At 45.8% G+C, this 54,491-nt stretch overlaps 1 long non-coding RNA gene across 1 annotated transcript; it reads left to right on the top strand.

Annotated features, from left to right (window-relative positions):
• Positions 1-8,116: 8,116 nt before the first annotated feature.
• On the top strand, positions 8,117-53,279 carry LOC142827144 (uncharacterized). Its single transcript, XR_012901598.1, has 3 exons — positions 8,117-8,341; positions 50,868-51,047; positions 52,792-53,279. It is a non-coding gene; the product is annotated as an uncharacterized LOC142827144 (long non-coding RNA).
• Positions 53,280-54,491: the final 1,212 nt, after the last annotated feature.

Genomic DNA, 54,491 nt, shown 5'->3' with positions numbered 1-54,491 from the left:
CAGTCCCCTGTCAAAGGCAGGACCAATCCCAACTAAATCAACCCAGCCAGGGTTTTGTCAAGCTGAGACTTAAAAACCTCTCGGGATGGAGATTCCACCCCCTCCTAGGTAACCCATTCCAGTGCTTCACCCCCCTCCTAGTGACATAGTTTTTCTTAATATCCAACCTAGACGTCCCCCACTGTAACTTAAGACCATTGCCCCTTGTTCTGCCATCCGTCACTACTGAGAACAGCCTCTCTCCATCCTCTTTGGAACCTCCCTTCAGGAAGTGGAAGGCTGCTATCAAATCCACCCTCATTCTTTTCTTCTGCAGACTAAATAAGCCCAAATCCCTCAGCCTCTCCTCATAGGTCATGTGCTCCAGCCCCCTAATCATTTGGTTGCCCTTTGCTGGACCTTCTCCAATGTGTCCACATCTTTTCTATAATGGGGGGCCCAGAACTGGACGCAGTACTCCAGATGTGGTCTCACCAGAGCCAAATAAAGGGGAATAATCACTTAGGGTATGTCTACACTACCCCGCTAGTTCGAACTAGCGGGGTAATGTAGGCATACCGCACTTGCTAATGAAGCCCGGGATTTGAATTTCCCGGGCTTCATTTGCATAAGCGGGGAGCTGTCATTTTTAAAACCCCGCTGGTTCGAACCCCGTGCAGCGAGGCTACATGGGGCTCGAACTAAGTAGTTCGGACTAGGATTCCTATTCCGAACTACCGGTACACCTCGTTCGAACTAGGAGGGTAGTGTAGACATACCCTTATTTAGGTCTGCTGACAATGTTCCTCCTAATGCAACCAGAAGAGGTGTGGTTGGAGCTTGCCTTCCCTAGCTGAACCTTCACCCACTGCCCATGACTGTAGGGACCCAGCTGGTGGCCATTTTGAGCAAGTCGGGACTACTTGACACCAAAGGAGCCTGGGACAGGAGGGTTAAAAGCCCTGCTCAATACTCCAGCCATGATTGCTGCAGGGAGCCAGCTGGGAAGCATTTCAGATGTATTTTTCTTCTTGTACCCTTTTCTAGGGCTAGATCTTTGTTTTCTGCAGTGTTGTTAGCTGAGTACAGTAAAACCTCAGCATTACTAACCAACCCCTCTGGGTCTGGAGCTTGTTCATAACTCCCAACAAAACTTGCTAGTGATTTTTAAAAGTTTACAACTGAACATTGGCTTACTACAGCTTTGAAACTTTACCATGCAGAAGAAAAATGCTGCTCTCCCTTTATTTAGTAGCTTGTGTTTTAACACAATACTGCAGTGTATTTGCTTTTTTGTCTCTACTGCAGCCTGATTGTTTAATCTGGTTCCAAATGAGGTGTGTGGTTGACTGGTCAGTTCCTAAATCTGGTGTTCAGAAGTTCAGTAGAACTTCAGAGTCCAAAGTTAAAGGAGAAGTTTGGAGTGTCTGTAGTAGTTGTTCTGTTTTACTTTTAAGGGAGCCTTTTTGTTCCACATCCATGTGATCACCTTTGTGCTGCTAAAGAAGAGGTAGAAAGAGGAAAAGCACGGGTGGGCGGTGAAAACAGCCTCCAGCCCTGCCCCTTCTTCTAGGCACCTACCTCTTCCCCACTCCCTGCACATGCTCCCTCCTTCCAACCACGGGGAGTGAAGGGGAGTGGGTGTGTGCTCATCTCGGCCTCCCCAGCCTCGGTGTAAGGCTCATTGCATCATACGGCTCAGCCAAGCCCAGCCCAGCCTCTTGAGCACGCGGGGAGGGAGGAGGCAGGGAGTGCTGAGCTGCACAGCCCAGCCCTTCCTCTCCAGCCCTGGAACACCGGGGGAGGGAGAAGGGCATGCCATGTGGCCAGGCCTGGCCTCCCCAGTCCCAGAGCACCAGGGAAGGTGCACGCTGGGGGCAGCAACACTCTGCCCCCAGAAAGCCTACAGCAGGCATTCTTGGGGTGGAGTGTGAGCAGAGCCTTCCCCCGCCATACATACCCAACTCCCATGGGGAAGAGGAATGTAGTGTGGGATTTTTTTACACTTCTCACTATTAATCTTGGTGTTAAATTGGGAAGTAGATAGATAAATATTTTCCTCATTTGCTTCAGTGATTCCCTTTTAGCAGTATCTGCTCTATAAGTAGATTAAAAGCTCAGCATAAAAGTTCTCATAAGAAACTAGGTCTGGTCTATGCTACAATCCTAGTATGTCGGTATAACTACAGTGCACAGAGGGAAAATCCACACCTCTGAGCAACGTAATTGAACCAACCTTAACCTCCTGTGCAGGCAGCACGCTGTCAGTGTGTGTACGTCTACACAGCAGCATTACTTCAGAATTACTGACGTTATTTTGAAATAACGAAAATAACTACACTACAAGCCATTATTTCAAAATAATGTTGAGCTGGAGGACTTCTTTCTCCAACTTCTGTAACCCTCATTTCACAAGAAATAAGGGAAGTTGAAGGAAGAGTGTTCTTCCTTCGACTTCCTGCTGCGTAGACAGCACCAAAAGCTGGATGTAGCTATTTCAACTTCAGCTATACAATTGACATTGCTGAAGTTACATAGCTTAATTCAACTTTTGCTCTGCAGTGTAACATGCCCTAGGAGAGCTACTCCCTCCCACAAAACTACCACCTCTGGGGGAGGTAAATGAATGATTTTGATGGAAGACTTCTCTCCTGTGCATCTTCACTTAAGCGCTACAGCGGCATGGCTGTGCCAATGCAGGATTTTAAATGTAGACCTACTGTGAGCAGCACCTTACTCCACAAATACCATTGAAATCAGTGGAGCTACTCATGGAGGAAGGTGCTATTTGATATAAATAAAGATAAGAACAAAAGAACAGCAATGCTGGGTCAGACCATTGAGCCCAGTATCCTAACAGTGGCCAGTTCCCAGAGGGATTGAACGGAACAGGTAATCATCAAGCGAGCCATCCCCCTGTCACCCATTCCCAGCTTCTGTCAAATAGAAGCTAGGGTCAGTGGAATTTAGCCTTAAACTAGCAGAATGGAAATGTTATTCCAATTCACCACATTCTTCTTCTCACTGGGGATGACTTTGCTTTGCAATAAAAATCTCTCCAAACGGAATCTTGTCAATTTGAGCTTGTTAGTCTGGGCTTCACTTTGATGAAGATGAAAAATGTATGAATTATACAAGAGCAGGGTATTCCCGAGTCTACTAATATTGAAGATTTATCACTTTTTCTAGTTTCTCTGACTGCAAGTAATCTTCCTTTTAACATATGGAAAGTGTATCACCTTTTTAAGAAGAGTATTTTGAAGTTTCTATCCTCTGAATTCTTCTCTCAGTTTCTAGAACTTTAGGATATGTCCCAATCAGATTTGTTTAATTAATATCTCTTTTGGGTGATATTGACATTTATTTTTACTGTCTTGTAGCCAGACAGGAACCCCCCTTGTAACATCCATTTTTGCTTGCCTGGAGCATGCAGGGCATACAGAGCAGAAGGACCAGGCTGTGTGACCGTGAATGGCTGTAAACAGAGATATTCCAATTGCTGACCAAGAGGCTGCCAAGGAGTGCCCTTGACTCAAACCCATATTGATACAAACACACAGCCATCCGCAGGGGGAGGAATCTCTCGCCCAGTAAAAAAAATGTCTAGTATTCACAATTTAGTTATCTCTCTTGCAAGTGTAAATTAACTTGAAACTTGCTTGTAAGAACTGGCGCCACAAAACGGACCAGTACAATTCGGCATCTTAGATAAGAAAGAGGATACAGGCCCCCAGGGGTATATAGATGGGTCCAGCAGCACATTTACTCTGTGTCAATCTACCATCTATCTGCTGGTCAGGTTAGGTGTTTGATCTCCTGAGGTTCCAAGGGGATGCCCACCTCGTATTCGTCTTTCCTAGGAATTGAGAGACCGGCCCTGGCCTGACACGCTGGAGTCGAGAGGCACAGAAAGGGGTAAAAATTGTACCTGGATGTGGTCCTTTGTCTTAAGTGTACACATAGACTTAGAGCTCTTTAAAGATTAAGCTGTCACTTGGTACCATTATTTCTATTTTCTATCTTTATTTTCTTTGTAACCATTTTTAAAATCTGTATTTGCTAACATTTAAGAAATAGAGCAATAGCCATTATAACCATATGCTTTTATATGTCTTTTAATAAACCTGTAACTGTTTAAGCTTTAACCTGACTCCTTCAGTTGCTGTAACAGAACCAAGCACAATTTAAAAGAACTTCAGCCGGTCATAAAGGGACAGACATAGGGAGAGCTTGGGCGTTTGGATCTGTGTCACTCCCAGGTGACAAGATCCGTTGGGGCACCTTTTCAGCCTTTCCTAGGCTGCCCGCTGTGAAGGAACCCCTGTGTTCTAGCAGCTAAAATCTAAGGTGTAATAAGCTCTTCCTATATAACTGGGCATCTGTTGGCCTGCTGGCCACCCTCTGCGACGGGACCCCAGTCCTAGCAGTAAAGACACGGACGTTAAACCTTTTCTCGGAAACATACACACACACACTGCCCTGACCGTCGGCTGACATGTCTCCCTCTTAATAAAACAGATTTCCTTTTGGTGAGGATTCAGATGTTGAAGTCTCTGTATATTTTCCATCTTGTGATGCTTTATTTTCTAGGTTCATTCTCTGTTACTCCAGGGATCTTTAAATCATTCTCTTTTTTGATACATTCTAGTTAAAGTAGGCCAACTTTCTTTTTACAGTTAACTGTCCCAGTAGTTCTTTTTAATGAACCTTCATAGCAGGTTTTGGGGCATTTTAAATATTTGAAAAATATTTGGACTTATTAAATAAATACCTCTCTTTTAGACCTTCTCAGCAGTAGCTGCCAAAATATTTTCCAAAGGAGAACAGTGCATTATCCCCATTTTACAGGTAAGTAAAATGAGGCATAGGGGATGAAGTGATTTGCCCAGGGTCAGGCAACAGGCTGGTGGGAAAACTGAGAACAGAACCCAGGCATAGTTTGACTTCTGTATTGGGAGGCCAGATCCAGTTAAGCCAACAGGCTTCAAATTCTTCACCTGCCTGAGGGTTGCAGTCAGAGGAAGGCATACTCCTCTTGTAGTTTCAATGGGATTTGAATAGCTGTTCCCCCTCCCTGCACCTCAAATTCTCACTCTTTCAGGGGAGGTGTGGTTGCTGCCAAAGATGGCATCCAGCTCCTTAAAGAAGCAGCAAGTTTTGGTGCCACATCACAGAAACAGTGGGCCTCTCTTGCTTTCTGGAACGCCTGCCTCAGCTCTTTGATTTTAGCATGGCACTGCTGCGTGCCTCTGTTGTGCCCCTTCTCAGCCATACCATACGTAATTTGCTTGTGGGTATCCACGTTCCTATGTATCTGGCTGCAGAGCAATGGAGTACTTAGCAGAGTAGTCATGAGGGGCATTGTGAAACATCTTCTGAAGGCCACTTAAGGTGACATAAGCAAGCACAGGATGTACACTGACACTGCACCACTCTAACTTGGTCACAAAATGCTCTGATATTTGTCAAGGTGGCCTTATTATGTTGGCATAGCAGGAGAATTACATTGTCAGGAGGAGCACTGTTGTATGTATATGAGCAATCAACAAAACTCTGTAGAAAAGGCCTAAGATTTTTTAGATTAGGGGCAGTTCTCCTTGTTTGACTCCTATGAACATTCCCATTGTCCACAATGGTATGATGGATAGGTAAGCTAAACAGAACTTGTTCCCTAGAGACTGGACATTTGTTAAAATGAGGAATACTTTGAATATGATATTGCGCACTTTCCTGTTCATGTAACTTTTAAAGTTCATCTGGAGAGAGAGTAGCTGTGCACAAAATGTTGCTTGTTATCAGCGCTGTTTGACTTCTAGTTCTCCAAAATGTTCAGTCTTTATCCAATATCAGCTTTAGTGTATCTACTGGATTTTTCAGTCTGCTTGTTCAGGTTTCTAGCTGTGAAGTGGAAAGCAACAAAGCATGCCAGATTTTTAAGAGAATTTTTGCTACATCTAGTGGTACAAGTGTGAAGTGTGACCTGGATACCTCAAAGTCAAGTTATGAAGGAGCAATTGCTGTTATGAAAGAGAATGAATTCTGATGGGTTTTGCACTACATTTATTTGGATTTTTCACTCAGAAATCCACCATAAGTGCCTTCTCCTTCCTCTGGAGTATCTGAGGTGGGTTAGTGTTTGAGACAAGTACTGGATTAGATGGACGTTGGCTATGGTCCAGCCTGATAATTCCTGTGTTACTAGTTATTGTTAAGCATTCAGTAATGGGAAACTGGGAGAGGGAAGGGAGGAATCAAGCAAGCTTTATCTTCTCAAATACAATTCCCATCCTGCATGTCAGATAGCAGTGGTGAGTGCTCTGAAGTGGTGGGACGTAAGAGTAGCGTCCATTTTAACTGTTGGAAGATCCTCTCCGAGGTTCTGTCCAGATCCCATTGAAACCAAAGGAAGAACTCCTGCCGATGCCAGTGGGAACTGGATCAGGCTATTACTGAACAAATGGCAGCTGACACGAATGTGGATGGGGGACTTCAACAGCATCTCCCTGCCATCTCAATTAACTATTTCTCATTTCCCTCACAAAGACAGTTCCATCTTTATCACCATCTAATAAGGAATATTGTTAAAATAAAAGCTTTAATCCACATTCTAAATGCTTTAAGGTTTTTTCTTTTACTGTATCTTAAATTTTTAAAAAAACTGCTGCTGGTGGTTACCCTGGGGCCTCAGCAGACCAATGTCTCTGAATCCAGAACCCCAAACCATGCTTAACTGTTCTGCGTGGGTAAGACTTTAGTGTTTGTAAAAGAGAGGGTCATATTATTATGTTTGATTCCCTGGGCCCAGAATAAAATAGTGCAATGGTCACTTTGGCTTTTAGGAAAGCCTTGTGATACTGTCTCTCAAAATGAAACTTCAAACATAATTCAGCTTGCATGGGTGAGGATTGGTGTACTGGAGCCTGACATCCCAAGGTGCAATCCAGACCAGCACAGGTCTTGTCACCCTGACCCAGGGCCGTCCTTAGGCATACGCAGAGAACGCAGTTGCGTAGGGCACCACAGAAGTTCTGGGGCACCACTCTGCCAGGAGAAACAGGAAGCAGTGAGCAGGCAACAGCAGGGCTGCTGGGTCCTAGAGAAAGCCCAATGCGCTGCCTGCAGCACAGTCCGAGGGAAGGGGTTGGCTGCTGGGGTCTCTGGGAAGGGGAGGGAGTAGGAGTGGGGGAAGGAACTTACCTGCGTGACTCTCTCCCCTGGCGTAAGGTGAGGCAGGCTGGCTGGGCAGCTCTGTGCCAGTATCCTTTCTTCTCCCTTTGCCCCACAGAGCGCCCCTCTCTCCCCCTTCTCTCCGGCAGGGCTGGGTTGGGTGAGGTGCTAGGGGGAGGGAGGGTTGGGGTTGGTGCTGGCCCCGGAGTCTTCCCTCTCAGCTGGTTTGAGCTCAAACGCCAGGGCTTCTCCCCTCTCAACTGTTCCGCAGCGTTTAAACAGGCCGCACAGGTGCTCCCTCGGCCCCACACAGTGCCCCGGCCGGCACCGGGGAATTTAAAGTGCAGGTGCTGGGCTCAGGCTGTGGCGTGCCGGTGCCGCGTGTATCTGCCGCCAGCCAGCCCTTCGGCAGACAGCCCCGGCCTCAGTCAGCACGCAGCCAGCCCCTCCCCTCCCCTCCAGCATCTCACCCAACCCTCCCTCCTCCTAGCACGTGGATGCTGCTGCTGGTTCTGGTAGGGTTATCAAGTAGAATCCCCCCCACAAAAAAACGGACACTTGATTGTGGGTGGACGGGAAGCAAAGCTGGGGGGCCACAAGGCTGGTGGGGGGAGGGAAGCAGAGCTGGTGGGGGGGGGGTGCAGAGGCACTGGCCAGGGGAGATCAGGAAGGGGAACGGGCTGGTGGGAAGCAGAGCTGGGGGGCGGTGCAGGGGGGCTGGCTGGGGAAGATCAGGAGGGGAAGTGGGGGAGAACCGGCCCACTGGGAAGGCAGGAGGTGGGAGGTTGAGGGCACAGAGTTTGGTGCGGGGTGTTAGGATTGGAGTATAAGGTTGCAGGGCTGGAGTCAGGGCAGAGATATGGGGGACTCTTGGTAAGGGGTAGAGGTTAAGATGTGTGGGCAGGGGAATGGAAGGTTTGTGGGGCCAGCTCAGGGTAGAAAGTGATAGAATGAGGGCAGGAGGGGTGGATTCAGGGCACAGAGTCTGATGGAGGAGGGGCTCAAGGTAAGGAGGTGGGGGAGCAGGAGTCAGGGCAGGAGGTAAAGGGTGCAGAACTCCGGAGGGAGCTGGAAGAGATTACGGGGCTTACAAGGGTGACAGTGCTGTGCTGACGACTCCTCAAGGGGGGACAGAGATTCACTTTCCTGGGACTCCCCGCACTTTCCCCCTTCCTCGCAGGATGGCATCGTGGAGGTAAGTTGCTGGGGTGCAACAGCCCCTGCTGCTCAGGCAGCTCGCACGCCAGCTGTCTGGGGAGTGGGAATGCATTTGCACACTTCCCAGAGGTGCTGCAGGATTGCCAGGAACTGGTCCCAGCTGCCCCTGTCACCTGCCCAGACCCCCCACAAGTACCCTGTCCCCTGCCCCCACTAACACTGTCACCAGCACCCAGCACCACCCTGTCCCTGGGCCCAGCACCCTGCCACCCACCGCAGCACCCAGCACCACCCTGTCCCTGGCTCCAGTACCCTGAGAGCTGTGCCAACATCCTGGGGACCACATTAGAGAGGCTTGGGGGTTGTTTTTTTTTGGCATCTCACTTGTGTGGCCCCAACTGACTTTTCTGTGGGTCAGTGACCCTTGACTTTTAATACACTGGAACCCCCTGTCCTGAGCCTCTCACATCCCCAAACTCCTGCATCCCCACATCCTCAGTCTTCTGCCACAACATTCCTGCACCATCCCCACATGGCAAATGTGTATCCTGAGCCCATAATACTCACAACCTCCTTGCTCTGACCCCACACATATTCAGTACAAACTCCTGCACCCTCACATCCACAAGCCTGTGGCTTGCTCGGCACCCCAACCTTCCACCTGAGCCCAACACTCCCCAGCCTGGAGCCCCCGAAAGCTTATGCTCCAACACTTCGGTTAGTCTATAAGGTGCCACAGGACTCCTCGCCGCTTGTACTGAGGAAGGACACCTCCTTTGAACTAACAAGCAGAGTTTGAACCAGAACCAACACGTATTCAGAGAAAGAAGCAACACTTCATGTCTGAGGCAAAAGATAAATCAGTTCAGGATCCAAAACAAAAATTCAGAATCAACTTCTACTTCTCAGTCCTAGATACTGCAATCCAGACAGTTAAAGAACAATTTGTGCAGATACAGCAGCCTGATTCAATATTTGGTTTCCTCAACGATGTGCTCAGTTTGCAAAATAAGACTTCAAAACATTGAGAAATATATTTGAACATTGCTTGAAGCTAGAGTCAGCATTACAACATGGAAATTCAAAAGATATTGATTTGTGCAGTGAATTGAAGGCTATTTTATGACAACTTCCAAGACATATTATATCTCAAGATGTACTGAAGTTTATCTGTGAACACAGACAGCTTTCCCAACACCTTCATTGCTCTTCAAATTCTCTTGACTCTTCCAGTTTCTGTTGCTAGCAGGGAGCCTAGCTTTTTTAAATTAAAATTGATAGAGACATGCCTTTGTTCTTCCATGCTGAAAGAGAGACTTGTTGGATAAGTCATTGTCTCAAATAACTTATGGAAGAACCTGGCTCAAACAACTGATCGTCCTGGTAGATTCTGGCATGCTTCATCCTCTTTTTGGCTCATGCCATGGGCAATCCTAGGCTGACTTTTCAGTGCCTCATTCACATCACCTTGCTTGGCCGTAGCCTTGTTTATGATGTTTATCAGTGCTCTGGCCTCTCGCATCTTGACTATAATGCTTGCATAGATAAACAACAGAACAATCTTGCTCTGTTCTCAGCACCACTTCCTCATTTGAGGAAGCTTCCTTGGCTACAAAGTGTGAACAATCTTAATTCCTGGGGAGAAATCACAAGCATGATTGTCACAGGCTGATCAACAGAAGAGTAAGTCGACTGAGCATATTAACAGAAAAAAAAAGTCCCAGTCTGGATAACTTAACATACATATCTTTTAAAATACTTTTTCAAAACTGCGTTTCATGAATTTTTTAGAATTACATCGGTTTAGTGTATTGGATTTATTAGTAGAATTATTTAAACCATGGTTCAGTATATTAAAGCTAGCAATCTTGTGCAGTTGCTTGCTCTTACTTGCATTTTTATTTTTGGGTCAAAATAATTTTAAATACTTTTAAATGTATCTAAAATGTAGGAAATAGTATCTGACATTTTCAAAATTTCCATGGAGCTCATTTGTATTGTAACTGCTACTCCACAGCTCTCCACTCCATATCTTTTCATACTTTTTTCACATACATTCCCATTTAATCCTATATAGACTTATTTCTCTCTCTCTCTCTCTCTCTCTCTCTCTCTCTCTCTCTTTCTCTCTCTCTCTTCCCTGAACCACTCCCTTCAACAGATTATTGTATCCCAAAGCAGCTTTCCAACAAGAAAACAAATATAAGCACATCTGGCCCCCAGGCATTAGATTTCCCACCCCTGAGCTAGAGAAAATCACACTCAGATGTTTCGGTTTTACCTATAAGCTGAGCAGTAGTATTGTGATGTTAATGGTGACTAAGACAGTCAAGGCTCATTCTCCCTCCAGTACATTTGCATACTTCAATCCCAGTAAGACCACTGAAATGCATAGTGAGAGAGCCCTTTACTTTGAATCTACTTTGACTGTTTGTTAATTTAGGCATCAGTTGTGTGTTGGCTTTATTTTTCTGTAATCAATTCTGACTTTTATGCCTCATTACTTGTTTTGTCACTTAAAATCCATCTTTTGTAGTTAATAAACATGTTTATTGTTTAACCTAACCTAAGCCAGACTGTTTAGATTGGAGTGTATAGGAAACTCCATTTGGGATAATGGGATATAGGCATATCACTTTCTATGAATAAAATAACAGATTTTATGAGTTTATAATGTTCAGGAGAGAGCTGGGAAGTACAAGTAAATAAGGAAGTGTTGTTTATTTTTTCTACACTTTTTTATTTACTCCTCATAACGCAAGAACTAGGGGTCACCAAATGAAATTAATAAGCAACAGGTTTAAAACAAACAAAAAGGAAATATTTCCACAATGCGTAGTCAACCTGTGGAACTCTTTGCCAGGGGATGTTGTAAAGTCCAAAACTATAACAGGGGTCAAAAAAGAACTAGATAAGTTCATGGAAGATAGATCCACCAATGATTATTAGACAGGATGGCCTGGGATTCAGAATCATGCTCTGAAGTGTCCCTAGACTCTGTTGCAATGGGTGACAGCGGATGGGTCTCTTGATGATTACCTGTTCTCTTCATTCCCTCTGGAGCAGCTGGCATTGGCCATTGTCAAAAGACAGGATACTGGGTTAGATGGACCTTGGGTCTGAACCGCTAGAGCTTTTTTATGTTCTTAAGATGCACATTTCTGGGAAAAAGTCTAGGATGGGAATTCGTTAGTGTTGCTCTGCAGTGTAATTCAAGAATGACTGGCTGTGGCCCTCATATACTATAACTGGGAATAAAGTGCATGCCAGGAGTGAAGCTGTGTAAAAGACGCCCCAGACTGGAGAATTTATGGGACATAAAACTGTTCACCAGTCCAGATTGTAATGTCCTGGGTGACGTTACCACTCCAGAGAAATGGTGACAAATACGGAATCATGGAGATATGAGGTGCCTGAAGAAAGACCCAAAGGATTCCCAACGCCTCATGATCTGGTCTAAGTACAACCAATGTTAGGGAGGAGACCTTTTCTAGATGTACCAAATATGGAAGCTCATTGAGTGCCAAATGTAACCATCTCATATTCAAAAGCCTTATTGTACAGGAGGGACTACGACTGTATCTGTAGGAAGAATAGACCTAAATGAAAGAGAAAGGATATTAGCATTCATAGGACAGGGAGACCAGATGCTGCCTGGATTTGGGCACCACCATGTTTCCATTCATTGGAAAACTGAATCCAGGGTCCCTACTCCTGGTTTAGTACCAATTATCACTGTAATTATAGAATTGGTACTAAACTATGGCTAGGGACCATGGATTCAATTTTCCGAGGAATGGGAACTTGGTGGTACCCAAATCCTTCCTCCCAATCCTCTTGGCACCAGCTCTAAAAATACAGAGTGTAGGTAATTAAAATGACAAGATTTTCTGTCACATCCCATCCCCAAATCCTTGGATTTCTATTATCTAATTTATAGTCCATTCCTACAAAATGCTTTTGCAATCTACATGCTGATTGACTTCAGCTGGGTTTCAGAGCAACAGGCAAGATTATAAAATTCTCATGGTATGAATTTGCCTTACTTTATGTCTGAAAAGCACAATTCACAATTTATGAAGCTAAAGACCAATAAGAGGGGTAAATTGGTAAAATTGCAATAGACTTTGAGGTGGAGGATCTATTAGGAGTTCTGTGAATAGTTCCTATATTAGAAAGGAAGCTGCTAAACCAAATAAAATACAACCTCCCATTCTACACAAGATGGCAGCATTGCTACACAGCAGATTTCAAAACAGCGACATGGGGGGTGAAACTACTTGTGATTTTTCTAACCAAGCCTTTTAATTCCTAGCTTCCCTGAAAATGTGTTTTATTATTGGGAGGGGGAGAAGGGAGAGAGGGTGAGAAACAAAACCAAAAGCTACTCCACTTTTTGTCACAAACTGATTTTAAAACATGTGCACAAGCAATGTATGAGTCAACTGTGCAGTTGAAGGGCTATACTAGTGTGGGGTGTAAAATTCAGGGATGAATAAGTGAGAAACAGAAGAGAGCTGAGCATGTGTTCAATCTGGAATGTGTGCTTGTTTAGGTGTCAGATTCTACGTTGTTACATTATGTTGCAGAGATTATCTGCTGCAGCTTTCAATAATATCTAAGCACTCCACTACCCTATCAAGACAGTGTCAATCTCTCCTAATTATATATGCTAGAGGGGTTCTGGCTACACAGCACTTTGTGGGAACATAGAAGGGCCAGATTCAGAAGCCATTATGTTGAGCAGCTCTTATTTGTGTGCATAGTCCTGTTGAGGACGATGGATTTCAGAGCAAGATTGACTTTTGCTCTGTTTATCCAAGCTAGAGGAGACATGGGCCATACATCATGAGTAGATGAGGCTCCATGGAGCTACTGTTCCTGCTCCCATGAAGATGGGCAGGAGAGGGGAATGGGCAGAACCTTGACCCTTCCCCTTGCATGAGTAAGGTGCTTCTCCTTGCTCGGGATAGATATTCATATTGAAATCTAGCCCTGAGAGCCCAGCTCAACTCCCATTGACATCAGTGGGCTTGGATTGAGATTTAATTGAACATTAGTTCCCGTGGGTAGGTGTTACAGGATCTTATCCAGTAATAAGTGCAGACACTCATTCAATTGTGTGCTTAAAACAAAATACAGCTGCTAGCTACTCAGTTCTGTTCTGTTCCTGTTCACCTCTGTTGCTTAACTCTTGAGTTTCTCAGGGGGGCAGGAACTGTAAAGTGTTGAACGAGCTATGAACACTTACAACTCTGTATATAAATGACAGATGATCCAAAGAGAAATATCTCTTCTCCCAAAGAATGTAATGATCATAAATATTTAAATTCAAATTAGATACTAGACAAAGCATTTAAACTATATGGGGGGGGAGCACTGAAGGAGTGTCATGTATTGGAACACATGAGGAGTCTGCTCTCTTTCATATATACCTATTGATAGGCAGTGATCAAAAGTGAACTCTGATCTCATTTTTTGTGGATTTATTTTATGTGCAATTCTTTCCCCTTACTATCTGCACACATGCCCTTGAACCATTCCTGGCCCTTTCCCTTGCTAAAAAGACAGGCTGTACAAGCCAAGATATAGTTGCTTTCAAATCAGGAATTGCAGGTAGATTGTAAAGCTTCTGAGAAATGCCCATTTCACTAGATTACTGACTCCCAAGAACACTAGAGCCACCTCTTTCAAATGCCTCCCTAAATCACACTTTATTACCAGTCTTTGCAAGATTTCTGCCTACTCTTGAGTTTGCACAAAGAGCAGCTGCACCAGAAGGGTGGATGAACTATTCTGCCTGCATCTGACAGTAGGACGTAGGGATCCTGAGGAAGGGTTTATTTATATATTTGCAAAGGGCCTGGCATGCTCTTGGCAATCAATATCTTAAAAAAAAAATTGAAACATCACTAAAAACTAAATTCTGCTTGTTTGGACTGAATTGGAAAGCTCTTCTCTTGCAGAGGATAGAGTCTAGCTCGCTGTGCTTGTGCCTACACCTGCAATTAGCTAGCAGAGAATGGATAAAAAACAAATTGTCCTCACTGTAACCCACCGCCGTCACTGCTGAGAGCCTTCATGACACTTACCTTCATTGGGAACAGTGATGTGAGGAAGCTGCCTGAGCACACTCTCCTGACTCCGATCTCATTAGCAGCATAGGGGAGGCCGGATCTTGTGGCTGACTAAAGAACCTAGCAGGGGATCAGGCCTGGGTTCTCATCTTGACTCTGCCATTGACTTTGGGCCCACCATTTGACCTCTCTGTACTTCATTTTCTCCATAGTGAAGGTATGATGACTATAATTACTGCCAATGGCATAGCCACAGGTGGGCCTGCGTGGGCCATGGTCCACCCACTTTTCATCCAGGCCCACCAACCCATGCAGACTGGGTGCAGGAATGACCCGCTGTGTTCAGCGCTCCGGCCAGAGAGCAGGGTTGCAGCACCGGAGCTGGCCCCACTCTATTTGGCATTCTGGTCGGGGAGGAGGGCCGGGGTCCTGGGAATGACCCTGTGCAGCCATCAGTACTCGAGCTCAGGGAGCAGTTTGGGAGTGGGGTCAGAGCTGACCCTGCTCTGCCAGCATTCTGTGCCCCGCCACCAGGTGCTCCAGCTGGGAGCAGGGCCAGGGCACGGAGAATTACCGCCGCCATCACTGCCCACCCACCCAAAATTGGGGCCCATCCAAGTGGACCCTTCTGGCTATGTCACTGCTTGATGCATATGGGCTTTGCAAGACTACACACTGACTAATGGTTACAAAGCCAATTGAGATTCTTGCCTAGAAGGGGCTTTGAATGAGATGTGAGAATTATTCCACTCTTGTGGAGTTTTTCAGGAATTAATTTTGTCTTAAAGTTTTCCATGTGTTCAGTGCCTGAGAAGTGTCAAACCGATATACAGAACAACACCAAGGGCTGCCTTTGTCAAGCAGGTGGAGCCAGTCTGTTTTTATTGGCCACAGACTTTTGCTTACAACCCCTAAAAGTGACCAGGTACTGCTGTTTATGTATGGGACTAGATGCATTTCAGAAGTCAAGTCTTGCAAAGCATACAACTCAGTGTCCCACATAAAAATTCCTCCAAATAATCTAACATTAACCAAAGCAATAACAGCTTTTCTGTAAAGTCACTTGTTTCTGTGCAGATGTCCAGGCAGGGTATATTGCTCCAGCTTTTCTGATTAGAAGTTAAATGCACAGAGACCAAAAAAAATATTGCCCAATAGACACGAGACCCTGCTGGGCAAGTATGGAATCACCCGGCCCATGAGGAAGTTCAGGAGCCCCCTGTGTTTCCAGGATCTCTCTGGTACAGGGGGTCTAAGTATGTGACTTGCTCTCTTGGGCTTGTTTTGCGCACTGCTTTGGGGGTGCTAGATGGGAACAGAGATTTCAGCGGTGACATAGGTACATACACCTGGGCAAGCACAGGGCAAAACCCAGACCAAAATCTCAAACTCCAGTTTGCAAGTAACTAATCCTGATGACAGTGGATGTCAGAGTAAGACAAGACACAGTCATTTACTCCCTTAATAAAACATTATGATTTCTGGTGAGTCAAGTGTTTACCTAGATTTTCCTGAAGTTTAAACTCAGTGGGATAAATATGTTATCATCAAACTAAACTGCACACACAGCTAGTTGAAGGCTCAATGATACAATATTTCACACAACTGAGTGATACGGGTGCACACAGGACTGTAGTATTCAGGCACTCTAATCCAATAGACCTTTGTATCCACACACACAGGCTACGTCTACACTGGCATGAATTTCCGAGAATGCTTTTAACGGAAAAGTTTTCTGTTAAAAGCATTTTCGGAAAAGCGCTTCTAGATTGGCAGGATGCTTTTCCGCAAAAGCACTTTTTGCGGAAAAGCATCCGTGGCCAATCTAGATGCGGTTTTCCGCAAAAAAGCCTTTTTCGCGATCGGGGCTTTTTTGCGAAAAACAGTACTATGCTGTCTACACTGGCCCTTTTGCGCAAAAGTCTTTCGGAAAAAGACTTTTGCCCAAACGGGAGCAGCATAGTTTTTCCGGAAAAGCACTGATGATTTTACATGAGATCATCAGTGCTTTTCTGGAAATTCAAGTGGCCAGTGTAGACAGCTGGCAAGTTTTTCCGGAAAAGCAGATGATTTTCCGGAAAAACTTGCCAGTCTAGACACAGCCACAAAGTTCCCTTGCAGCCAGACTAGTTGAGGCCTGGGAAGCAAACATAAAGGCTGTGTCTACACTGGGCCACTTATTCTGGAAAATCAGCTGCTTTTCTGGAATAAGCTGCGAGCTGTCTACACTGGCCCTTGAATTTCCGGAAAAGCAACGATGCTCTACTGTACAAAATCAGCCACTATTCCGGAAAAACTATTCTGCTCCCGCTCAGGCATAAGTCCTTATTCCGGAACACTATTCCGGAAAAGGGCCAGTGTAGACAGCCCAGTAGTCTTTTCCGGAAAAAAGCCCCGGTCGCGAAAATGACGATCGGGGCTCTTTTCCGGAAAAGTGCGTCTACATTGGCAGGCTGCTTTTCCGGAAAAGCCCTTTTTCCGGAAAAGCATCTGTGGCCAATGTAGACGCTCCTTTTCCGGAAATACTTATAACGAAAACTATTCTGTTTTAAGCATTTCCGGAAATTCATGCCAGTGTAGACACAGCCAAACTGTGTCTACACTGGGCCACTTATTCCGGAAAATCAGTCGCTTTTCCGGAATAAGCTGCGAGCTGTCTACACTGGCCCTTGAATTTCTGGAAAAGCAACGACGCTCTACTGTACAAAATCAGCCGCTATTCCGGAAAAACTATTCTGCTCCCGCTCGGGCATAAGTCCTTATTCCGGAACACTGTTCCGGAAAAGGGCCAGTGTAGACAGCCCAGTAGTCTTTTCCGGAAAAAAGCTCCGATCGCGAAAATGGCGATCGGGGCTCTTTTCCGGAAAAGCGCGTCTACATTGGCCACAGATGCTCCGGAAAAAGGGCTTTTCCGGAAAAGCAGCCTGCCAATGTAGACGCTCCTTTTCCGGAAAAACTGAAAACGGAATAGTATTCCATTTTAACCATTTCTGGAAATTCATGCCAGTGTAGACACAGCCTAGTGGAGTTACATTGCCATAAGTAGGAATGAAGTTAATTTCAAATACTTGAGGGTTTATAGCCACATCAGTAAATTTAATTATCATTTTACTGAGTGCTAAGTGAGCTGTAAGACTAATCTAAATGTAACTTGCTTTACAGGGTCTACAGCCTCTTTACAAGCTTCCTCTACACTGAAGTGTCAAATTAGGGCTATAGCAATAGATAAAGGGGGAAAAATAGAGCCATTGATGGCCATAGCTTTTCCAGTTGATATCTTTATATTGTGCTATAAAAGCCTATTACTCTTAATTTAAAGAGTGAAAATTGTTGACATCTCTTTCAAATGGTAATCTTTAGAAAACAATTTGAGCTAATTATAATTTGAGTCAAATAATGTGCACATTTTATTGAAGAGCTGTAAACATCAAATAGCAAAACATGATGGTATTTGCACTTCCAGATAATCTGAGTTATTAGTTTAGGGCCAGATCCTGCAAAAATAGGAAGGACTATCTGCCTGAGTAAGCCTACTCTTGTGGGTATAGGATCAGGCCCTTAATTAGTAGAGAAATTGTTGGAATGTAAGTGTTTTGGGTATATAACAAGGTATAAAACTGTAATTTTGCTTGTGTAACCCACACACCTTTGGGGTATGAGGTAATGTCCTGCCTAGTTGCACTGAGACCACTTATAGAAAGAATAATGAGTAAATCCCATGTAACCCCTCAGAATAAGGTGTGAGGAACAGTAGTGCATAAGCCATGAGCTGTCCCTCTACAGAGATGGCTCTTGCACCCTGACATTCTGAAATGAATAAGAGGAAACTCCCTGGTTCTTGGTGCCAGTGATCTGAAAGTTCAAAAGGTAAGCAGAACTCATTTGAAGGAGTGCCCTTGGAATGAACTTTATACTTCTGTATGTATTTGTGCTGAGAAGTGCTGCTTATCTTTGGACTTTTAAACTTGCTAACCTTATTTAAGAAAAGAAATATTGGAGCGAAGCTATAGCTGCCACTGATGAAAGCTCTGTATTGATGCTTTCTTATAATTTACACATTGCATTACTGGACCCCAAAACACAACTCACACAATGTTTATCTCAAACAGACAAAAGACCCACCCCTTTACACACTTGCTTGGCCCTTTGGCTTCAGTTAAACACGGCAGAACCCCAACAATCTAAAATTCTCAAGGGCCATCTCGAAACCTATAGCCTCCTTGACAACCAAGTGGATTTGGATAAGCAAAGAAGCTGGCCAGGAGAATATCCTGACTACAGATTTTTCAGTCAGTTGGATGGTTCCTTCAGTTCCAAGAAGTCATCTGCCTTGTTCATCAGGCTTGTTCAGCAGCTGGTTTGTTCAGCAGGATCCAGCATGACTTCACCTACCCACCTACAGTAACTTCAGTAAAGTGCTGTTCATACTGTCCCCAAGTTAAAGTACCTCAGCCAAGACCCAGCTGACTGGGTCTTGAGTTAAGGTGATATGGCAAAGGCCCTGGCAAGTCAGCTGACCTTGGCGGAGCCAGACAGCTTCATTATCTGAACTTCATTTATCTGAAAGCCCCTGTTATCTGAAGGGGGATTATAGCCCCAGTTAAAGCTAAGGGACTTGGATCCTATGTCCTCAGCTCAATCTAAGCTACATGACCCTCTGTACCCAGCTACAGTTTAGGGCAGCATATAACACTGTTTGGGATAATAGCAAGTTTCAAAAAAGTAATGTTTGTGTAATGGCGGGCCCACTGCAGGAAATAACTGCACAGACAAAGCAACACCTATAGGTAAAGGAGGGATGAAACCATTTTGGGTGAGGTCTGAAAACAGCTGTTACTGATGTGTCAAGTTTATCTCAAACGGAATAGAGTCAACCTATAAGCCTCCATCCCAGGCTGTACCTAGAACGCAGTGAATGGGGTGTACCAGTAATTTGGGTTTGTCTTATGAAGATTTTTTTTTTTAACTAGGGTTATCAGATACTTTCACAAAAAATACCGAACATGACAGGAAAAAAATTGGTTGAGCAAAATACCCCAAACAAAACAAAAACCCTACACAAATAAAGAGTCACGGCCCCTTTAAATCTCCATGCTCTCCCCCTCCTGCCCACCAGATGGGCAAGGGAAAAATGTCCCAAGCAGCCTTCCATCTGAGAAAAACAGAAAATACTGGACATGTATAATTTTACATGTCTGGTATTTTCTGGGGGTTTTTTACCCGACAGAAGCCGCAAATACCAGACTGTCCAGGCCAATACCAGATACCTGGCAACCCTATTTTTAACTGTCACACTCAATAAAGCTGTCAGTAATTCACTCCCCTGCTGAAATCAGAGGTATAACAATGTCCAACACCACAGCCCTCAGATACATACATGTCTGCTTATTCACATGTCCTTAGTGGGAAAACCATGCCTATCCATGCTTCTTTCTCCCAGGAGACACATCAGCATGGCTCTCTTGCTTGCTAGCTCCCTAGGAAGGAGAGAAACAAGTTCTGCCACCAGCAATCTGATTTTACCCCTTCCCCCAAGTCAATTGCAAAGGAGTGTGCATGGGCCGTATTGTAAACGCCTGCTGCTATTACATAACTAGGGTTATTTTGCTTAAAGCCCTAGTTCTAAGTGGCATGTGATGGTGTGAGAATCCCGATATCATTCAGCAGAGCAGAGTTGTAGCCCTCCTGGCTGCAGAGAAAAGCCTGAAAATATGACCTAAGGACACCTTAAAGATGTCAAAACTGGAGAGAGGGGGATAAAAAGAGTCCCCAATCTATTATTTAAAAATTTAATCATTAAGACAATCTCATGGTTTTTTTTTTAATCGTGGGGTTTTCGGCCCTACATGTGATGCTCCCCTGGGTTTGGTCTTTCCCAAATCTGCTCCAATCAGAGAAAAACCAGTATTGGGGAAGGGGGAAGATATGACTTTAGCTGACTTTACCCTGGATCCATGTGTCTATGAGTCTATGGGGTACATCTACACAGCAGGGCTAAAGTTGAATTAAGCTATACAACTTCAGCTATGTCACTTGCATAGCTTAAGTTGAAATAGCTTAACTCATTTTTAGGTGTTGTCTACACAGCAGGAAGTTGAAGGACGAAAACTCTCCCTTTGACTTCCCTTACTCCTTTTACCATGAGTTGGAGTAAAAAGTCCTCCAGCTCGACATTATTTTGAAATAATGTGTAACGCATACTATGTTATTTCGGAATAATGTCAGTTATTCTGAAATAACACTGCTGTGTAGACGTACCCTGGGTGAGTTCTGCCTAGAACAGTGGGCAAATACTGGCCCATGGCCAGATCTGTTTCACCAAGGTTATCCCCAGCAGGCTGCTGCCACTGTATTTACCTGTGCCTATGAAGGTCCAGATGATTGCAGCTCCCATTGGCCAGGGATCGCCATCTCTGACCAATGGGAGCTGCAGGAAGTGGTGTTCCAGTCCATGATACCTCCTGCCACTCCCATTGGCCAGGAATGGCAATCTGTGGTGGATAGGAGCTGCAACCACCTGTACCTGTGGAGGCATAGATATATATAGCGGTGGACTAATCCTGCTGAATCGCTGGCATTTTATACCCCAGTCTGGTCTAGAACCTTACTCAGGAGTTCTGTCTTCCACTCTTCTACTTGAACAACTAGTTAATATTATCTCATTAATTTGAGCCAGACCTCCTGTGAGGTGGTTACCAAATTTTGTGGGGCGCAGGATCAGACCCATATTGCCTAAAGACACTGAGACATTATTCCTTATTTTGTCTTCAGTAAAGTGCCTGATTAAAGATATATATTTTCTTCAGATCATCAGAAAGATCAACCCATCAGTACAAACATATTTTCAATTAAGTCACAGGTTGTAATGTAGGAACAATGCCCCATATTTGCTGTAGAAGCAAGAAGACAGAAACACCCATAAGAACAGAATAGATTGTTTTTATGACTTCTTTTACTTTCCTCTCATTCTGCATAGAGCAAAGTGAGGAGATTAATGATATTGTCACAACAACATTAATGATGCTGTAAAATCATAAGGACAAAGAGAGAGGATTTGATAAAAGTGAGATTTACAACTACATCAGTCAATTTAATTATCTTTTACTAGGCTTAGACTAAGCAGTAAGACTAATCTCCATTTAACATGTTTTACAGGGTCTGCAAGTGCTTTACAATCCTCCTCCATTTAGAAGTGTCAAATTATGGCAATATTGATAAAAGAGTGGTGTAAATGGTAGTCTAGACAATCCCAGAACCTGTTAATATCATTTTTACAGCATTGTAAAAGCCTATTACTCTCAGATTTGGGACTGAAATTTGTGGACAGCAATCTGAGTTGATAATGTTTAGAAAGCCAGTTTAGAGGAGATAAAGATCCATATCCACCTTGCTGCACTTGCTATAAAAAGCCACACTTACTGGGTGTGATGATGCTATGGGTGCCTGTTGCTTAGTGCTATTAGCACACGCCAAACTGTGGGCCTGATTTGGCTCTTAATCACCCTAGTGCAATTCCACTGACTTCCTTGTACCTGCCATCTTGATTAGTTAATTATATTTGTGTAAAAACAGTGTAAAACACCACCAGTCTGATTCAGTTGCATGGTTTACAGCCACTATCCCTTCTTTTTCCACAAAGCTCAAGAGTGGAGGAAAGAAGTTCATGTCTAGGGTTAGCAGTATTCAATATTATTTTTTAATGATTTTAATGAAAAGAGCAATATTCTTTTAAATATTGTTTCTATTTTTATCCATTTAGGTTTCCTCACTTGCAGGAAATTGGGGGTGGAGGAGAAGGAGTTGTCAGACAATAATTTAATTACAGTAATTGTTCAGATTAAAAACACAAATAATGAACATCACATGTTAAAATATATACAGAAAATATCCTTGAATCCATTACTAATAAGGTCTCAAGCATCATTTTCCTTACTTTGCCTATCTGTAAATTCTGATTATCGTCAATGCAAATATTTTTCATTGGTTTGTTTGTGAACAGTGAAATTGATGTTTACTAACAATGACTCTTAAAAATATAATCATTCCCGGCCTAATTGTATTCCTGGTGGGGGAGGGGAATGTTTAACCCTGAAGGTTTTATTTCCAATTTATTTTAAAAAATTGCAGACAATGCAAAAGTATCTGAAACAGACAAGAGCTCTCAGGAAAGCAGACACTTCAAGATTAGTTCTAGTCCTTTACTGGGCAGAATATTTGAAATTTAGCACCTCAAGTAACTGTGAATTGCTCATAACTGGTGCAATTTTAAATCTTTATCAATTTGTTCCAGTGCAATTAAAAAAATAGAATCTCATCTCCTGCTCCCAAGACAGGAAAAGTCACACTGAGCTAGAAGAAAATACAGCTTGGGTTAAAGAAGCTATATTTGAAAAATTGTCAAGAACTTTGCACTACTGCACTCTCGATAAATTTGTCATATATTGTCATATTCCATAACTAAGAAATATACAGAGATCATTTTAAAGGTCCAATGTAAAAGTATTTTTTCTGAGTTTTATATTTGTGTGTGCATGCATGCGCGCGCGCGCGTGTGCATATGACTTTAATTCAGTTTTAAAATTAACTCTGCAATTTGGTTAACAGGCAAAATCAAATCTAGAAGCTAGTTATGGAAAAAATCTGAGGCTATCTGATTTATCTCCAACTTCATCCCCTACTACACATTTATTAATTTTTGGGGGTAATATAATATTAAAGTCTCCATGCAACACGATTTCCAGAATTTCTTTTGGCAGATATTTGACAGATAATATCTATTTGGCAGATATTAGGCTGTAGCCTAATAAATCTCACTCCCAGGCCACATCTCCCATCTCCACTTGTGGGAAGATCGACGTTGCCGCAGTCGATCTTCTGGTGGTCGATTTAGCAGGTGTTTACTAGAATGGTGAGGGCGCCCCTGTCAGCACCAGTACTCCTATTCCTCATGAGGAATAATGGTAGTCAAATGGAGCATTTCTCCCATCGACCTCCTTCTGTGAGGATGGCGTGAACCTCAACTTAAGGTATGTTGACTCTAGCTGCATTTTTAACATAGCTGGAATTGTGTATCTTAAGCCAACCTTCCCCCGTAATGTGGAGCTGGTCTTAGGAACTTTTTACTGAAGCATACACTACTTTTTCTAATTCTTAACTTAAAAACTGGATAGTGAAGTAATTAGCCATTATTGGCTGTTTTTTAATACACACAGCTTTTATGAATTATGTCCCTGCATCAGCATGGGCTCTCTATTAGTATGCACATAAGGTGGCAGTTGGAAGTGAGGAATCAGTCTGCCCATGAAACAGATTTCTTCAGCGGAACATACAGTAAATTAGTGAAATGTGAGGATTCCAATATGGACCTGCTGTGGCTAGAAAATCAATGACGCTTGACTAATAGTGCTTGGTGCTCCAACAGCCACGACCACTTGGGGAATCTCAAAATGCTGGCCAGCTGCTAATGAAATCATTCCCACAACTGCCCTATAAAGTAGAGAATTTCATTTTACCCTCGCTGGGGGAAATGAGGCCTAGGAAAGTTAAGGAACTTGTCCAAAAGGAAACTCAGGGAGTCAGTAGCAGAGATGGGCTCAGAACTCTTGACTTCAAGTTGTGCTTTAGACATCCTACAGTCTCGACTCACAGTCTGTTTATTTAATCCATAATCCTTCTGTTACTGTCGCCTAGGGGTCTCAAACTCCCTGTCCACAGGACATCTAAGGCCCACGCATTTCCCCAGTCAGGCCTGCAAAATATTTTGAAAATGTTATTAGTCAAGCCCATGCGGCTGCTGGCCAGGGGGAGGGCGGGGCAAGTAGAACAGAGGGACTCACCTGTGCACATGGCTCCCAGCAGCACCAGGCTCCATCCGGGAAGCCGCTCTGGCTGCCTCCACCGCAATGAAAATCTCGTTGGCCAGGGAGCCACTTGAGCTGATGCGCTTCTGCTGCCAGGGAAGTGGGGCTACTGCCTAGGGTTGCCAGGTGTCCGGTATTCTACTGGATAGTCCAGTTTTTGGGCCATCTGTCCGGTAAAAAAAATCCAGAAAATACCGGACATGTGCCATGTCTGTTAGTTCCTGGATTTCTGGCTGGGCGCTGGACGGAATCCTGGTGGGAGCGAGGGGAGTGGCTGGGAGGCAGGGCGCGATCGGCACCGGGAGCCCTGGCTGTGTCTGACGCCTTGGAGAGGAGGAGGGGCCCTGTCCCTGCTTCTGAGCGCGTGGTGGAGCCGCAGCCGGACTCACTCGTGCTTCTCTGGACTGTGTGGGGGACTGACAGCGCCCCGAGATCTGCATGTGCCTGGGTCAGTCTCCCCTTTCCACCCCGCTTCCCCCGACCCTTCCCAACCAACTCCGCTGCCCCCGACCCCCTCCCGGCCACTCCTGCTTCCTGCCGGCTGGTTCTCCTCCTCTCGATCTCCCCTGGCCAGCCGCGCTGCTCCTGACCCCTCCCCCATCTCCCTGAGCCAGCTGCACTACCCCCAACCCGCCCCCGCACCTCCTCCGGCCAGCCGCACTGCCCCTGACCCCTCCCCATCTCCCCTGGCCAGCCACACTGCCCCCAACCTCTCCCCCATCTCCCCGGGCCAGCTGTGCAGCCCCCGACCCCCCGCCTGCCAGACCTGCCCCCCAGCCCCTCCATCTCCCCCGGCCAGCCACGCTGCCCCCAACCCCCCTCCCCCATCTCCTCGGGCCAGCCCTGCCCCCTCATGTCCTCGGGCCAGCCCCGCCCCCACCCGCCTATCTCCTGTGGCCAGCCGCGCTGCACCTGCCCCCCCTCCACCCCGGCCAGCCCCACCCCTCCTATTGTAGTCTGTGTGCTGAAATCCTAACTCAACTGGATTCCCCTCGTCCCTCGTGGTGGCTAAAAGGACATTTCCATGCAATGATTTCCTTATATTGTTGAGCTGGAGAGCTGTGGCTTGTCCTCTTGCAGCTTACATGTTGGACATCACCTCCAAAGCTTGGATCAGCCAGAAATCAGGGCCATTCATATGGAGATGGCACATATCCTCAGCATCCCTAGAGCTGACAACTTCCTTCGGAGTATGTCTACACTACAAAGTTAATTCGAACTAACGGATGTTAGTTCGAATTAACTTTCATAGGCGCTACACTAGCGCTCCGCTAGTTCGAACTTAATTCAAACTAGCGGAGCGCTTAGTTCGAACTAGGTAAACCTCATTTTACGAGGACTAAGCCTAGTTCGAACTTACTAGTTCGAATTAAGGGCTGTGTAGCCCCTTAATTCGAACTAGTGGGAGGCTAGCCCTCCCCAGGTTTCCCTGGTGGCCACTCTGGGCACCATCAGGGAAACTCATATGCCCCCCTCCCGGTCCTGGACCCCTTAAAGGGGCACGGGCTGGCTACGGTGCCCGTGCCAGGTGCAAGCCTCCCAGCACCCAGCCAGCAGACCCTGCACCTGGCACGGCATGAGCCAGCCACCCGATGCTCCCCAGCCCTCCGCCTCTTCCCGGGACCAGGCTGGCAGCTCTCGGGAGCCTGGCCAGGACCGCAAGAGGCAGGCACCCACCTGGTCTAGTGCAGACATCGTGGACCTTGTCCACGAACTCTGCACTAGGCACAGGAAAGTGGCCGGCTTGGGCAGGAGAGCTGCCAGCCTGGCCACCCAGGAGCAGGTGTGCATGAAAATAAAGGGGGTCCACTGAGACCCCCGACCCTGAGCCCTGAGCTTAGAATGGCCGTACTGGGTCAGACCAAAGGTCCATCTAGTCCAGTAGCCTGTCTGCCGACAACAGCCAACCCTAGGTACCCTGGAGGGGGTGGACCAAAGACAGCGACCAAGCCATTTGTCTCGTGCCATCCATCTCCAGCCTTCCACAAACTTTGGGCAGGGACACCATTTCTACCCCCTGGCTAATAGCACTCCATGGACCCAACCTCCATGACTTGATCTAACTTCTCTTTAAACTCTGTTCTAGTTCTAGCCTTCACAGCCTCCTGCAGCAAGGAGTTCCACAGGTTGACTCTTTGCTTTGTGAAGAACAACTTTCTGTTACTAGTTTGAAGCCTGCTACCCATTCCTTTCCTTTGGTGTCCTCTAGTCCTTCTATTATGGGAACTAATGAAGAACTTTTCTTTATTCGCCCTCTCCACATCACTCTTGCTTTTATAGACCTCTATCATATCCCCCCTCCGTCTCCTCTTCTCTAAGCTGAAAAGTCCCAGTCTCTTTAGCCTCTCTTCATATGGGACCTGTTCCAAACCCCTAATCATTGTAGTTGTCCTTTTCTGAACCCTTTTCAAGGCCAAAATATCTTTTTAGAGGTGAGGAGACCACATCTGTACACAGTTCTGAAGATATGGCGTATTATAGTTTTATACTTCCCCTCCTCCTTCTTCCCCTGGCTTCTCCCATCCAGCTCCCTCGTCCCAGGTTTCCCCCTCTCCTCTCCCACCCTCTCTCTTCCCCTCTCCCACCTCCTTTTCCCAGTCTTCCCAGAGGTTAACAGTTTTGTTAAATAAAGAGAGTTTCTATTTTTGAACACACGTGTCCTTTATTTTGTACATCAGGAAGGGGCGTTAGGGAGGGGTAAGTGGAAGGAGGTGAGGGAGGAATGGGGTACGAGCCTCCGATGGGGAGGACTGGGGTGGCTCTGTGGGCTCCTTGGGGTGGAAGCTCTCCTGCAGCTCCCCGGTTGACCCCCCCCCGCCCCCTCCGCCCCCCCGTATGGCAGCCTGCGGCAAGTGCAGCCGGGCTGAATTTTTTTTAGGTCTAGATGCAGTAATTTGAATTAGCTTAGTTCAAATTAGTGCTGTAGTGTAGACATACCCTTAAAGGGTGATATCTATCCAGGAGAGCCCCTCCCCTGAAAGATAAAACAGTCCCAAGCTGCATTACCCTTTCCAAGGAATCTCCCATAGGCCTGTGAATGGATGGTGAAGTCAGTGCAAGCTTTGCTCAGATAAGGATTTCAAGAATGAGCCCAATGGGAGAATTACTTTGTCAATAAGTTCTGAAATGTGTTTGTCAGTGCAGGAAACAGGCAAAAAGTCAGTGCAGGATTCTTATCCACCAAATCTTATCAGGGTGGTAAATCTGTTCTTTGATCCTTTGCTCAATAATGCAGGAAAGTTGGAGGCAGCTGCCTCCACCCCTACTTGGCAATGCAGTCACTAGAGCCTCATAAAACATTTATGAAACCTGTAATAAACAGGCCTGATAAGGAACAGGACAGGAGATTTCAGGAGTCAGCAGCTTCTCAGAAAAGGATCTTCTCTAACTCCCAAGGTTCCTCTGTTTAAACAGCAAATACAACCCATCAATTTCACACTGCCATAAAATTTGCAAGCAGAGAGATTTCACCAACCCAGTGGTTACTGAATTTGCTTGGAATGCACCTGTATTCAGCATTCACCTTTCCTATTTCACTGCGTGGATCAGATACCAGAAAGAAGTGGGTGGCAGGAAGATAAATTCAATAAAAATCTAGTTGCAAAATAAAAGAGAAAGTAATTTGCTGCAATTAAATAGATAGGACTGTAGAATTGAGTCTAGAATGGAGAAGAAATTGAACTCGGTTTAGGGTAATGTTTTACTTTGTGATTTAGTTTTAGTTTTGTTTAATTTTGTGAGTTAATTTTTATTGGGGGAAAAGGAGTTTGGTCTAAAGGTTGAAGCATGGGACTAGAAGAGGAGAAACTTGGCTTCTCTTCCCTAGCTCTGCCATTTAATGCTTATATAACTTTGGACAAGTCCCTTCTATGGTTTGTGCCTCTGTTACCCTATATGAACAGTAAGGATAATTATGTTTATCTGGCTTCCACAGTTGATGTGAAATTCAGTGCCTGACTCCTTGTTTTTTTATACCATAAATCCATTGAAATCAAGGGATGCGCACTGGAGTAATTGAATGATGAATCAGGCTTATTATCATCAAAGATGCCTCTTCTGGGAAGAAACGTAGCATCTGATTTTAAAAGCAGGACCAAAATTGAAGAAAACTGCTCGCTATAGAAAATCAAGGGAGTATTTAGTAATCCCCTTGTTGGTGTTAAGTAAAGGTGATGTGATGCATTGCTGCCCAGTAAAGGTGAAGCACTGGAAAATGTTACCAAGGAATATGCAGAAAGGGAGAGGAGAGGGAAGGGTTCTGGATATTTTGAAGGGAAGTATTTGTATAACTCTCCATGCTGAAATGTGAAATTAATCCACTCCTTAAAATACCCTACATTACCATAAATGTGGCCATGCAAGGTTGGGAATAGTGTTACTTCTTGTTAAAAGCAGGAGTACTTAAATTGACTTCAGCGACTCTTAAGGTTGACGCAACAGGCTTGGTAGTGTGCATATATCACTTAGAAAAACAACTGTATGCTGCTAAAGTCAACATTAAGTCCTCGTGTAGACCAGGCCTAAAACACTATGTAGCCCTCATAAGGGGTCTCTTTCAATGCATTCTTCAGGGTATACCACACAGACAACTTACCCTCCACATGGCCCAAATAGAGCCCAAGTCCTTCCCACACCTCCCCTTCTTAGTCGCCATGAACAAACACCACCATCCTGCTTGCTGCTAGGCCCAGAATCTGGGCATTGTCTTTGTCTCGGCTCTTTCTCTAGAATAGATCTTCACAGCCAGGTCACGTCTAAATCCTGCTGCTTCTTCCTGCACCATATAACTAATCCACAGCCTTTTCCATCCAGCTGCACAGCTCAATCTTTCATCCAGGCACTCATCATATTGCATCTTGATTTCCCCCCGCAAAAGCTGTAAAGATAATTTCCTGGATCAGTGCTTCAGCAACATCATCCCTCCATTGGCTTTTCTACAATCATTGCATCCACCGTGAACTCTTCCTCTTTGCACTTCAGGCCCTTTACCATGCTCTTCACCCTGCAGTCTCGTGTATGCCATTTGGATATTGGCTTGCCTCCGCTCTGCCAGTGATGCCAGCCTCCATAAGCTGCTTGTTAATGTTTTAAACAAATACCTTCACCCTTTCTCCCAGGCTGTCTCCATGCTTCAGAGGAGCCCTGGAAACATCCACCCCCGCTTTTGCCTTCGTAGTATGGGTGTGTCTGAGGAAAATCAGCTGCAACCAAGGTGTGCTTATGCCACAACTATAGCTAGTTGCCAAAACATCCCTGGAGATCCATGGGCAGCTGAAAACAAATGAAAACCGCCTTCAAAATCTGAGAAGCATGTGGCTCCCCCCTCCCTAGTTTAGTCTGATGCTGGGTGCAGCCTACTGGCATCTAGTGCATTGTCTGTAGCAATGCTGTATGAACAATTACAATTAGACCACATGCCCCAAAATCCACTAGCCTGAAATCTTTATGGGTAGTTTTTACCGTAGCAAAGAATTGCTATTAGCAATGTGTACTGAATATGTTAGTATAAATATATATGCATTTAGAGATGTGTATTGATTTTGTGGTGGGATCTCTGAGATGAGGCGGTTATACTATTCCGATTGATACATCAGTTATCTGTTAGCAGGCCGAGCAGTTGTCTTGCATAATTGTGTTTTGTCTGGTTTAGTTCGATTTTGTGTCCAGTCATTAAGGTCTCTAGTCGTGATAACTTCTTAGTGGTAGTGAGGAAGGGATGGGGAGCAGTAACAAGTAGCAGAGGTGACTGGACAGATAACCTTCTTTAGATGTGTTTTATCAGCAGAATACTTTGTTATGGCTGTTGGTAATAAAGCTAATTCAGCTTTCTATAGTGTGTCCCGCTTGTCTGACATGCTTTAGTCCTGAGTAAACATATGCCAGCTACACTGTCGTAGGGGTGCAGAGCATGGCCTTTTCAATGTGGGCCACTTATGAGTTTCTAGGCAGTGTGTCTCAGAACAGACTGCATCTGTTCTCATGCTATGAGGTGTACTGAGCAGGGCATGTTTCAAAAACTTCGTGAATTGAGGCAAACTCTGTTGCCGGAGCCCTAACTGGGCTGGGTTGTGGGGATCTCCTAGGGTCTCTCTCTGCATGCTTTGCTCGTGTGCTCAGCCATGGGTCTAACTGATGGCCATGCGTGGGGTCAAGAAGCAGTTCTTCCTCTAGATCAGATTGGTAGGGACCTTGGGAGGTGAGTCTCCTTACTCCGCAGCCTGTGGGGGCTGGTCACTTGCCAGGACTATCTTAGTATCTCTCTCATAAACATTTCCCTGCGGAGGGGGACCTTGAGGACTGCTACACCTCAGTGTCCCCTTTTCTTTGCCTCTGGCAAATAATAGCCTTGTCTCCTGTTAGCTGTCTTACTCTGGTCTCCTTTTAGTTGTTGGGCTTAGTGTGTGGGTGGGTGTGAGCTGGGCACGGCGTTGGTGGCCTGTAATGTGCAGGAGGTCAGACTAGATGATCTGGTGGTCCCTTCTGGTCTTAACTCCACAACTCCTCACTAGGCCATAGAATGGTAGCCAAACTGCATTGCAGCTGCTCCTCAGCCTCCCATCTTGAGCAGCTTTCCATGGTCTTTGTGCCTCTCCCTTGCATGCAGCAGCCAATGGCTATCGGACATACACAGCATTCACCGGCCCCTTCCCCAGAGAACCATTGTGTGGGCTGTGCAAGGAGCTCGAGGGGAGCTGGGCTCAGCAATGTGCAGCACGCGACTGCTGTGTGAATTCTCCAAATTCTCAACTTTGGTACAAAATCTAGTGTGAATCTATGTCTGTCTAAAGCACACCTGAAGCTCCGGTCCTGAGGAGTGCTGCTGCTGCCAGAGAAATCTCATAGACATCAACAGGACCAGAAGTGGATCCTTGATTGCAATTTGGCAGTGAAGCTTGAATGGGCACTTTCCATTGTGTCTGGGCAATTATAAATGAATGAAATCACCGGGGCTATGTCTACACTGCAGTTCTTTTTCTGCATACCTTTTTCTGATATTTGGCCTGTCTACACAGGGCCAAATGTGGGAGGAAACCTCCTCTTTCAGAAGAGCCCTTATTCCTCATAATATGAGACATACAGGGCTTCTGAAAGAATGCACCCGCTTTTTTGGAAACTGATCTGAAAAAGTGGACGTATTCCCTCCGGTATCCCGGAATAACTCTGTAGTGTAGACATAGCCTGAGTAAACAAGCTTTCATGGCACAGCTATAGCTATAGATACAGATGAAAACAAAAAAGGCTCTGCCAAAGCCCTTCTCTTGCTTTCATTTCTATACCCTTTCCTCCTCCTGTCATCTCTCCACCTCCAGTCCATACAAAATCTTTCTCATTTCCTGTTGCTCCTCAATCTCTTCACTGGCCTTCTGTGACTTTCCTCATCAAAGTCAAATGCCTTTTCCTCCTCCTCAAGACCCCATAAAGATCATCTCTGATCTAACTCCTACTCCTCCACTCGCTCTTTGGGAGCCTCTTTGTTCTCTTGCTTTATTGCTCTCCTATTTTTCATGCTCTTTGCTGTGTGCTGAGTTTCTTATTTACTGATTTTTGAATAATCCGTTATGCTCTTCAGTGCTTGGAATCATCTCTGATGTAGCTGTCTGCTAAACGTGCTTTTTTTCTCCTTGAAAACCATCCTGAAAACAGGCTAATCCTATCCCCCTGACACACATCCTCCACTGGTGTAAATTGGCATAGAATCATGGATTCAGTGTTTCCTTGTTGATTTCCACTAGCTGTAGATCTTGTTCCATGTTCCCAAGCCAATGAAAGTTATCCCTGTCCATAATAGAGCCCCTCTTCTGCTTTGGGGCCTGATAGGATGGATCCCTGTGCCTAATGAGAATGTTGCCTGAGTAAGAGCTGAGGATCAGATTATAGTACCTAAAATCAATGGGGTAACTCAGAGGAAGGTAGGAGAAGATAAAGGAAGGATTTCCTGTGAGCAAGGGTGTAAAAATCTGCCCCTGAGCTGGGAGTCTAGGGTTTGGCCCCATGAGTTTCAAGCTGAAATGCAAAAGATTTTTTTTAAATTTGAGTTTATGCTTTATTGTTTGATGCTCTACAAAGGAGGCTAAGAAGGCATCTATCTTTATCTGTTCTGTCCTTCCCGACCGTGTCATTAAGGCCTACTATCAAGAGGCTCTGCCATCACTTATATTTAATCACTGAGAAGAAAATAGTGCTTTAGTGTTCACATTTCTTGCTCTAGCCACAATTCGACTTTCCAATGATTTGGTATTCTATTGGTTGTTTTAAATTAGACATTTGCCACTTCCCTAAACAAAATAGGAGTTGGGAAGCTTGAAAACATATTCTTACAGCAATTGCTTGTCTGTCACGTGCATTCGTTTGTTATTATAGGATGGATAAGTACAAGGTTCTCCTAACAATGCATCTTTGTAAAGTGAAAGATAATGCTTAGGTCATTTGCTTAAAACAAGCAAGCAGACAAAAAGAAACCACAAGCACGTTGCCACATAGCCATTGTAAACAGATGGTCACATTTTACATCTATCAGCCTTGATAGTCTTCCAGCTACTAGTCCATCCTTTCCCAAGATTTTATTCTTAATCTATATTTAGTTCATTAGGGAAATATTTGTGAAGATAGACACAAAAGTTGTCTTAGAGAACATGTAGAACAATTCCTGACAGAAATGCAGGAGAGTTTCAGAGCAAGAATGAGCATGTAAGCTTTAATTAATTGGAAGCTCCTTGCATAGACTAGCTGGACGTGGACATGCTGCATGTTGTTGTTCCTCTGCCTCACAGGCCCAAAGACAGGTGCATGATTTTAAATCATTAATTAACTTTTTGAAATCATGGTTACAGATTGTCCCATTTCATGTTTTAAAAGTTTCAGAGGGAACCGTTGGGCAGCAAATGTTTGTCAGGATTCCTTCACTGAGATTTCTCCCAAGCTGGCTCATCATCAGTGGGTGGGGAGCTTGCCTCATCATGGAAAAGAGTGCAGGGTCCATCCCCAAATCTGGAGGATCTCAATTGGCTTTTGCCCACTGTGACTCACTCCTGGGTCCTTGACAGTGGGGCTCCTTTGGAGCTGTGCTAACAGGGGTACCCCCAGTGGATGCAGCCTCTAGGACCCCCTGTCAGTACCTGGAAAGCTTAACATAGATTGGGGCTGCAGTAGCTTTTTTGGGTCTGATCCATAGGACAAGAGTGGGGGTATGTGGTACATGCCCCAGCCTTGCCTTAATCGTCTCACTCCTCCCCATCTGCCTCATTCTGTTCAGGATTTCAAAGACAAGGCCCCACTTAGTCCATAGGGGAACAATAGAAAAGAGAAAGATAAGCCACAGAGGTGGCTGAGAAGAAGATCCACATGAATGACTCTTCTTCCATATATAGAACTAGGAGGACACAAGCTAGCTCTTCATTTTTAAAGTGTCTCAGCTTTTGAACATCAGTCATTTTTACTTATTTGCTTAATTTACTTCTTTCTTGATGCCACTATATGGTGAATTAATGTTTTATTTAATAAGATGATTTACAGAGAAATAAACCCCTTGTTGTATTAAGGATGACAGCCTAACATGGAGGAAGTGAAGCTGCAAGATAATTAAGTGCATTACCTGTAATGAGTGAAAATTGCTTATCACAAACTTCTGACTAATGCTGATAGAAGTTCAAAGATAAATGGGATTCACCCACAGAGCTTTAAATGGAGGTGTAAACTACACACAGCTGGATTAAATTTGTGACAATGATTTCATGAAAATGTGTGGCGTTATTTTTATCAGTTTGTTTTGCACAGTGTCACACCATGTCCTCCCATCTATGGATCTCTAAATGTCTCATGCAGTGAGACATCTGAAAAATTGAAATTTGATTGTCATGCAGAGGTTGAAGCTCTAAAAAACATTTTACTTGAAAAATCTCATTTCTGAATTCTGCTTGTGGTGATGCTGGTATATACATCACTGCAGTGGGCCATATGTTTGGAAACAAAGCTATAACTCCTTGAGTCGAATCCTGCCCCATTGAAGTCAGTGGGAGTCTAACCGTTGATGTCACCGTAGTAAGTTTTCATTCCCTATGTCTTTACATCTGTACATCTGTACATCTGAAAGAATATGACAACTATTCATTTAGTAGCCCGCAGGCCCAGGGTCTGATCATCCTAGAGGGTTCAGTATTAATGGCAGAAATACTTAAGTGAGAGGAACTTGAGCTGGTTGAGGGCCCTACTTCTCAGTGGCTGAAATCCTGGTCCCATTGAAGTCTGCAGAAAAAAATCCCGTTGATATCTATGGGGTCAGAATTTGATCCATTGTCACTGTTATTGGCATCTTCTGTCATAGCCAACTTATGAGTCAGTTCATTTCCGTGTATCTTCTTCCATGAATATAAAATGATGAGGGATCAGCAAATGTGCTCACATGTTGAAAAGATGTGGCCATATGGTCTGGCAACAGCTTGTGTTCTTCTCTCACTTTTCTCTTTGGCTTTCTGTTCTGCTGTTCTGGAGGGCACTGATCTTAACCCAAAAGGCCTGATGCCACCTGTGATGTAATATTGGTACCTTGCTGGTTGCTATGCTGGGCGGTGGGCTGTGGGCGATCCCCACTGGCGGCTATTTGTAACACGGCCCAGCAGGACAGGGGGTGAGTCATTATGCAAAGGGCTCCCAACCTGTCCGACCAGTTGGCTCCCAGGGAGGGAGACAAAGGCAGGAGGGCAAGGTCCAGCCCCTGGCTGGGGGGCAGGGCTGGAAGAGGGTTTTTGTTTCTGTCTGGAATCATGGAGAAAGCAGCCTAAGCAAGGGGCTGGGATTTAATGGCCCAGTCTCCCACATCTCAAGGGGGCTGAGGCATCCTAGGCCTGGCCCTGTAACTGGATTATATCTGTGCTGTGCTGTATCCTGGAGAAGCAATAAACTCCCTCTATTCTACTGGCTGGTGGAGTCTGTTCGTGTCACTGCGGGGGTGCAGGAGGCGGGAGAACCCCTACGCACCGCCACACCACCCTGATCTATTAGCAGCAGTAGCACCCTATGTCTTTGGGCTGATTGAGACAGCTTTTAGGCCCATTGTATCTAGCAGAGGTAAGAACCATGAGACTAGTACCATGACAATCATGATTGAGAGTGTCAACAGAAGCCTAGCTACAGTGTCATTGAGAGAGAGCAATACATACTAGATAAGGCATAATTTATAAAGTTTTCTAGATAGCCTTTTTTTACAGTCATCAGAGTCTTTCTCTGAATGGTAATTTTATATAAGACACTTCTTCACTCACTTGAATTAGTGCTTACGAGCCTTCTATTACTAGGCTCCTCCTATGCCGCCTACTAACAAAGACACCAAGCTTCAAAAACAACTTAAGTTCACTGTGCAGAACTCTGCCATATCATGTAACTCATAGAAGATTGCGTCTCTGAACACAGATATGTGGTGAAGATGCTTGGAGCAACGTACCTTCAGGAAAGCACCAGGAAAACCTTTGGTTGACCCAACTGCTTTTCAGGCTACTCGGGCTTGCCTCTGTAAATATTTTTTACTAAAGTTGTGACTATAGCCATTTCTGCTGGGGTTTGCATCACATAATAGCACAGGATGTCTGGCTGTATTGATAGGGGACTCAAGGCTCAGCCTATACAAATCTGAGAGTGCCCACGCCACCCATTTTTGATGATAGGCTGACAGATGGATAACTTTGGGAAAAGTCATCAATCAGTAGTTGCCAAACATAGTCAAATAGGGTATGTCTACACTTGCACCCTAGTTCGAACTAGGGATGCAAATGCAGGCATTCGAAATAGTCAATGAAGCGGGGTTTTAAATATCCTGCGCTTCATTAGCATGATCTTGCCAGCATGTTACTCGGATCAACATCTGTTTCGAAAGTGAAAGTGCGCACCGGGATGCGTTAGTTTGAGCCAAACCCCTTGGTTCGAACTAACATTACTCCTCATTTTTTGGGTAGTTCCCCTTATTAGAAATTATTTTATAGCTCAATTGGTTTGGAACTAGAAAGCACTTGAATTCAGATCTGTAAGACCCTGAGAACTTCCAGGGAGCCTCCTGTGTCCCTAGAGATGGTGAGTTCCAAACAGGCTGAGACAAGGGCCCAAAAGGAATATTTTCTTCCTAACTGAGGCCTGCAACATCAGTACAGCCTACTGCTCTGACGCCCCATATAGTTTTCTAGCTCAATGAAAAGACAAAACTGCCTTTATGTCTGGATCATATTTTACTTATATTCAGGTGTAATTTGAGTTATTTTTCTGCATATAAATCAGGTGTCAGACTCCTGACAGTTTTAATGTGTGGGAAGGAAGATTGAAGATGAGGATGAATTTGGGTGTCTCTGTATCCAGACAGTGGTGCCAGACACAATTCTCTTGTGCACATTTGGCTTCATACATTGGTTGGTCCATTAAAGAGTGAAACAGAAATATTCTTTGCACCATATCACTTCAGCTGAATACCCTTCCCCTTCATCTGCAAGGATATATTCACACCAATAATGGACTCCATTTAATTGTATTTTATAGAAGAAAGATTCCAAAGGTTTCTTCCTTCTGACCCTAGATTCCCCTGAGTTATCCACGCCTAGCTGGTTACTAGAAGCAGGAGTTTCCCAAGAGGCTGGAGGAGTACGAGTTGTCCATACTGTTCCATATCGCAGAGTTCTGAACTACAGCCAATCGGCTGTCTATCAGCACGCAATCCAAACACCAGCCAAGGCTGCACTGACTGCAATAAACCCTTCAGGGCTGCAAAACAGGTCAGAGATCTCAAAGAACACAGATCTGCTACAGTAATGATTAACAGGGTGGTGACACAAGTCTCTGGTTGGGGTTTTTTTTCCCCTTGGCAATAACGTAAAAGTTTTCCCATTCTATCTCAGGCACAGAGAGTTTTTGTCGGGCAAACCCTGACTAATTATGGAACATTTCATATAACAAAGACTAGGTATTACTTTTTCATATTTCCCCATGTGCACTATAAAAAGTTGTATTTAAAACAAACAACAGAAACAGGAATGAACCATAACACAAGGCCCCCAAATCATCAACAGCTATTCATGAATAAATACCTAAGGCCAAATGCGGATCTAAAGGTATGTCTACACTGCATCCCTAGTTCGAACTAGGGATGCAAATGGAGACAATCGAAGTAGTTAATGAAGCGGGGATTTAAATATCCCGCGCTCCATTAACATGATCTCGCTGGCGCGCTAGTTCGAATCACAGCTGATTCGAACCAGGAAGTGCGTGCCGGGACACGTTAGTTCAGACTAAAGCCCTTAGTCCGAACTAATGTTACTCCTCAAAAAATGAGGGCTTTAGTCCGAACTAACGCGTCCCGGAGCGCACTTCCTGGTTCGAATCAGCTGTGATTCGAACTAGCGCGCCGGCGAGATCATGTTAATGGAGTGCGGGATATTTAAATCCCCGCTTCATTAACTACTTCGATTGTCTCCATTTGCATCCCTAGTTCGAACTAGGGATGCAGTGTAGACATACCCTAAGCTACAATGGTATAGAGCAGTGTTTCCCAAATAGTACTCCACAGAACTTCGGGGTTCCGCTAAATGAAAGTAAAGGTTCCGCAAGAACCCGATCACTCCCCCCACCCCCGGAGCCGGTGTTAAGGGCAGGCAAGCCGGGCGGTCACCTGGGGCCACCATTTTCAAGGGTCTGCCATCCACCACGGTCTTAGGGTCTGGCTGGCATTTTGGGGGGGCTTTTTTTTTTTGCTTGACAGTTTTTCCACTTTTCCACTTAACCAATCTTTTTTACAGGGTTCCGTGGCCAAATAAAATTGGGAAACACTGGTATAGAGAATAACTCTTACTGATGCCCCCAGATTTTCTTTAGCTTAATGCCAGTGTCATTGAGACTAGAATGTAGTCTAAAAAACATTAACTGATCTAGGATGATATATTTCATTTGTGCCATGCATGAGTATCCCAAAGAGTATACACTCTCTACAACTGGCTGGCAATCTGTCTCAGTTAATAATTGCCCAGGTGAGAAAACCATTTTATTCCTCCTTATTCTTCTGTGACTCACACAGAAAAAGTATTATGCCAGTTCATTTTCATTTAGTGTCCTTTTAAAAACCTAACAAAAATTCTATGAAGTAATTAACTTAATTTTCTGCCATTTATAAATTACGTAATGTTTTATATTTTTTGACAAATTTCACATTAAAAATGTTCAAACTGCTATATAAATGTGCAAATTACCAACAGATTTAGCTGTCTCATTTTCAAGTGGATAACTATCAAGACCTACATTTTTCAGGAAAACGTGAAGCATTAAAAGCTTCTATTTGTCATTCTCTTTGTATGCTAAGTCCACAGCCTAAACTCTAAAAGGTAAAGAGATGGGTGGGGGAGAGACGCCAGAATTCCATTTCTATCTATCTGATTTTCCATTTGCTCTAGAAGTCGGTATACATAGATGTACGGAGACACCACTCGGGTTCAGGACTATTTCTCTATTGACTAGTCGGGATGATTTCTATTGTTATTATTGAGAACTAGCTGAGCCCCATCTTATGGCTGCAGTGCCGCAGGCGGAAGGGCTGCAGACATGGGAGGATGTGGCAGCGAGTTGGGGCGGGTGATTGGGTGGCACTGAGGGCAGGCATGAGGGAGGATAGGGCACAGGAAGACTGGGGGCACCAGGTCCAGGGGAGGGGGGGATGGATGGCAGAGCGTGGCAGGCAGGGACTTACCACTAACACCACCGCTTGCAGCATCTCCCTCTTCTCTTTGTTCCCGGGTCCGATGTGCCACTTGGAGAAGTAATTGTACCGCCACAGCAGCTGCTCAATGAACCGTGAAGCACTGTCCCCCACGGTGCTCTGCTGCCCCTGGCACCCCTACCTGCTGGACAGGCCACCCCCAGGATACAGGAGCAGCACGGGGCCCCAGCCCATGAACCACCCGCCCCAGTGGGTGCAGGTCTGCATGGTATCATCATCACCGCCAGCTCGCTGCCATACCTGCTAGCCACTTGTTGGGGAGGTGCTGAGCCCCAGCCCAAATCTCTGCCAATGACAGCCTGAGGGGAGGGACCCTGGCCGCTGCCCACCGGGCCACCTGCTGCTGCTTCTCCTCCCGCCACAGGGTGGGGTTCCCCTCAACTCATCATTTCTCACTTATTCTGGCATTTTCTAGAAACTTCTCAAGTCTTCCAGTGTATTCTCAAATGTTCTCTGTGACAGATGGCATGACAGACACCTCTCCTTTTATAATAGTATAGATTACCCAAGCACAGTGTTAAGATTATTTACAAGATAAGACCACTCACATATGGATACACCCATCATTCACTCATCACACCTTTGGACTCAATCCCGCGTTCCCTGTACATCTAAAACAACTACTGAAGTGAGTGTGGACTTTGGGGTTTGCAAGGAATGCAGCGTCAAGCTCGTGGTGCTCCATTCCTTTCTCTGTCAGGATTTTGATTTGTGATATGATCTTTGCATGAGCTTCCTCCATTCCACATCAGTGTCAATAGAAAAACAGACTTAGTGAAGTGTAAAATGTGAAACTGAGCAAGAAGTGGTTAACATTCCTTGCCCTTCCCACCCATCTAGCTCCTTTACAGGCAGTCCCCGGGTTACGTACAAGATAGGGACTGTAGGTTTGTTCTTAAGTTGAATCTGTATGTAAGTCGGAACTGGCGTCCAGATTCAGACACTGCTGAAACTGACCGCCAGTTCTGACTTACATACAGAATCAACTTAAGAACCCCAGGCGTCCCCAAGTCAGCTGCTGCTGAAACTGATCAGCAGCTGATTCCAGGAAGCCCGGGGCAGAGCAACTCTGCCTGGGGCTTCCTGTAGTCAGCGCTGGTCAGTTTCAGCAGAAGCTGACTTGGGGACGCCTGGGGCAGAGCAGCTGGGGTTCTGCTGGGTTGCTCCAGTAGCTCCGCTCCTCGGTGCTACTGGACCAACCCAGCAGCACCCCATCTGCTCTGCCCCAGGCGTCCTGATTCAGCCGCTGCTGAAACTGACCAGCAGCGGCTGAATCAGGACCTGGGGCACAGCAGCTGGGGTGCTGCCGGGTTGGTCCAGTAGTGCCCAGAGCGGGCGCTGGAGGACCAATCGGCAGCGCCCCAGCTGCTCTGCCCCAGAGTCCAAAACAAAAGCCTGGTCTGCTGGGGGGGGAGCACACTAGCTGCGCCCCCCCCCCCCCCCAGCAGACCAGGGACACGGGGAGCAGAGCCGCAGCGGCAGCGGGGTGCCGCGCCTCTGAGGCTTTGCTCTGGCAAAGCCTCAGAGGCGAGGGACCCCGCCGCGGCTGCGGCTTCAGTCTGGGTGCCTGTGGTCTGCTGGGGACAGTCCCCAGCAGACCACAGGCACTCAGAGTGAAGCCGCAGCCGTGGGGGGGTCCCGCGCCTCTGAGGCTTTGCCAAAGCAAAGCCTCAGAGGCGCGGGGAACCGCCGCTGCTGCCGCTTCAGTCTGGGTGCCTGTGGTCTGCTGGGGACGGTCCCCAGCAGACCACAGGCACCCAGACTGAAGCGGAGCAGCGGCGGTTCCCCGCACCTCTGAGGCTTTGCTCTGGCAAAGCCTCAGAAGCGCGGGAACCCGCCCGGTGCCCCTGGTCTGCTGGAGACGGTCTCCAGCAGACCAGGGGCACCGGAGCAGCTTACGAACGGGGCTTTCTCGCCCCGACCTTCGGGGCGAGAAAGCCCCGTTCGTAAGTGCGGATCCGACGTAAGTCGGATCCGCGTAAGTCGGGGACTGCCTGTATTTCCTCCTCAAAAATGAAGATTGGCTATTACAATACTGGGGCCAGTTTAAAGAGTAGTGAGCTTGATCCCACAAGCCTTGACTCACTTGAGAAGCTCCATGACGTTAATAAGACTACTCATGTGAGTAGTGCCCACTCATCTAATCAAAGATTTGCAAGAGTGGACCAGCAGTTACTATAAAAGACCACTATCTAGCCTTCTAACTCAGCTTCAGCAAGAGGGAAATATAAAGGAAAAGATCTCAACTTTGGTTCACGGCATTTTCCCTAGAGAATGTTAAGTGTTCAGTTACAGTCACAGGCCAAAAAGGGGCCAAAGTCAAGATTGATACTTGCCTTAAAAGCCCACATATTGTGATGTTTATTAAAAACAGTTGCTAGGTTTGGCAATCACTTACGCCACTATAAATCAGGAGCAGCTCCACTGAAGTCAATGGAGTTACATTGATATCAATGGCAAAGGGGGAAAAAGTCAATCAAATATATGTATTATATTCATTTGTTCATTATCTGTAGCAGAAGTTTCTGTAAAAAACATCTTTATAGCAACAAATTTCAAAAATGTAATTTGTTTTTAAGAAATCTTTTACTGCATTTGTCTCTGGCAATAGAAATATCAAATTAGTTACTATGGAGTATTTAGATTAGTTAATGTTTGCATAGCCCCCGTGAAGATGTAGAATGTTATATAAATGCTAATAGTAGTAGGTATCCTTCTGTCTTGAGAATCCATGGATATATGCTCCTGAGAGGTAGAAAATTTACTCAGTTGGTATTATGGCAGCTGTGGCCATGGCTGATGAGGATCTCTGCTGTATATGTCATATTTACAGATTGTGTTTAAACTAGCTCTTTTCTTCTCTGGGGAGCTAGACTGCTTCCTCTCATAATTCTGGAGACCTTTGTTAATCTCTGATTTCCAAAGGCTGTGTTTTGAGTGTGATTTTCTTATTTGTCCACATCCATGTCCATTTCTCTGCAGTTTTGCTTGCACACATCCTTGAAATGCAATTTTGGGCATCCTTTGGGTCCTTTTCCAGACGCCTCTTTGCCATAGAGGATGGCAAATGGACTCTGTCCCTCAAGAGATTCCAAAGGTTTGACAAAGGCAACACATATGAAAGCTGTTGAGCCTTTTTCCCTGAAGGTGCACATACACTGCAGGGCTTAACTCGAAATAAGCTGCACAAATTGCGCTATGTCAATTGTGTATCTTATTTTGAAATAGCTTATTTCAAAACAGGGAGCATCTACACAGCACTTATTTCGAAATAGAGCTCTCTTCTTCCGACTTCCCTTACTGCTCATACAATGAGGGTTACAGGAGTCGGAATAAGAAGTCCTCCGGCTTGGCAGTATTTTGACACTATTTCGAAATAACTGCTGTGTAGACACAGACTAAGTTATTTCGGAATAGCACTAGTTATTTTGAAATAGTGTTGCAGTGTAGGCGTACCCTGAGGAGAATATAAGGTTAATGTCTCGCTCCCACATGAAAGAGTGCTGATAACACATTCATAATACTCACCAATCTTTGTGCATTCGGTCAGTGTGTTTCTTTGCCATACCTTCTTGTTCAGTTTAGATACTGTTATAGTAGCTTTTCCAGTGCATACACAGAGTTCCATTTCAATGAAAGTTTGTCTGTGATAGTGGTCCTCAGGCATGTGAACATGTTCACCACTTCAGTTCCTAGTTGTTGATCTTGATGTAGGGTGTTTCTTCAACTGCTTGGCACATTGTTAGTCTTTTTTAGGCTTTATAGTAAGGCTGAAGACTTGGCAGGCTTTGAAAAAACTGTCCATTAGACTTTGAAAATGAACTTCTGTGTGGGTTGTCACTGCTGTGTCCTCAGCAAAGAGGAGGTGTCAGATACGGGCCTCTCAAGTCTTGCTTTTAGATCTGATACTTGCAAGATTGAACAGCTTTCCATCTGATCTTGTGTGGAAGTAGATTCCCTGAGTTGAGGATCCTAATGCTTGTTTCAATAGCAGGGAGAAGACGATCCCAAACAGAGTTAGGGCAAGTACACAACCTTAGAATCATAAAATCATAGAATACTAGGACTGGAAGGGACCTCGAGAGGTCATCGAGTCCAGTCCCCTGCCCTCATGGCAGGACCAAATACTGTCTAGACCATCCCTGATAGATATTTATCTAACCTACTCTTAAATATCTCCAGAGATGGAGATTCCACAACCTCCCTGGGCAATTTATTCCAGTGTTTGACCACCCTGAAAGTTAGGAATTTTTTCCTAATGTCCATCCTAAATCTCCCTTGCTGCAGTTTAAGCCCATTGCTTCTTGTTCTATCCTCAGAGGCCAAGATGAACAAGTTTTCTCCCTCCTCCTTATGACACCCTTTTAGATACCTGAAAACTGCTATCATGTCCCCCCTCAATCTTCTCTTTTCTAAACTAAACAAACCCAATTCTTTCAGCCTTCCTTCATAGGTCATGTTCTCTAGACCTTTAATCATTCTTGTTGCTCTTCTTTGGACCCTCTCCAATTTCTCCGCATCCTTCTTGAAATGCGGTTCCCAGAACTGGACACAATACTCCAACTGAGGCCTAACTAGCGCAGAGTAGAGCGGAAGAATGACTTCTCATGTCTTGCTTACAACACACCTGTTAATGCATCAGCATCACAGTTTTTGCAACAGCATCACACTGCTGACTCATATTTAGCTTGTGGTCCACTATAACCCTTAGGTCCCTTTCTGCCATACTCCTTCCTAGACAGTCGCTTCCCATTCTATATGTGTGAAACTGATTGTTCCTTCCTAAGTGGAGCACTTTGCATTTGTCTTTATTAAATTTCATCCTGTTTACCTCAGACCATTTATCCAATTTGTCCAAATCATTTTGAATTATGACCCTATCCTCCGAAGCAGTCACAACCCCTCCCAGCTTGGCATCATCTGAAAACTTAATAAGCATACTTTCTATGCCAATATCTAAATCGTTGATGAAGATATTGAACAGAGCCGGTCCCAAAACAGACCCCTGCAGAACCCCACATGTTATACCTTTCCAGCAGGATTGTGAACCATTAATAACTACTCTCTACCTTGCTTAACTTCACTAAGAATCTGGAAAACCTCAGAGGTTGACCCATCATACTGGCTTTTCCATAAGTCACTGCAACAAACAGAACATATCTCTTTGGGTATCTGCTAAGGAAAGCAACAAAAAACAAATATAAAGTCATCAGGAGAAAGCAAAAGCAGTAATAAGTGTTGAAACATTCTGCATTTGGAGTGAAACACAATGACAGTTGCTTCATAGCTGGGCCTCCAGCACACAGAGAGTATGTCTACACTATCCCCCAGTTCGAACTAGGGGGGTAATGTAGTCATTCGGAGTTGCAAATGAAGCCTGGGATTTGAATTTCCCGGACTTCATTTGCATGATGCTGGCCGGCGCCATTTTTAAATGCCGGCTAGTTCGGACCCCATGCCACGCGGCTACACGCGGCACGGACTAGCTAGTTCAGATTAGGCTTCCTATTCTGAACTAGCTGTACGCCTCGTGGAACGAGGAAGCCTAATCCGAACTAGCTAGTCCGTGCCGCGTGTAGCCGCACGGCACGGGGTCCGAACTAGACGGCATTTAAAAATGGCGCCGGCCGGCATCATGAAAATGAAGCCCAGGAAATTCAAATCCCGGGCTTCATTTGCAACTCTGAATGACTACATTACACCCCTAGTTCGAACTAGGGGGGTAGTGTAGACATACCCAGAAAGACTAATGTTAAAAGATACAATATAGAAAAAAAGAATGTTTAGTATTTCTTTTCAGTTACATAGCTGTATATACTTCAATAAGGTTATGTCTACACTGCCACCCTAGTTCGAACTAGGGTGGCTAATGTAGGCATTTGAACTAGCAAATGAAGCCCGGGATTTAAATATCTCAGGCTTTATTTGCATGTTCCCAGGCGCCGCCATTTTTAAATGCCCCGTAGTTTGAACTCCCTGCTCGCGGCTACATGCAGCACGGACTAGGTAGTTCAAATTAAAGCTCCTAATTCGAACTACTGTTAAACCTCCTTGCAGTTGTAACTTTGCAAAGCCTCGGGGGAAGCCGGCAGGGGGGCAGCCCAGGCGTGCCTGGGCTGCTCCGCTGCCGGAGCCCCTCCGCGGCTTTGCTCTGCGTCTGCCTGGTCTGCAGACCAGGTAGATGCGGAGCAGCTTTTCTCGCCGGGAGTACACGGGCGGTGGGACCGCGAGGTCCCGCAGCCCGTGTTCGTAACTGCGGATCCGACATAAGTTGGATCCGCGTAAGTCGGGGACTGCCTGTATGAAGAACGCAGTCATCCCCATTACTCTCCTTTTTTGGAGACAAGCAGTATTTCTGCTGCTCTTTGGTTTTCCTTAAGTACTTTAGCCACCACCAAATAACGTCATAAACTTCACAGCTCCGGGCATAAGCCATTCTGCCAAATGCCAAAGACCAGGACTCGGTAATAAGAGAAAAAGACATCAACAGTGTCCAAGTAGTTTGATGGAAAGTGCAGGCTTTCTGTCCACTTTATCTGTTGTGCCTCATCTATGTCTGTCTTTCTTTTACATCTGTCTTTTTTCATCCACATGTCTGAAAGTTAGCTACAGATAGTCCCCGACTTACGAATGGGTTACATTCTGAACACCTGTTGTAACTCGATTTGGTCGTAAGCCGGAAATACTCTTATACAGGTAGCTATCAACTGCCCTGCCCACTACCAGTAATGTTTTAATATTAATTCACTAGCACTCCAAACATAACAAAGAACCTACAAAACAGCAATCAACAATGAAAAAAAGAAACACTGAGGGCAGAAACACATGAAAAAAAACCCACAACTGCAGTGACAGCAAACTAAAATTGACAAACATGAACATGAAATACAAAACACAATGCAATACAGTATTGTAAATAATGTGATGTAAATATTGTAAATATTTTATTATAAATAAAATAATGTAAATAATGTAAATACTGTACATGAACTTTACCTTTAATCCTGGTATTGTCGTGCACACTTGGATGGATAATTATGAAGGTGAATGAATTGAATTAATTGGACAAGGAATTGGAGGAGGTAGGTGACAATACTACAGGAACAATATCATCAACAGCAGATTCATCTTCTACTTCAGCAGTTCCTTTACTTGTAGAAGGCATTGGTTCCGTGAGGGAGGCAGCAGTGCTGGGGGCATTCTCCAAAAAAATATCCATTTTGGACTGGACAGTTTGTTTTTTCTTCTCATTATACATTTCTTTATAGCAAGCCAGGGCATCCTGGATCCAATTTGAGAATCGTGCAACATTAGGGTAAATTTTTTCATACATTTGCATTTCTTCATTTATTTTGCTGAAGGCTACAGCCATTTCTCTCATCACAAATTTTCTGGGGGCTTCTTCTTCTTCTTGGGCTTTTTGTTTCTTTTCCTCTGCTACCCTCTACGCCTCCAGCTCCATTAAATTTTCATTGCTCAGTTCCTCCCCAGAAGCCTCAACCAGTTGGTGTATGTCTTCATTATCCACTTCCAGATCCACTTCTTTCGCCAGCAGTACAATTTCATTGGAAATTTCTTCTATTGCCTTTTCTTTTTCAAAGCCTTTGAAACTGTTGACATATCTGTTTAGGATTTTCTTTCATATGCCATTCATACATTGTTAAGTGACTTCCTCCCACCCAGCAGCAATGTTCCTTATGCCATGCAGAATGTTGTAGTCCTTCCAAAATTCATGTAATGTTTTGGCATTTTCGCATTCTGTGGCAGCTATTGCTTTTGCAAATGTGCTGCAAAGATAATATGCTTTGAAAGCAGCTGTGGCCCCCTGGTCCAGGGGTTGGAGAATAGATGTGGTATTGGGAGGCAGAAACACCACTTTCACATTGGGATGTAAGTCATTTAAGTGTTGCGGGTGATCTGGAGCATTATCCAAAATAAGCAAAATTTTGAAAGGAATTTCTTTCTCCAGAAAATATGCCTTGACTTCAGAGATGAAACAGTTCATGAACCAATCTTCAAAAAGTGCAAGCGTCATCCATGGTTTCTTATTAGCATGATAATGGACTGGTAAAGTAGCCTTGCTGATATTCTTGAAGGCTCTGGGGTTTTCAGAGTGATAAATCAAAAGGGGTTTCAATTTATACCCAAAAACATTCCCTCCTAACAAGACTGTTAGACGGTCTTTGAAAGCCTTAAAACCAGTTTTTGCCTCCTTATGTATGTAGGTATGGTCGGGCAATTTCTTCTCATCGACATTAAAGATCTGTTCTGGCAAATAATTTTCCTCTTTTACCAGCTTATCCAATTCTTCTATGAAAGTTTCTGCTGCTTTCGAATCAGCACTGGCTGCCTCCCCACTTACTTTCACATTGTGAAACTTTGCATGATTCTTGAAATGCTTGAACCAACCATGACTGGCACTGAAGTTTGGTCATCGTCATACTCCTCCTTTTCTTTAAGTCTTCAAAAAGACTACAAGCCTTAGCCTGTATCGTCTTGAGGCTTAACGGCATGCATTTTTGAATTTGGTCTTCCATCCAAAGCACTAAGAGTTTTTCCATGTCATGGATGAGACCTGTTCTTTTCTTTGTTATAATTGTTTATTTCATAGGCACATACCCTTTCGCTGCTTCACGAATGCGATCACTATCCTTTAAAATAGTGCATATGGTGGATTTCGATAGGCCTAAATGATATGCCATGAACGACACTGTTTGACCCCCTTCGTATTGCCTCACTATTGCTAGTTTCTGTTCTAAATCAATAGCTTTTCTCTTTCTCACCACCCTTATCACTGGCACTTTTCCTGTTACTTGCCATGATGCCCAACTGCAGACACGCAAACACAACGTGCTACTGAGAACCAAAACAAAACAAAGGGGGGAGGACAACATGTCGGCTGCTGCCATGACTGAGCTGTAGTTCTGATACCATGCTGCCCACACTGTTCAAAAAACTAAACATACATGGTTCATACATGGTTCTCAACTCAAAAATATTATACAGTGCAGTAATATGGGGTTAATGGGAAGTTGGTTGTAAGTACAAATGGTCATAAGTTGATGTGTTCATAAGTCGGGGACCGCCTGTATAGTCATGGGTGGTGGGCATAAGAGACAAAGAGAGGCAATGCTTTCCCTTAGTCTTAGAGCCCACAGTAGACTGTTGCAGCTTGGAGACTGGTGACTCTACCCCTGAAGTGGATCTGTTCACTTTAAAAGTGAAAACCCTTCTAGTTTGCCAGACTTATTAGCGTAACATTGACCTTGTAAAAGAGCTGCTAAGTGGGAATGAAACTATTTAACAGGCATGTGCCAACCCTGAATTTACTAACAAAAAAGTTGTGCATTACTGTGTCTACAGGACCTTAATTTACAATTTACTTTAAATATTTCATTAGTAGTTACTGAAGCTTATAAAATCACCTCTCTACAAAATCCTTGCAGAGATGTTTAGATGCACAATTTGAGTATTCAGCTTGAGTCTTAAACACTTAGATCTTCAGACATATAGTTTTTGTAATAAATTCTTCAAATGACCACCTTTATCTAAAATACACATTTTGGCTACGTCTACACTGGCCCCTTTTCCGGAAGGGGCATGTAAATTTCACCAGTCGTCGTAGGGAAATCCGCGGGGGATTTAAATATCCCCCGCGGCATTTAAATAAAAATGTCCGCCGCTTTTTTCCGGCTTTTAAAAAAGCCGGAAAAGAGCGTCTACACTGGCCCCGATCCTCCGGAAAAAGTGCCCTTTTCCGGAGGGTCTTATTCCTACTTCAAAGGGCACTTTTTCCGGAGGATCGGGGCCAGTGTAGACGCTCTTTTCCGGCTTTTTTAAAAGCCGGAAAAAAGCGGCGGACATTTTTATTTAAATGCCGCGGGGGATATTTAAATCCCCCGCGGATTTCCCTACGACGACTGGTGAAATTTACATGCCCCTTCCGGAAAAGGGGCCAGTGTAGACGTAGCCTTTAAGTTTAATTACTATAATTCAAAAACTTGCTTCCAAAGTCTTCCTGTCCTTTTATCCATCCCTACTCTCCTTTCACCTCCCCGTTGAAGAGAGCTCTTAAAGCCGTGGTCACCAACCAATAGATTGCGATTGATTGGTCAACCCCAGGGACACAACCGGTCGATCACGAGGAAGTGTTGCAAGCTCCCCTCCTTCCCCAGCACGGAGCCTGCACTTCAACCTCCTGCCTCCAGCAAAATGGAGCTAGCTCCAGCTTCCTGCAGCGTGTGGTGGCGGAGGGAAGTCCCATGGTTCTGCTGCAGATTTGGCTTCTCAGAAAGTGCATGCACTGTTGTGGGCAGGGGAGAGCAGCACACTTCCTGAGAAGCCAGACCTGGCGTGGAGCCTCAGGACTTCCCGCTTCCCCCATGCCACAGGAAGGAAGGAAGGAAGGCAGGAAGGCAGTACTGGAGAAGGAAGGGAAGACAAGAAAGTGAATGCTCCTCCTCTCCCCACAACAACGTGAACGCTTTCTTGTCTTCCCTTCCTTCCCTGTGCTTCGGTGAGATTAAGGGGGTTTAAGATGGTGCAGGATCTGGAGCGGATAGATTTTTGAAAGGAGCCGCACGTATGCTTCTTCCAGTGCTGCCCACAGATCCTACCCAGAGATTCTTTCCTGGGGACCCCCAGGTATCAGCTGAGCTGTCATAGTATCATAGAATCCTAGAGCTGGGAGAGATCTCAGGAGGTCATCAAGTCCAGCACCCTGCCCAAAGCAGGACCAATCCCAACTAAATCAACCCAGCCAGGGCTTTGTCAAGCCAGGATTTAAAAACTTTTAGGGATGGAGATTCCACCACTTCCCTAGGTAACCCATTCCAGTGCTTCACCACCCTCCTAGTGAAATAGTTTTTCCTAATATCCAACCTGGACCTCCCCCACTGTAACGTGAGACCATTGCTCCTTGTTCTACCATCTGTCACTACTGAGAACAGCCTCTCTCCATCCTCTTTGGAACCTCCCTTCAGGAAGTTGAAGGCTGCTATCAAATCCCCCCTCACTAGGGGAGTGATGTGTCTCAGTTGGGGCCACATCAGTGAGTGTTAGAGAGTTTCGGAGGGTTTTTTTTTTTTTTGCATCTCACTTGTGTGGTCCCCAAATGATTTTTCTGTGCGTCAGTGACTCCCTGACCCAAAACAGGTTCCCCTCCCCGCCCCTAAATAAAGACAATGCTGAAACATTTTGTGTTGGACATAATATTTTATTTAAAAATGAAGCCTGGCCAACAAGCCCTCAATTGGGACCAAGCCGCAGCATCATAACACTCTTGCACTTCCCACAGACCCCCAAACCTGAGTCCATCATGCACTTGAACCCCCTGCCCTGAGCCCCTCACATCCCCAAACTCCTGCTTCCTCACATACCCAGTCTTTTGCCACAACACTCCTGCACCATCCACACACTGCAAACCTGTGCTCTGAGCCCATCATACACTCAACCCCCCAGCCTGCCCTGAGTCCTGCACACACCCCAGCCCAAACTCCTGGACCCCCACATCCACAAGCCTGCAGCTTGCTCAGCATCCCAACCCTCCACTTGACCCCAACACTTTCCAGCCGGGAGCCCTCTCCCTGAACCAGCATCCCCTTCTCCACCTCCTCCTGCACCCAAATTCCCTCCCAGGCTTGCACCTCTCACCCCTTCCCACACCCAAATCCCTCATGCCCACCCCAGAGACTGCACCTGTCTCAACCCAGTGAGAGCGAGTAAGGGCTGGGACAGCAAATGATGGAGAGGAGGGGAAAAGGGAGGGTGGGGTTTTGGGTAAGGGATGGGGTGGATCTTGGCTTGTCCTGACATTTAAAAAATGATCTTGGGTGTAAAAAGGTTGGAGACCACTTCCTTAAAGGGACAACATTCCTTTTCTTCTAGGGTGTGTCTAGACTACAGAGATTTTTTGAAAATAGTGGTCTTTTTTCGAAAAATTCTTTACCTGCATCTAGGCTGCTGCCACGGTCTGTCGACAGTAAATCGAAAGAACGCGGTGGTTTTGTTGATGGCGGTAAACCTAATTTTAGGAGGAATAATGCTATTTTCATCTGTCAAAAAAAGGTATGTGTGGAATTGGGGATTTTTTTTTAATAAAGGCCTACAGGAAGAAGCCCTGGTGTACACTCCTTGCCAGACCGTTCACCTCTATTGTTCCTGCCTGTAGCCATCTTCGAAAGGCACAGGCACCCGGGAGTAGCATTGGGGCAGCAAGCCAGCTCCAAGCAGGACCCTAACTGCTCAGCTCTTGCTGGTAGGCCCATTCAGAGCCATGTCCCGGGCATAAGCCCCCCGAGACTTCCCTGCCCCTTCCAGGGACACATCCCCGCACCAAGCCAGGGGCACCAAATGCTGGGCACCCTCATGGTCTGGGCCCGAGATCAAAGCCCTCTTAGAGCTCTGGTCCGAGGAGAGTCTCTGCAGGCCCTGCAGTCCTGGAGAAGGAATGTGGGCATTTATGGCAGAATGGCTGATGACCTTGCAAAGAAAGGCCACCACCCCCGCATACTGGACCAAGGCAGAGCAAATGTGAAGGAGCTGCAGCAGGGGTATGTTAGGGCCCGTGAGCGCAGCTCCCACTCTGGGGAAGCAGCACACTATTGTGCGTATTATGAGGACCTGGACCAGATCCTGGGGGGAGGGGAACCCCTGTCTCCAGAGAAAGTTGTGGAGTCCGGGATGGAAACACCCGTGCAGCAGTGGCCGCAGCTCCAGGATGACACCCCAGAGAACCAGCAGCTCCAAGACGAGGAGGAGGAGGACACCAGGAGCACAGTGACCCTCATCCAGGAGCCGGACGCAGGAGGCCTCTCAGACAACTTCAGACACTGGGGAGGGAACATTAAGGATGTATCTAGACTACATGGCTCCGTTGACGGAGCCATGTAAAGTAGTTTACTCGACATAGTCGATGAAGCGTGGATTTAAATAATCCCCGCTTCATTAAAATAAAAATGGTCACCGCACTGTGCCGACGATCAGCTGATCCAGCACAGTGTGGCAGTCTAGACACGACGCGGTCGACAGAGGAAGCCTTTGTTGACCACTCCGGTATGCCTCATGAAACAAGGTTTACCAGAGCAATCAACAAAGGCTTCCCTTATAAACCGCGCCGTGTCTAGACTGCCACGCTGTGCTGGATCAGCTGATCGTCGGCACAGCTTGGCGGCCATTTTTATTTTAATGAAGCGGGGATTATTTCAATCCCCGCTTCATTGACTATGTTGGGTAAACTACTTTACATGGCTCCGTCGACGGAGCCATTTAGTCTGGACACACCCCAGTTGAGTGCTGTGAGGGTCCAACACACACAGGGCAGGGCAGGCAGGAGCAAAGCGGATGGTGCAGTATTGTGACGTGTCATGTTGATCACAGCCTGGGGGGGGCCCCCACACATGGCCGACCGCAGGGAGGGGTGCCCTACCGCTGCACCCGCATGGGTGCGAGGCACCACGTGCTCCTGCAGACAGTGATGCCAGGGGCAGGCCTGGGTTGGGGACCCTAGGATTGCCACACAGCTTCAGGCCTCTCAGCAACCTGTAGGAACCCCAACTGTGGCCTGACACTTGTCTGTGCTGCTTGGCTCTCGTGTGTGTGTGTGTGGGGGGGGAGGTATAGAATGGTGGCCTGCACAACTTCTGGGCGCCAGGGAGGCTGTGGCTGCTGGCCAGGCCACACCACACTTTGCTGAGACCACATGAGCATCCCCTGACCCTAGGACAGGCGCTGACTGCTGAGAAGGAGGGCATGCCCTCAGGGACAGTGTGAGCATGCATGACTGACGGCTTTTCCCTCTTGTCTTCCACAGCCGGACCATCTGTCCAGGAAGGGCCCGCCACACCACTGAGATGGCTGCATGGAACCCATCAGCACTGCACACATACCTGGACCTTACGCACCAGCACATCTTGGTTTTGCAAGGGATGCAGGAGACATTTATGCAGAGGATGCAGGCAGAGGCAGAGTGGCGCAGTTGTTTGCTGGACGAGTACGTCCATCAGTGCACTGCAATTTGCACTGTTCTCCAGGAGATGATGACTTTCCCAGGTCCTATCCCTGTTGCTGCCCCTCCTGCTCAGCCTGTCCTCCCTCACCCCTTACCCCCGCCCTCCTACCTGCCATCCCAGACCCAGGTGCAGCCCCACATCCTGGTCAGCCCCCTACTGTCCCTGCTAGCCTGCATGCACGGCTGTCTCTGAGCAGGCCCCCGTACCCGAGGTGGCAGGAGCACTTCATCCAAGCGGCACCCTCAGCCCTGAGCCTCCCTTCCCCCTTCCAGGTTTACATCCCCCTTCCCACCAGTAAGAGTCAGTAAGGGAAGCACTTTAATTTGTTAACAATTTATTTTTCTTTACAAAAGAGTTATACTGGGTTTATTACATACAACAGTGCAATAAACTGTAAGCATTTTGTAAACCACACCTGTCTCTCTTCTCTGTGTATGTGTACAAAGTGGGGCAGGGATGGGTTTGGGGGGGAAGGCACTGGGGGCATGGAGGAACCCACATTTGGAAGGACCTGGGGAAAGTTATCAGGCTCCTTAGGAGAATCTCTCCCTCAGGGCCTCCCGAATTTGCAATCCTGACTGGTGGGCTTGGCGGGTGGCAGCTGTCCGGGGCTGCTCAAACTGCCTCCTGTCCACATCAGTCCATGTCCCCCACCCTGGGAGGAAGGCCTCCCCTTTCCTCTCCACCAGGTTGTGCAGCACACAACAAGCAGCAACCACCTCGGGGATGTTGTACTCCCCCATGTTCAGGCAAATGAGCAGGCATCTAAACCTGTCCTTCAGACATCCAAAGGCACATTCTACCTGCAAGTGAGCTCAATTCAGGTGGGAGTTAAACAGTTCCCTGCTTGCATCCAGGTGTCTAGTGAACGGCTTCATGAGGCAGGGCATAAGGGGTTTACTGCATCGGCCACAATGCACATAGGCATCTGCCCATCCCAGACTGCAAAGTTACACTCTGGAAAGAATGTCCCAACCTGCAGCCTGTGGTACAGGTATGAGTTCTGGAAGATCTGGGCATCGTGTGCCCGGCCTGACCACCCAACACAAATGCCTGTGAATTGTCCCCAGTGGTCGACCAGGGCCTGCAGCACCATAGAAAAGTAGCCCTTTCTATTAATGTATTGGGCTGCTCGATGGGGTGGTGCGCAGATTGGGATGTGAGTCCCATCAAGTGCTCCACCGCAATTTGGAAATCCTAGCCCTGCAAATCCAGCCACGATGGTATCCAGGTCTCTGAGGCGGACAGTCCTGTGAAGCAGCTCCAAATTGATGGCCGTCACCACCTGCAGAAGGGACAAATAGAAACACACATAACAGGAAATTAGAGGAGTTGCCTGAGCTGATGAGAGGTGCTCCCCCATCTCTCCCCTCCCAGACCCCAAGAGCCCGCCCTCAGACAACCCACCCCCACCCCCACCCCCACACCACGGCAGGGTGAGGCCAGGAGGGCCTTCTACCACTCCCACCCCCTCCCCATCCTCCTTATGCACCCCCTTCAT

Source organism: Pelodiscus sinensis, chromosome 1 (assembly GCF_049634645.1).
Source record: "Pelodiscus sinensis isolate JC-2024 chromosome 1, ASM4963464v1, whole genome shotgun sequence".
In the NCBI taxonomy this organism is placed as follows: Eukaryota; Metazoa; Chordata; order Testudines; family Trionychidae; genus Pelodiscus; species Pelodiscus sinensis.
Note: the sequence above shows the minus strand (reverse complement) of the source record. Positions and strands in the feature narration are given on the sequence as shown.